The 68,398-nt window shown below is 62.2% G+C and overlaps 2 protein-coding genes and 1 long non-coding RNA gene across 3 annotated transcripts in view; 2 read left to right on the plus strand and 1 right to left on the minus strand.

The window, feature by feature from the left end:
* Positions 1 to 1,221: 1,221 nt before the first annotated feature.
* Positions 1,222 to 55,707, plus strand: RASGRF1 (Ras protein specific guanine nucleotide releasing factor 1). Its single transcript, XM_039858422.1, has 27 exons — positions 1,222 to 1,619; positions 12,778 to 12,884; positions 13,758 to 13,905; positions 19,648 to 19,740; positions 21,766 to 22,019; positions 25,917 to 25,996; positions 27,174 to 27,367; positions 27,472 to 27,581; positions 31,344 to 31,462; positions 32,810 to 32,970; positions 35,884 to 35,947; positions 36,315 to 36,451; positions 37,023 to 37,105; positions 38,070 to 38,318; positions 39,071 to 39,444; positions 39,855 to 39,980; positions 41,365 to 41,535; positions 42,015 to 42,121; positions 42,498 to 42,610; positions 43,692 to 43,752; positions 45,097 to 45,200; positions 45,344 to 45,428; positions 47,688 to 47,885; positions 48,921 to 49,000; positions 54,017 to 54,134; positions 54,896 to 54,964; positions 55,239 to 55,707. Exons 1-27 carry the CDS (start codon positions 1,344 to 1,346, stop codon positions 55,329 to 55,331), a joined length of 3,774 nt encoding a protein of 1,257 aa, XP_039714356.1. The 5' UTR covers positions 1,222 to 1,343; the 3' UTR covers positions 55,332 to 55,707.
* Positions 12,057 to 22,943, minus strand: LOC120599364 (uncharacterized). Its single transcript, XR_005651876.1, has 3 exons — positions 22,591 to 22,943; positions 13,509 to 13,619; positions 12,057 to 12,825 (listed from the first exon to the last, which is right to left on the minus strand). It is a non-coding gene; the product is annotated as an uncharacterized LOC120599364 (long non-coding RNA).
* A 6,772-nt stretch (positions 55,708 to 62,479) lies between the features above and the next one.
* CTSH (cathepsin H) overlaps positions 62,480 to 68,398 on the plus strand; it is a 13,051-nt gene continuing 7,132 nt past the window's right edge. The window contains exons 1-4 of the mRNA XM_039858375.1: positions 62,480 to 62,623; positions 66,191 to 66,222; positions 66,879 to 66,984; positions 67,845 to 67,915. Of these exons, the coding sequence (XP_039714309.1) occupies positions 62,533 to 62,623; positions 66,191 to 66,222; positions 66,879 to 66,984; positions 67,845 to 67,915 (300 nt within the window). The 5' untranslated portion in view covers positions 62,480 to 62,532. The remainder of the gene's footprint in view (positions 62,624 to 66,190; positions 66,223 to 66,878; positions 66,985 to 67,844; positions 67,916 to 68,398) is intronic.

The raw sequence follows: 68,398 nt of genomic DNA on the forward strand, positions 1-68,398 counted from the left end.
GTGTCTGTGTGTCTGTGTGTCTGTGTGTCTGTGTGTCTGTCGGGGGAGGGGAGCCCACAGGTTTGCTGCTGAAAGATGGTGTCCCTCCCTCGATTCTTCTCCCGGGGCTGCGAGCCGCCCATCCCCGCAGCAGACAGGCCGGCGGGCCGGGCGCCCTCCTGTCCGAGCGAGCGCGGCCGCGGCCCCTGCCCCTGCCCCTGCCTCTGCCTCTGCGGCAGACGGCGCGCGCTCCGCGCTCCGGCGCCCGGCCCGCCGGCGGTGCAGCATGCGGGCGCTGTGACGTTCTCGGATAAATGCCGTGTAACTGTGTAGGCGAACGGGAGCTAAAAATAAGAACGGAAAATCTATCATTAAGGTATCATTGCGCCAGCGCAGCTATTTGAAGGCTCCCATGGTCCCCGGCGCCTGCGTTTGAAGCCCGCCTTCAGGCTCTGGGGGGTATTTGCAGAAAACTCCCGGCAGCGGCTCGCCAGCCAGACCTCAGGGCGCTGGGGGTGGCGCCGGTAATTATGGCAACACTCAAAATAAAATAGCGCTCCTCTCCCCCACCCCATCGCATCCCCTGTATCGTCCCTACGCCGCTGGGGAAGCCACCGCGAGTGCGGCTGGATGCCGAAATAAATGTGACACAGCCAAGTATGCAAAGATTAGGACCGAACGCTCATTTAGATCTTCTCCGCCATTCGCGCTCCTCCATCCACCTCGGGTTAGAAATATAAAGCCCCAGGAGGGAGCCTTGGAAGGAGAAAACGACAACTGGGACTTTACCCCCGGTCTACAGCGCTCCGCGATGGGGCGCAAAGACGGAACCACCCCCCCACGGCGAACCTCTGGGGTGCCACTGGGTTAAACGAGAACTGATCTGATTTGCTTAACACTTCAAGGGGCTAAGAGACCAGGGGCGCGCGGGGTTTGTGTCTGTGCCTGTGTATGTGGGTCCGGGAGGGGGAGGCGGCGCCAAGGTGCAGCCTGCGCAGCCCTGCGCCTCGCAGGCTGCGTGCGTGTGTCCCTGTCCGCGCTGCTGGAACGGGCTCTTCGAGGGATCCGCGTCACATGACTCCGCCTGCCCCTCGCCAGCGAGCAGCTCACCGCTCCCTCAGTTTCCCGGGCACCGGGGGAGGGTAGCGCGGCATCTCCTGGGCCCCGGGCTCTGCGGCGGCGGAGAGCGGTCCATCTGGGCTCCAGGAGCCGCGGCCAGGCGCCAGACCCCGGAGTGCAGCTATCTGGGGGGAGGGGAGAGGGGCGAGCGAGCGCCAGAGAGAGGCGGCGCGCACGGACAGGGGGCCGCCGGGGCCGCGCGGAGAAGATGTAAGCGCGCGGGGTCTAGCTGGCCTCCGAGCACCATGCAGAAGGGGATCCGGCTGAACGATGGCCACGTCGCGTCCCTGGGGCTGCTGGCGCGCAAGGACGGCACGCGCAAAGGCTACCTGAGCAAACGGAGTTCGGACAACACAAAATGGCAAACCAAGTGGTTCGCACTGCTGCAGAACCTGCTCTTCTACTTCGAGAGCGACTCGAGCTCGCGGCCCTCTGGGCTCTACCTGCTGGAGGGCTGCGTCTGCGACCGCGCGCCCTCCCCCAAGCCTGCGCTCTCAGCCAAGGAGCCGCTGGAGAAACAGGTGAGGCCGCCGCCGCGCCCGACATCTCGGCGCCCCTGCCGCGGCCCCGGCGGGAGAGGGGCTCAGGGCCCTCGGCCTGCGATGGGACCCGAACTTTGGTCCCCCTACTGTCGGCGCCCTCGGCTCGAGGGCTGGCCCGAGCGGGCGGGGTGACCGCACGGTGGGCAGAGGGGGCAGGGACTGCGGGCAGAGAATCGGTGCAGGCTGCGGCTGCCCTTCTCCGGCGAGCTCCATGGGTGGCAGCGACAGAGGGGCCGAGGACGTAGGAAGGGAGATGGGAGCCGGGGCGCAGACGGGAATGGTGAATGTGGACCCACATCCAGCCCCAAGTGGTGCTCCCCACCCCCTCTCCCGCCTCTCAGCCCCGGAGAGCCCCGACATGTGTCCAGACCTGAGAGATGTCATTCCCTTCAGGAGGGAGGGGAAGGGTGAGGGAGGCATCCACGCCAATGCCACCGCTTGGCCGCAGCCCGGAGCAGAGAGGAGCCTGCGCTAGCTCCGCCACGTTGGGGGGGTGCAGGCCTGCAAGGGTCGATTCAGTGCCATGGGGCTGTTGGGCGCACAGCCGGCCCCAGGACTGAGAAACAAACCAATGGGTTTCCACCGCACTGACAAGCCAGACCTGCCACAGCGACTGTGGAAGCAGCGGGACAAGTGGGTGCCTCTCTCCTCCCCTGCCTCCCCTCCCCCCTCCTTGAGCCTCCCCCACCTCCGCCTGGCTCCGCTGGCTTCCAGGCTAAAGGGCCAGGCCTGGGCCCGCCTGGGGCAGATGGGAGTGCGCCTTGGGCTGCAGGGAGGGCAAAGCGCCTGCAGCCCCACCCCCATGGGAACAACCAGACAGCAAGAGCAATTTTTAAGCTTGATGCCCTCTCCAAAGGCATCTGGTCCATCCCCCTGCCTCTGGGAAGGTAATGTGAAAGACAGTGGATCCTAAAACATCACCGCCGGGAGGGACCTGAGACCCAGGGGGCTCAGCCAGCTGGTTATTGCCTAGACGAGGACACTGGGGCCCAGAGCGTGGAACTTACTTGCCCCGTGTCATGTCAGGAGTTGAGGCTACCTCAGGGTTCTGAGAAAAAACTGTGATCTAGGAAGCCTTTGCTACACGCACACTGGGGGACGGGGGGTGGGGGAGGAATGAACTGGCTGAGATAAGCATAACTTGAAGTTGGCCTCCAACTGTGAAGACAGATCTGAGCTCTGTCTCCGCAACTCACCTCTTCCTTCCCTGCCCTCAGCCTACGGGGGCTAGAAAGTGTGGACAGGAATATCTGAGGGTGGGTTTCTGAGGATTACAGGCCTCTTGGCAGGTAAGGGCCCCCAGACAGCAAAGCAGAGAGCAGGCAGCTGCTCAGGCTGGAGGCACACATGGGGGCCGCGGGCCCTCCAAGACAGCAGGACTCCGGCAGGGCCAGACACGCGCTCTCCGCCTTTGACAACCCAGCCCTCCCAGCCTTCCAGAACACTGCCAACCCCGCCAGCCAGAGTCCACCATATGCACTGCCAGCAGCCCACAGCCCCAGCGGGAGCCCACCTGCATTCCTGGGCAGGCCGGGCCAGACGCACGGAGGAGGCTGTCGCTGCTGAGCTCACAGTGTTCTTGGCCCCTTAGAAGCCTGAGAGTATATCTCAGCTCTGTGACGTCTTGTCTGTGTGACCTCAGCTAACAAACCTTCTCAGAGCCTCCGTTGTAATCCACAAAATGGTGATCAAACACCTACCATTCTGGGTGACTACAATTAAATACTGTACGTGAAAGCGTGCTCACAGCACATTACGGTGCACTCTAGATAAATCTCAGGTGAATCTGAATCACATCCACCTGGACAAAGAATAAAGGCCTACCACAAAATGTTAAAGCTGAAAGGAACCCCAGGGAGCTGTGCAAGCCCCCCTCCCATGTCGCACACAAAGGAACTGAAGACCAGAGAGGGGAAGGGAGTGACCCAACATCAGTGAGTACGTCAGTGGCAGAATCAGACCCAGAATTCATCCCATGTCTAAAAATTCCTGAAAATGAGATCCAACATTGATTTGGGATCATTCGGCTCGTGGCTCAGGCACTGACCGTGCTGGCAGTGGGGTCGGGGAGGGACAGCAGTTCCACCAGCCAGAGGCTCAGTGTGTTCACAGGGACGGCCGTCCCAGCATGACAGAACAGAACAGGGTGGAGCGTAGTGCGTGACGTCTGGCACCGCCCAGCTCAGGTGCAGGTTTCTGTTAAAGATGCTTCACCTTCTAAACGCGCACAGATTTTCATTCGATGCCAGAGTGAAAGCCGGCTAGCGTGGAAAAGTAAATTCATTTCCTTTGGCCTGTGTGTCTACAAAAATTTATGTTTTTCTTTTCTAAATCTCTGAGTAAAAGAGGTGGCCCAGCAGCTGTTCAGTGTTTGCCCTTGAGCTGGGAGTCCCATTGCCCCCACAAAGCCCCAGCTCTAAGCCACTCTGTGACGGGGTCTGGCTTACATCTAGGCCCCCAAGAAGCCCTGACTCAAAACCTGCTGGCACGTAGCACAGCGCGCACGCCAGAAGACCTCCAAAAGGCTGACCATTTGACTGGACTGGCTAGTATTTGGTGAAGATGTTATTTTAGCAGGATGCCATTTTTATCCAGGTCTAAGCAGACAGCTTCTAGGAGAACCAGGGCCGGTTTCTGAAAAAAGAGAAACCAACTCTTGGCTGGGAGCCCCGCAAAGGCAGGGATGGAGCACGTGCCAGGTGTGCAGGAAATGCTGAGCTGAACTTGCTGGTGCTTCACATGTTAATTCCACGTTTTATGTCCTGAGGGCTGACTAGGCACCAGTCCAGACCCTGTGCTGCTCTACAGGCCTAAGAAGCTGGATTGTCACAGTGTCAGCCCCTAAATATGGGGACACTTCACACTGTGAAGTTGCTCTAAGAGTGAGATACGCAGGCAGGCACCTTGCACTAGGCCCACCGTAACCCGACACACGCTCTGTTCCCGCTGCTTCTACACTCGGCAAACTCGTCTCATACAGCCCCAGTGTCCTGGAGCTCAGGTCAGGGACACTGGACCCCATTAAGTCAGACTGGCACAGCCATGTTCCCGTGTCCACTGGTGGCTGCAAGGCCCCTCCCCGGCCTAGGCCCTGCTTGCTCAGTGTTGACCTCCCATTCTCCAATCCTACAGCTACAAACTGGAGGCCTAGCTCCGTGGACTCAGAGTCTGGGCTAAGCTACCCTCGAAGGTGACCCTTGGTGTGCCTTGCCCTGCTTTGGCATGGGAAAACCCCGAACTTGCTTTTCCCGTTGTCATTCCGAGCCCCCTGAAATAAAGCTTCCAGTCCCAGATTCCTGCTGGGGACCTGACCAAAGGAGCCCCAGCACCCCCCTCACCCCCCAACCAGGAGGGGTCACACCGTGGCCCCTAGGCTCTTACTGATTCACGTAGGACAGAAAGAACACAGACAGGTCCCTGAGGCAGAGCCTGGGGACTGGTGTCGGTGGAGACCAGGGAAGCTGGGGGGCCCAAGGTGCTTGGAAGCAAGAGGAAGCCCACTCCCGGTCCTCACCACAGGATGCATGACCAGGGCCCTGGCGGGTTCAGACCAGTAAGCGCCCTAAGGTTGTGAGTGAGCCTGGTTCACGGTGAGGACCGGCACCACCCGGCGAGTCGGTGGCTGCAATAAGATGCTCTTTCTCACCCCGGAGCTCCTGGCCTCAGGGGCTCGCCCGTCTGCTGCCACCGCAGGTCACCCTCTCGGTCAATCCGAAAACACGCTTGGAGGGCACGGGTCGCGCCAAAAGCAACGCCCCTGAGACACGGAACCCTGGGGCGCCAGCAAATCAGCTCCGGACGCTGCTGCCAGGGAAAGGCCAGCCAGCTGCCCCAGGCCCCACCCCGGCCCTGCCCGTTTCTACAGAGCTCAGGACGCGCACCTGCCGGCCACGGCCGTCGGCTTGGTGGCGGCGGGGAACACGCTGTGTGGACACGCGCCGCACTCAGGTCTCACTACCGTGCAGTCGTGCGGCAAACGCTGCGGCCACCTGCGCCGGTCCCGCGCGGGCAGAGGGCAGGGAGCCACGGCCCTGCAGTGGAGGTGAGCCTGACGGTCCCCTTGCCGCCTCCGGCCGGGAGTCCGGGGTCCCCCCCACCGCCCCCGCTCCGCACAGCCCGCCGCCAGGGCGACCTCCGGACGCGTCGCGTCAGCGCGCGAGGCCGCTGGGAGTGTCGGTGGCGCCGCGGCCCTCGGGAAACAGCGCTCGTCTCGCGCGTCGCGTCACTCACCGGCCCGGGTCCTCGCGGCAGCGTCGGTGCGGTGAGCTGCGCGGCCCTGAGAGGACGGCCGGCCGGCCGGGGCTGTTGAGGGGACGCTGGGAGCGCGCTCGGGGCACAGCCGGGGCGGCCAGGCCCGCCAGGAGCGAGACACGCCGGCAGCGCAGGTGCGGGCGGTGGACGCACCACGAGCCCGTCTCGCGCCGTCTCGCGCCCTCTCGCGAGATCCGAGACAGCGTCCCACGCGCTCCGAGCGCGCGGCGGACACGTGAGCAGACTTCCCAGAAGCACGTGGGGCGAGCAGCCGGCCACGCCCCGTCCTCCGCGCGGCTGCCCCTGACAACCCAGTCGGTTTCCCCGTCAGATGTCGCCGTATTGACGCTTTAAGCAGTTTGACCCTCACCGAACGTCACCGCTAAGTGCCCTTCGGCGCTAGCACGGAGCGGATGCGGGCGGAGCGCTGCAGAACCCAAGGCCAAAAGTGCGCACGCACAGTTGGCGCACTTCGCTGCGTGCCTGCGGTGTGCCGGGCCCCAGAGGGCGCCCCCTGCCCCCCTCAATCATCCCAACAGACCCGTGAGGTCGCCGCTGTCGACCCACTTTTGACGGTGACAAAACCGAGGCTCCGAGCTGTTCCCTCGCGTGTTCGGGGTTACAGAGCGTGTGCCAGGCATGGCTGGCCTGGGCCCCCAGGTCGGCCTGACTCCAAAACCGGAGCTTTGGGGGCCGTTTGAGCTGATCGTCCTCCGCCGAGAGACGTGGAGAAAAAGCAGCAACAACAGGGAAAATATGTCACCGTCGCTCTAGTGACTTCTGCTCGGGTGGCAACCCTGCAACTCAGACCCCTTGAACGTGGGGGCAGCTCACCAGAGGCAGGCGTCCGCGACCCCCCCACCCTGGGGCCTGTCCCCCTGGACTCCGTGGGAGCCTGGATCCGTGCCCGAGTGCACGCAGCCAAGAATGGGGCTCAGCCCCCGATGTTTACGCAGGGATGCTGGGGACGCACAGACTTGAGAGGCGCGCAGAACATTGCCAATGCCCAGATGCCTCCGTGAGGGCGACTGTCGTGCAGGGAGCATCTGGGAGCCGTGGACACCCCTACTGCCCGCCCCCCACTCAGAACCGCGCAGCCTCTGTTCCCAGCTCATTCACTGAAGCGTTTCTCACTCGGCCTCTGAGGAGGCAGCGCTAGGGGAACGCGGTGGGTCTCTCCTGGAACCACACAGACAGGCTATGGATGCTGGTTCTGCCACCTCCTCCCTTGGGAAGGTCTGCCCTCTGAGCCTCCGTTTCCCCATCCGTGCGATGGAGACGGCAATAGAACCTGGCCCACAGCCCTGCTCTGAGTAGTAAACTGGGCGCTGTTTCTAAATTCCCAGCACAGTACAGGGGGTCTTAGCGATTCACCGTAGCTGCTGCCGAGTCAGCTTTCAGCTATATGGCCAGCTCTTCCGCAGGGAACCCGCGGGTTGCCTGGGTCTCTGGCAGGTCTGAAGCAAGTCACCAGGGAGCCCTGATCCTGGTCGTAAAGAGAGGGCGGTGAATCCCAAGTCGGAGAAGCTGTTGGTCTCTGACATAGCCTGAGCAAGGTGCCCCTCAGGGAGGGGGATGACTGACCGCTGCAGGAGCCTGTGCCATCCCTGCTGGCCACAGCGCCACCAGCCTGTCAGTCTTGCCTTCTCAGTCTCTCTCAGACCACCCGCCTATGGCCACCTCTTCCTCCCCCACTCTAGTCCAGGCCGCTGGCATCTCTCATCTGGGCCTAGGCGGTGACCTCTTAACCGGCGCACTAGTCAGGACCGGGTTATGTTGCAGTGACAGCTGTGCCTCACCCCGGGGCCAGGAGTGTCAAGTTCGCACCCTGTAACAGCTCCGAGTGCTATGCCCACGCCTTCCCATCCAGCCGCCATTCAAGTGAAGCGCCTTTTCAGACGGCAGCCTGCCAAGTCCTGTTCACGCCTATCCTCTCCTGTAAGCACCACGTTGCCCCTGCACCTGCTGTGGGACATCGGGGACATAGACTCCTCACGGGGCGTATGACGATGCTCAGACGCATGCAGCTCATCTGTCAACCCCGTGTCTGTTTCTTCCAGGCCCCGTTCTCACTGCTAGGAAATGTCGGTCAGAACCCGAACCTGGCCTCCCCGTTGCAGGTCCTTAAGGCCAGTGGGCATCAGGCCCATTGTTAAGTTCGCCAAGGTACAAGTTAGAGACCGCGTCTTACTAATCCAGTAGGGCTAATGCAGCCTCTTTCCCATGAAAAATGCGATAATTCTTTTCGAAAGGGTCCGTCCTACCTGAGTTATTCTGTTTTCAAATTGGAAAATCCAACTCAGAGCTTAATATAAAAGCCTTTCAAAATTAATTTGGAAGAGCGAATGAATAACTGTCATTCTTTATTACAAACAGAAGCCAAAGGACAGCCGTGTCCAGATTTTATTCGGCAACTCCCAGCGCCGTGCTTAGTGGGAGGGTGAGGGGCAGGCTTGTGAGTTGTGGTGATAGGTTGGAAGATGTGCAGGCAGGACCAGTGTGACATCTGTGATCTGGAGCAGTACACTCTAAAACTCAGACCAGTCGGCAGCAGAGGCTCGGAGGGCTGCATGACACAGGCCGTGGGTCGAGCACCGCCTAGTTCAAGGCTGATTCTCAGGCCCAGAGCTTTTACCGGCCTCTTAAGTTCTGAGACTGTGGCCGTTTCCCCCACCTCCTTCGCCCAGTCCCAGTGGGGCAGGCAGGGAGTATGGGTGAGTGAGTGTAAGGTGTCCAGGAGGTCGGTCCCGGCAGCGGGCCTCAGCTCTGGGCTGGGTGGTGGGCCAGACCGGTGCGTGACTCAGGCCCCATGGGAGACAAGCTGGGAGCTGGACGGGGGCCTGAGACAGGCCCTCAGCTTGAGGACAGAGCAGAGTCCCGGGGCAGTAAGCAGGCCCTGGGGAAAGTCTCACCCTCGAGAACCCAGAGGCAGAGGTTGGACGGAATGGGGCCACTCACTCCAGGGGAGAGGGTCCCGGAGTGGGGTCCAGCTCCCGTGTGGGGCCCCATCAGGTGAGGGCTGCTGTGGGAGCACATGCGAGGCCAGTGGAGACCCACAGGTCCATCGAGCAGGCCCAAGGGGGAAACCCGGTCCCTCGTGAGGGCCGTGTGCCAGGCAGGAGGGCGGTGCAGTCAAAACGGGACCTCTCCCTGCCAGGGCTGGAGGACAGGGTGCCTCTCACGGGACCCTGCGGCTGAGAGGTGGAAAAGGGACTGGGGTGTCCAGGAGGATGTAAGGAGGAGTCTGGACGGATGGCCCTCCTTAGGGGAGGAGAGGAGAGATGGGCTCCGGGCCAGGGCGTGTGTGCTCAGCATGTGTGTGTCCCCAGCATGGCCCCTGTGGACCGGGACATCAGGCAGCGTCGGGTGGAGAGGATGGCTGAGGCACAGTGCCAGCTGGGACCACAGCCCCAGGGGCGGGGCAGGAGAGAGGAGCCAGGACCCAGCGAGGGAGAAGCTGGCCCTTGGCAACCCCAGCTGCCCCGCCCTTGAGGGGGCCATGAGCAGGGCCCAGTGGGTCTGGACTCTGGACAAGCAGGATGAATGAGAGGGGGTAAGACCGGGGCAGGGAGGCCAGAGACGGGCCGGCTCACGGTCCAGGTGGGACATGCTGGCGCTTTGAGGCAGGGAGTGGCAGCGAGGACGGGAACACACAGGGTCTGAGACGCTGAGGAGCATGGAACTTGGTGGCCACTCGCTGTCAGGAGTGAGAGAAATCAGACTCAAAGACGATGCAAAGAAGGCCAGAAATTGCCGACTCGTCATGAGCCTCGATCTTAGCTGTCGCTACTGGGTTCATAAGCCTCTCCCTTTCACCAGTGGCGAGATCGTGTGCGAGCACGTGTGTGTGTGCATGTGTGCACACACACGTGCACATGTGCAGTTTTTCGTTTGCGGTTCTTTTTAAAACAACAGAACTTCACTCACCGCCCTGTAGGCCAGGAGTCCGCGGGCCCACGCTCACTCTGGAGGCTTCGGGGGGCAGCTTCCTGCCTCTTCCATCTGGACTGTGGCCAGCAACCCTGGGTGTCACCTCACCTGCACACACTTCTCTGCCCTCGCTGCCTCCCTCTTCACGTGGCTTCCTCCCCTGCGTGTCTGTGTCCACCGTTCCCGCTTCTAGTTAATGCAGTCTGACGTCATGGCGACTTGATCCCATCCGCAAACAGGCTGCTTTCAAACGCTCGCAGATGCAATGAGACGCGGATCTGCGGGGCCGCTGTGCGTGCCCGCAGGTGAACGCACCGCGCCCTGTCCTGGTACGCTGCCGCTTAGGTTGACCGGTCCGTCACATGGACCTTGCGAACGACTCGGCCGCTTTACTGACCACTACCGAGCACCTTTTCTGAATCAGGAGCGTTCGCGGTGTCATCCGTTTTTAAACGACCCTGTGGAGGGGGCTGTATCGTCCCCATCCTGTGAAAAAGAAAATGCAGAAGCGAAGAGACATGTGGGAGACCCCAAGCCTAAATAAAACATGACGAATTTGAAACCAGGTCCCAAAGAGGACTCCCCGGAACCCTGCTTTGATGGAATGTTGCTACGGCTTCCAAAAAACAAAACCGAAGGGGTCCAGGAAAGGCTCCTCCGCTGCAGGACTGCTCAGTGCCTTTACGACGTGGGTGGGCCTGCCGCTGTCCCTAAGGAGCCACAGACGTGCTTCAGGAAGAGCCCATGCCCCACCCCCGCCGGCCACTGTCACCGCCCATGCTTGAGAGGCCAACTCAGTGTCACCTGCTTGTGGCTTTTGCTATCAATCAATAAGCCAGGCTCTCGTGTCCTGCTAACGCCTTCAGCCTTCAGTCACCCGTTCACAAATGAAGGCTCCAGGCGCCCAGGCCAGGCTCCGGGCCAGGCTCGAGGCACTTCCTGGCCAGGAATCAGTTATCCGAAGGAACAGGAGCCACAGGAGCCCTTCAGAGCAGCTTAAGCAGAAGGGAGGATGCTCTGGGAGGAGTCACATGGTGACAGGGTCCCAGGGAGAAGACGGGCGTCTGTCTCCTGGGCCAGCAACCGGCTCTCTGCCCCGCCTGGCTGCCTGGCGCTCGCTCCCGCCCCAGGGGCTCCGCCTGGTGTCACCGACAGAGCCTCGCTTCTGGGTTTGCACCCCGAGCCTCACCTGCCGACAGGCTCCTTCGGGGCGGGACCTGCCTTTTCCATCTGAGGGCCAGTGAGGGTTTGTCCTCCCGGCTGCTCTGCCCTCTAGCTGTGTGGCCTTCGGCAGGGGGCTCTGCCTCTCTGAGCCTTAGGTTCCCACACTGGAAAACAGGTAACGACACCTGTCCCAGCCAGCGAACGTAGGAACACGTGAGCTGAGGGCAGACGAGCATTCGTGTGTCCATCATTTCTCGGGAGGTGGGGGAGGGGGTGTCGGGAACCCACCTGCGGCTCCGCGTCCCACCCACTTCCTTCCCGTGGGGGAGCAGTGCCCACGGAGCCTTCCGAAGACAGTTGCTTGAGGCTGTGGCTGACATTTCATTCTACACCCCAGTTATCTGTTTCCTAGGAAACCAGTGAGAGACGGTGACTGCAACAACCCACATACACACACGCGCGCGCACACCCTGGCTGCCACCCAGACTGACAATTAACAGAAATGCCATAAATGTCAGCAAAGCTAAATATAGTTTATGCGCCCCACCTGGACGGCTGCTCCCAGCCACCCGACACCTGGGAACACAGGGACGAGGATGGTGCCCTCCCTGACACAGCGCCACACTGCGGCACCTTCCGAACGGGCAGGCTCGAGGGCCCCGACCTGCACCCGCCACCTGCCCCTCCTCTAGTGCCACCAGGACCAGACCCAGGGCGCCTCCACAGACTCCACCCCCGGCACACGGCCTGTGCACCCCTGTGTCGCCAACGCCTTTGCCAGCTCCCCCGCCGCCTGAGGGCGGCCCCCTCCGCCCCATTCTGCAGCCCGCGGTGACGCGCGTGCACAGCAATGCACGGTCTGCAGGTCCGTCCCCCACACCTGCCGCCCTTTACCCAGCCGATGTCCCCCGTCCACGGCTCCCCCACCACACTTTGCTCCGACCAGGTCTGAAGTGATGGTTCTGGCTCTCTCCTCCTGTCCTCCACTCAGCCCGCAGCCACCTGTCCCTGATGACTTGGTCGGGCACCCCATTATTCCACCGTATTTTCCTAACCCTCTAGATGGCCGTGCGGCCCCCACATTCTTTCATCCAAGGGAAATAAAACCGGGACCAGCGCCCTGGCCTCTGGGGAGCCCTCTGCCCCCTGGGGCTGGAGCCGCGTGTGGTCCTCTCTGCGCCCACAGCCCCTTGTGCACCTCACTGCAGTGAGGGTCACTGCACCCACCGATCCAGCGGCTCTACCTGTGTTCACGCGCATCACGATATTACAGATACACGCCCACCGGTGGCTCCCCTGCACCCTGGGAGGTCAGGGGACAGGCCCTGTGGGTGACCAGCTCTAAGTCACTCAGCTGCACCCCACACAGAGGTGGCTCCCAGTGGGCTGTCCTAGAGACTGTGTCTGTCTGCTCCACGCTCTGACCCCGGGACCTAGAAGAATACACAGTAAATTTTTGCGGAGTAAACTAAATGCGGGCTTCTCTGGACTGGTATCCAGGTCCGGAAGCGCACGCTCCCCCGGCATGTTCTCCCTGCCTGCCTTCTAGCTCTCCCGACGGTGGAAAACTGGCTTTTTGCGATTCGTTGGCACGTAGGGCCTTGCGGGTTCGTACGACACCCTGAGCCTCCATTAAGAGTTTGGAAGTGCTAGCTAGAATGGCCTTCCGGTGGTCGGGAACGACGAGTCCTCGCCCAGCTGGCGTGGCGACAATGCTTCGCAGACAGCGAGACGCAGGAGGGGCTGCCGGGCCCGCACGCAGCCCGCTGACCGAGGCGTCTTCTTGGCGCAGCATTATTTCACGGTGAACTTCAGCCACGAGAACCAGAAAGCCTTGGAGCTGAGGACAGAGGATGCGAAGGACTGTGACGAGTGGGTGGCCGCCATCGCTCACGCCAGGTATGTCTCCCCACAGTCCCGGCAGAAGGGCTGGGCCCAAGGGGCCATCCTGAGCCAACCCAAACCGCAGGAAGAGGGGGCACGGCAGAGGGGGAGGGGAGGGAGCCTTGGAAGACCGGCAGGGTCCCCCAGAGAGGCCCGGAGTGCGGAGTCGTGAGAGGCTGTGGGGAGCATGTCACAGCCCCCCAGCGGCCCCACCCGGGCTGGCTTTCGTTCCAGTGGGGTCTGAGCACGTTCGGTGGGACTGAGGGTCCCGTGGCTAAGGGCCGCCAGGGTTCCGCCCAGACGCATGGGCACTGGGAGCCAGGCCTGACTTCCCCCTGGGCCACTCTCTCGCCTGTGGACTGACAATCCACACCTCTGTGGGCTCTGACACAGGACAGTAGCCCTGCTCCCCTGCCCTCGCCCCCAGCAGTGTGTGCCCCGCTCATGAGGAGGACCAGCGGGGCCGGGTGGGGGGAAGGCCGGAGCAGAGCATGCGCTGCAGAGAATGCAGGCTCCAGGCCGGACTGAGTATTCAGGGTCCTGCGGAAATAATGGGCTTGTGAGCCAGCGTGTGGCCCCGGAGCGGACAGTCCCCTGGCAGAGCCGACTACTGTCCAGGGAAGGGACACCCAGACTCACCTCTCCGGGCAGATCTTTCTGGCTCAGTGGACAACGGTGTGCTTCTTCGTCCTCCTCCCTGCAGCATCTGAGCTCTGGGGGACGGGCACCCCCTGAGATGATGCCCAGGGCCTGATAAAGGTGGAGACAAACGCTCGGCGGGGTGGCTTGGGGAGCGCCTCCCGAGTGCGGCGGGGGCGAGCCCCGATTCCGGGGCGATCTCTGGGTGCGGGCCGCAGCGTCTCACGCGCCGTGCTCGTCCGTCCACAGCTACCGGACGCTGGCCACTGAGCACGAATCGCTCATGCAGAAGCACCTGCACCTGCTGCAGATCGTGGAGACGGAGAAGACCGTGGCCAAGCAGCTGCGGCAGCAGATCGAGGACGGGGAGGTCGAGATCGAGCGACTGAAGGCAGAGGTGACCCAGGCCCCACGCCCAGCACCGCAGACCCCAGCTCCCCGCAGGAGGGGGGCACGTGACGGGCCGGGGGGCCTCCTCGCAGCCGCGGCTATGCCGGCTTCCGGAGTTAAAGTCGGCGATGCTGGCGGATGGGAGAGGCCGGCAGCCAGATCTGGGTGCAGACCCCACCTCTGCACCCTGGAACTGCAACCGGAGCAACCCCCCCAATCTCTCCGTGCTTCCGCTTCTCCCGGGCTCTTTACCCTCAACCCCCAAGGCCGTGAGGATTGGGCGAGGTGCTTATGGGCACGTTCCCAGCACACCGACCAAGCAGTCCACATGACCAGCCCGAAACGCGGGGGACACAGGGTCCCAGGCGTGTCACTGGCGTGTGGGCTCCTGGCTCAGCGCCAGGCAGTCCCTCTCCTCCGCCCGGCAGGACGGGAGCTCCTCAGGGCCTCGTGGGGCAGAGGTCGCCGGGCCAAGCCTTCGAGAGCTTTGCTGCTCCCGAGCGCTGCCTCGCACTCATGCCCAGGCTCCTGCCCCACCAGCCGGACTCCTGCCGGCGCCCCAGGGCTGTGAGCAGGCACCTCTGGCCTTCGGACATGCGGCGCTCCTGTTTGGAGTGCCCTTGTCACTCCCACGTGTCCCTGCCTGGGGCGACCTTCCTGGGCTCAACGGCCACATCAGAGCGGCCTCACTGGCCCGGCGGGAACTCCCTGAGGGCAGGGCTGGCCTTACCGCTCTCTCCCTGCTGCCCAGCACACAGTAGGTGCTCAGTCAGGGCTTAGGGAATGAATGAGCGACAGACACCAGATGTGGACGCCTCTACCCTTAAGATCTGCTTGCGGTGCGAGGCCTGAGTGAGCGCTGTGATAGGCCCAGGACCGAACCTAGGCCAGGAAGTGAGTCGGCCACCGGATGGCCAAAGCCGGTGTGGGTTTGTGTTGCACGTGACCTTAAAAGGTTTCAGGGGTTTGTGGGGCAGAGAGGGGTAGTGAGAGCGGGTGATGAGAGCGTGTGTGCGTGTTTGTGCGCGTGTGTGCATGTGTGTGCGTGTGCGTGCATGTTTGTGCGTGCATGTGCATGTGTGTGCTTTATGTGCATGTGTGTGTGTGTGTGTGCGCACACACGTGCATTAGAGCAGCAGCAGGAGTCCATCCACGGGAATGTGGGGCAAATTGCCTCCGACCAAGTGTGTCACCCTCCGGGCAAAGGTTTTCTCAAAGGAGACTCCGAAAGAGAGGCCAGCGAGTTTGAGCCTCCAGGCTGTAGGCTCTCCCATTCTGCAGGGCGCAGGGCACCCGTTTGCTGTGGGGGCTCCAGGCATGTGGGGACAGATCCCATTTCCCAGGAAGCAGGCAGGAGGCACCGAGAGGCTCAGGAAGGGACGAGTGGCCCCGTGACAAACGCAGAGGTCTTAGAAGTCAGAACTGGGAGGGATCTGAAGATGCTGAGGTCCCCAGAGGGATGGACTTATCCAAGGTCACCTCCAGCGCTGGAGTCTGGGCTCGGACTGCGGCCTGTGCCCCCACTGACGGTCATCTGAGAGCCAAGCAGCGCACCTCAGGCCCCACCGCCTTTCTCCTGAGGATCCCCCGGGGTTCGGTTTCTCCTGCCACCTCAGATGCTGCTCCCCCGACTGGTCAGACCACTGCCCAGCGCGGCTGTGTCCACTCCACCCTCACTGCCCTTTACCCCTGGGCGGTCACCACGTGCACATATCAGAAAGAGCTACGACATGCAGCCGTGACAAACAAGCCCGACGTCCTAGTGGCTTCGAACAGCAATGGCTGCTTCCTCAGCCTCGCAGGGCGTCCACAGTGGGTTCCGCCCCACGAAGTTCTCAGCGTTGGGGACACGGGCTGCTGGTGCCCACCAGGAAGAAAATCACCAGTCACATCAGGGGAGAGGAACATGGCTGCCGACGTGCGACATCTCTGCTCGCTTCCCATGGGACAAGCAAGTCTCATGACCACGCCCCAGCTCCGGGACCTGGGGAAGGCAGTCCTGCCACCAAGTGTCTGCGAAAGCCCCAGTGACTTCCCGCTGTGGCTTCTCCTCCTGTCCCCGAGCGCCTGACACAGGCCACCTCGTGTATGCAACTGCCTTCCTCAAAGGCGTGGACGGGAGCACAGAGCAGGCTCCCACCACGGGGACGGAAAGCAGCTTAAAGACGACAGGAAGACCCCGGCCGCACGACGCCCCGCCTTCCTGCCACCAGGCTCCCTGTGCCACGAGGTCGGCGGTGGCGGTCATGACGTCTCTACAAGCCCCTCGCCCCGCCCCCGGTGACACGCTGGCACTGCCCAGACCGGCTGGCAGGAGCCACTCGCTCCGCTTTCCGGAACGCGCAGGCTGGTCATTCACCCCGTGGGGGCTGAGAGCCAGCAGGAGCAGGTGGGCCGATGCCGTGGGAACGGGCAGCGCTGCCCCCTGGGATCTTCCTCCCCGTGCTTCGGCATCGGCCTCTGCCCAGGACCAGCCGCACACCTGGCGGGGCCCGGTGCGGGATGAAAACGCGGGGCCCCAGGAGAGTCGAGGCAGCAACAGCAGAGCGTCGAGCAGCGCCGGGCCCCGCTACACCTGGGTTCTCTCTGCCCATCCCAGAACCCAGGTCTCTTCACCTTCCCTGCTCCCCAGCCCCGGGGCCCCCGCCCCAAGCCCCTCGCCCTGGAGGGAGCAGGTCAAGCCGAACAAAAGCCCACCCGAGACTCTGTTCTCTTCCCCCACCTCTGACCGACCCCCACGGGCCTCGCCTTCCATAACGAAACACTCCGAGGACTGTCTGACAGCGAACCAATCAGTTAACGAATAAGTTAACCAATAAATGAACTAATCAATCAGGCAGTTCGTCAATTAACCAATTAATAGCTGAAGCAACAAATCAATAAGCTAATGAAGTGGAAACCGAGGAGAGGCCCCAGTGGGGGTCAACCCGGAGAGCGGCGGGCAGGCCCCAGCAGGCGAGAGATTGCAGGGGCTGTGGCACGTCACTGCCCGGTGACCCTGCGGGACACGCTCGCCGTCGGGGTTCACCTCCAGCCGTGGAATCGGTTTTGCAAACAGACTTCAACACGGACCCCAGGGCAGACACCAGGGCGCTGAGAGGCCTGATCCGGGGGACATGGAACAAGGCGCCGGGACCCTTCCCCAGGCAGAGCGTCCCCAGCGGCCCTCGCCAGGCTGCGGTCCGCTTCCCACCTTGCCTGCCACTCCCCATCCCTGCCGCCACCCCACACATGCACCCTGTGGGGCCCCGTGACCCGGCGCACACAGCCCGTCCCTGAGCCACCGCCTCTGTGGGCGTCCGGCCCCCTTCGTAGGCTGGAAGCTCCCCACGGGAGGGACGTGACTTCTCCGCTCCAGCTCTGTGTCACCAGTGCCGAGGACAGTGCCCACCACGGCAGGCCCTCCAGGACGCGCTGACGGGGTGGGCACAAAGGCAGGCCAAGATGGGTGCCAATCGAGAAGAAGGAGAGAGGACCAAGTTACACGGCGAGATGTGCAGAGACCTTTGGCAAAACCTTGGCTGCTGACAGAAAGGAAACGTGGCTTAGTTCCCCCGTCGGCTACTGCGCTGGCTGAGGGGACTCGGGGGAGGGCAGCAGGCTGGGCCAGGAGCCCTTGCGCAGGGTCCGAGGGGGCTGCGGGTGGCGGGTGGGCCGGCGCTGACTCAGACCCAGCGACTCGGGGCTGAGGGCCCACGTCCCCACGGCCACCACTGACAAGGGCCAACTGAGCCGGTGCTGGGCGTCAACCCAGAAAACCAGAGGCCAGAGCAAATCCACCCACAAGTCCCTGCCTCCGTGAGCTGGCCGGGCCCCCACGGCCATCCGCAGACGGGTCCTCGCGTGGTGGCCTGTGGCCCTAGTCCCGCAGGTCCCCACGACTCTGCGGAGCTTCACCCACCCGGCCTGGTCCTTGGGCGAAGGCCCCGAGGCTGCCTGTGCGCGCAGCAGAGCGTCTGGCCTAGTTGTGTCTATTTTTGCCCCGGCCCCTGCTGAGCCCGGAGTCCTGGATTTAAATACGGACGACTTACACACACGCCCACCCAACTAGGGGGAAAGGGTGCCCTGGGCAGATTCCGAAGCTGGCAGAGGAAGCGGGCGGACAGGGAGGCGACGGTATCGGGCCGGCGTGGGGTGCGGACCGGGCGTGCGGGTCACCGAGGCTCCGGGAGTGCGTGTGTGCATGTGTCCCCTAGCCCCTCTGGGGTCAGACCAGACAACCAGCCCTTACATCGATGTGCAGAGGTTCTCAGAGAATCGGGCAGGGGCGGGAAGCGCCCCAGCCACACCCAGAATTTCTCGATTCGATATTTTCAGCAGCTCTTCAAGCCTCGCTGGGTAATTTTAGCAGCTGGGAGTGGGGAGCGGGTAACTGTTCCATTTTGCTTTCAAAGTGCTGTTTTCGCTCAACTGTGAGAGCCCATTCATCCTGCGGTTCAGCGAGTGGCCTTGAGGGGACAGAGCCACGTGCTCCGGGGAGGGAGCGGCGGCTCCGTGACAGTGTCCCGGTGCTGCTATCTTTAGACGCGTGGGGCCGAGTGACGGCGGTGTCTTCCTGTGGTTGACGGTTTTGTTGCTCTGGTTATTATGATTATTATTTTAATCACTTGTTAACGTGGCCACGCGTATGTGCTGCATGCCAGGCCGGGAGCAAGTTAATGAACAGGAAGGGGCCCGGGCCCGGCCCCCCACTCCCCACCCCGGAGCTCTCGGCAAAGACGGGGAGTACACAGGCGACGTGCATTCAAACACCGAAGGGCAGAGTCCGCGGCACCGGTGAAGCTGACAGCGAAGACTGGCAGACCCGGGCCGGTAGGGAGGGGCCTCGCCCGGAGGACATAGCGCCGGCCTGTCCCCCTGAGGCGTCCCAGGCCCCCCCACCCCGTGCCGACCTCTCCTGAGCCCCAGATCAGGCAGACAGAGATTTTTAAGACAGAGCTCAAGTGTTTGTCCCCAGGGCCGTCCCATTTTCTAGGCCAGCGGTTTCTAACTTGTGCCCCAAAGAGGGCTCCATGTCGGGGACACTGGCGGCTGTGGCTGGCGGGACCGCACCCCAGACGCCGGCGCCCTCCCCCAGCAGACTGGGTGGGCTTCTAGGGTGGCTGGTTAGAAACAACAAGGGGACTCCCAAGTGTCCATCGGGAGATGAACAGAGAGCAAAACACGATCTATACCGACAGCGGCGCATCCCTCGGCCTTGCAGAGGGAGGGCATCCCGACGCCGGCCGTGACGTGGACGGGCCTGGAGGACACTGTGCTCAGTGAGACAAGCCAGTCAGAGAAAGACAAGTACTGTAGGGCTCCCTTCGATGAGGTCCCTGGAGGAGTCTGATTCACAGACGCAGACGGCGGACGCTGGGTGCCGGGGGAGGGGTGCAGTTAGGGTTTACCCAGAACGGTTTCACATGGGACGATGACAAAGCGCTGGCGATTTGAACCGCGCAGGTAAAGCCAGCTTCAAATGGCAAACTCCATGCTGCGCGCATTTCACCACAGTAAAAATGGAAAATTCAAGGTGGCGATGTTTGAGGGACGGGGGGGAGGATCCCAGACCAAGGTCAGGCTCCCAGGCCGGACGTGTGAAGGGCCTGGCCCGCGGTCCCTCACGGACATCCAGCTGGGCGAGGTCCCACGGCGGGGGCGGCCTGAGCCGCGGTGCCCTCAGCCCTCGGGGGAGTGGCAGGTCCCTGCCACCATGCAGTGCCTGCTGCCGCGGCCGCACAGCACAGCCAACCTGTTTCTGCTGCAGATTGCGTCCCTGCTCAAGGACCACGAGCGTGTCCAGTCCACCCAGACCACCGCCCCCAACGACGAGGACAGCGACATCAAGAAAATCAAGAAGGTCTGTACGGTCCTTCCCGGCTGCACAACGGCCTCGGCCCTGCTCAGAGCCACCCCAGCCCCATCCCGCTACCCCCTGGGCGCCCTCACTCAGCCGCAGACAGAGCCGGCGGCCGTGACCCCTGAGCAGTGCCATCAAGCCACTACTTCCAGCTGTCCCCGTGGTGGGGGGGGACAGAGCCCAGGTCGTAGGTAAGAAAGCTGAGGCTCCTGGAGAGGAAGGCAGGAAGCAAGGCGCGGGACTCAGCCCAGAGCTTCCCCCATGACACCAGATGGCTTCCGCCGGCCCCCTCGCCGTCACATAAACACTTCCTCGCAACTGCCCCGCCCCAGGCCCCAGTGGACCTCAGCAGAGGACCCCACAGTAGTTCGCACTGGTTTCGCCCTGTTAGAGTCCAGAGGGTTGGCCGTCTCAGACGGTGCCGGGTCCGCCCAGCGCAGGGCACCGACCCCGTGGGGTGCCGGGGAAAGCACACGCTCGGTGTCTGCCGCTCGCCAGACGTGAAGCAGGGGAGCCTGACTCCCCCGAAGGAAACAAGTGAAACCAGACAACCCCCTGCCAAGAGGCAAAGGAACCCCGAATGCCACCCAGACCAGACACAGGCCAAGTGCAGCCTCCTAGCGTGCTTGGGGTTCAGAGCCCACGCGTCGTTTGTCACTGGCTACCAGTGCTTTGACCGCCGGACATTTCACAGAGGAATCCGGGGTTCTGGTTTCTCAAGCGCAGGGTTAGCGAGCACTCGTTCGTTTCGCGCTTTCCCCTGGCGGACACTATTCCCCAACCGCCCCTGACCACACGCCCTGACGTTTTCTCATCACGTGTCACACGGGGGGAACTCATGCACAGACAGGCGAAGGGACTTGCCCGGGCCACACAGCTGGGTGTTTGCAGAGCGACGGGTAAACCCTGGACATCAGGCTCCAGAGCCCACGTCCTTGGTCTCCGGAAAAGCAGAAGATCCCGCAGCTCCAGGCCCCGCCCACACAGGGGCCCAGGCGGGAGGCGTGGCTCAGGGGGCCCCGCCCCGCGGGCTGCATGCGCCTATGGCACCCGCCAGGCGCCCGCGAGCACTGGGATTTCCTCCCGGCCCGAAACAAGCCCCACCAGGCGGGGATGCCCTGGCCCTCCTTCTCTGCTGTGGCCCCGCTGGGCCCCATTTTGAGAAGGCATCCTGGTGGGAACACCTTACGTACCAGCTGAACCCCGCCTCCTCCCCTCTAGTCACCCCACTGCAGCCTCAGAGCAAAGCGTGAGGGGCTCAGGCCTGGCCTCTCCTCTCCCGCGAACACCCTCAGCCAACAGGTCCCACCCGCACGTGTGATCCAGCCCCCAGGCTCCCGTCCAGGCTCCACCTAGCGCCGTGCAGACCTGAGCTCAGGCCGGCTCAGCACAGGGCGGGCAGGGACCGAGGCAGTGCCTTGGTTGGGAGCATGTGCCTCTTGGGTCAATTCTCCTCTCCAAAGTTCCTGCCAAAAGGAGGCGGGACCAGGCACCCGACTCCCAGAAAAGCCAGTGGAGCCCCAGAGTCGCTCCCCACCCCTCCACACCCCGCCCCAGGCAGGAAGGCGAGCCTGGGCCTAGAGGAACTGCTTGGCCATCCTCTGTCCAATGTGATAATCGCCCTCTCCCCGGACGAGCTGCAAATGACACCCCTGGGCTCTCAGGCCGGTGAGGGGACAGGAAGAGGCGTGACCCGTGCCCAGCACAGCCCAGCGCCCTCTGTCCTCGCCCGTCTCCCAGCACGAGGCTGCAGCCCACTCCTCCTACAGAGCAGGCTGGGGGCGGGGTCCTCGTTAGCACGCAGGGGCCCGGCGCGGCCCGGGGGTCTGCATGTCCAACCGGATGGCGCCCACGGACCACACCGTGGTCCAGCATCATCTCAGCCCCGCCGTGCGGGGACCGGGCCTGGTCCTCGTCTGCGCTCTCGTCCTTGCGCCCAGCGCGGACATGACGCGGCGCTCCCGCCCCCGGGGCGCGAGGAGCTGGGCCTGACCGTGTCCCCGCCTGTCCCCGCCGCGCGCCCAGGTGCAGAGCTTCCTGCGCGGCTGGCTGTGCCGGCGCAAGTGGAAGACCATCATCCAGGACTACATCCGCTCGCCGCACGCCGACAGCATGCGCAAGCGCAACCAGGTGGTGTTCAGCATGCTGGAGGCCGAGGCCGAGTACGTGCAGCAGCTGCACATCCTGGTCAACAACTTCCTGCGCCCGCTGCGCATGGCCGCCAGCTCCAAGAAGCCCCCCATCACGCACGACGACGTCAGCAGCATCTTCCTCAACAGGTGAGGCGTGCGCGCGTGCGGCGTGGAGCGGGGCGCCGACGCGAGGCCGGCCGGAGGGAGGTGCCGAGGTCGGTGGCTGGAGGCCGAGACCCCCGCCACACGGCGTTTGTCTAAGTGCAGTCTCGCCACCCAGGGGACAGCTGGCCAAGTCTGGGGACATTCCTGATGGTGAAAAGGTGGCGGGGGGGGGGGGGGCGGCTCAGCCAGCGCAGGACAGCACCCCCGGCACGGAGAAGTATTCCACCCAAAACGTCGGTGGCCGAGGTGGAAATGGTTAAGAGTTATAAACCGAGCGACAAAAGGCTAAATACGCCCCATTCCTTCACCCCGACACCTCACGCTGACAGGAAGGCCAGGTTCGCCTTTAGATTCTTAGGCCGCTGGAGCCACGCACCTCGTACAGGCAGCAGCTTTGGTGACACGGGCATCACTATGGGGCTGGCCATACCTGGGGAGGCGGAGTCCCTGCTTAGGAAATGGTTTGAATAAATGAGCTCCCTGCTGGGTGATAAAGGCTGCGGAGCTAGATAAAGGCAACACCCCCAAAGCAGGTAACGCGGGTGCTATTTACCTCTGACTCTCACCTAGGAATGAAGGTCGATCCTTGTCCCCTACCCGTTCGTTCAACTGCTTTTCTTTCAAAACGGTCCCCATTCAGTCACTTCACTCATTCCAACCGGCCCTCATGGAGCCTGTGCGCAGGGCTGTCCGGGGGCGAGGGTCCCCTTCCCGGTGCCCCCCCTTCTCTGCCGGTGTGGCGGCAAGTTCGAGGGGCCTGTGGGACACCCAGGAGGGGCGTGGATCAGACGTGGGTCCGATGGAGAGATGGAGCTCGAGCGGCTGACAGTCATGGGTCAGGACAGGGCTGACGCCGAGGACGGGGCTTCAAATCTAGCGTGGAGGGGGCACTTCCCGGCTCGCCCTGTGGCCGGCATCACTCTGTCACCCAAACCAGACAAGACACTGAGAGAAAACAACAGACCAAGATTGCTCGTGATCATAGGTGCAAAACATTGTCAAATCGAGCCCATAAAAGTAAAAAGGTTAAGACGTCGCGACCAGGTGGGGTGACCCCGGGAACCCAAGGCGCTGCTTCAGCATTAAAAGCCAGTCCATGTGTTTTCTATATTTTCTTACTGTATCAAGTAAGAAAAGGCTCAGTGCATGCAAAGCAGAGGCTCCTGCTTCTGCTCCCGGGGGTGGGGGAGTGGGGAGACAGGATGCCTGTCTGGGGGTCACACTCATGTCGCTGTGGTCCCTGGGGAAGGCGTACCATCTTATCCTCTGGGCTCTTTAGGAGCACAAGGAGCAGCTGGAACTATTTTTTCGTTAACCTGCTAACAACCCCACCCCCCAGCACCGGGCAGGACTGAAAGCTGGGGTGACACTCGCGTTTAGGCGCCGCTTGGTGGCCCTTGCTTTGTGCCAGGCTCTGTGGGCGCGCAGCCCATGTGGTTTCCGACCCTCGGGGACGTGTCCCGAGGCCGGTGTGAGGGCTCGAAGAGGTGCCAGGTGTGCGGGGGCCACGCAGCGGGTCAGCTGCGTTGAGGGCCGGTTTAAATGCCCCGCGCTGCCCAGGACGCCCCCTCCCCCGCCCCCAGCAGTTGCGGCTCCTCCCACACAGGGCGCTGGCCTCCTGCTGAGCGCGGAGGCTCTGGGGAGGCAGGACCCAGGGCGAGAACCCAGGCCACCGCATAGCCCGTGGGTCACGAGCCAAGAGCCCCGCCAATTAGAAGGCATTTCTGTGCTCAGCTTGCCGCAAACCTGATGCTACTTTGGTGATTCCTTTGCTGCAGCTCATTAGTAGGGGTGCTTGGGAAGAGAGGCCTCCCCCGCCCGCCCCCGGTTCCAGGCTGTCTCATACGGGGCGGGGTAACCATGCACTTCCGGAGCTCGCACACGTGGACCATCCCCCTCAGAGAAGCCAGGCCCGGCAAGGCATGCTGGGAACCACAGGCGCCCAAGGGGTCCCTCCCGGGTGACAGATGGATTGTGTCTTGATGGGCAGTGGCTGCCAGGAGCCCTGGATCTGGAAGGGCGGGGCTCAGTGAGGGAGCATGCCACGGCCATCAACTCGTCCTGTCTGCATGGGCTGGGACTAAGGACCGGCAGTCGGGGACTCGAACCCATGAGGCGAAACTGGCGACAGGTGGCAGGCAGCGGAGGGTGGGCAGGGCTGTGCACACCTGTCTCCGCAGGGAACGCCTGGGACTGGCCCTGAGCAGGGCAGGCCCCCTCCCGGGCTCAAGCAGGGGACTAGGAGGATGGGCACTTCCCGCGGGCCCTGCAGAGGGCACCGCCTCTCCCTGGGGCACTGGCCCACCTGGCTCTCATCGTGACATCCAAATACTCGCTGTCCACATCTTTCCCTGGATGTCGTGTCCCTGACTACCTCCCGTGCCACTTGCCGCCATTGGCTTACGTGCCCTGGTTGTTAGGTCCCCTGGTTGGCCTTTTCGTAGCACTCATCCGCTAAAATGACGATCGTCAGTGTCTGTGTCCCCCGCTGGACCACAGCGTGCTGAGGGCGGGAACGGGGCCGGCCGTAGGGCACAGCTGTACCCGCTGCACCCCCCGCACCCCCATGCACACAGCTGAGGGGCCGGCAAACTGCAAAAGGCCAGGTGGCAAATAGTTTAGAGCCAGACGGGTCACGTCAAGACTGAACAGCCGGACCACGCGTAAACCAGGGGGTCGGCTGTGTTCCGAGGCAGCTCCGCTTACAGACACCAAAACGCGCGCGTCACGGGATTCTCACGTGGCACGGCATAGTCCTTCGATTTTCTTTCAACCGTTTAAAAATGTAACAATCCTTCGAAGCTCGCAGGCTATACGAAAACGGGAGGTGGGTCCGCATCCCGACGGGAAGATTCTGTCAGAAAGATGTCATTCTCATGCAAAATACGCTATAGATGTCCTACGATTTCAAACAAAGTGCAAGCCTCGCACAATGATTCTAACATTCGGCCGAAGGAATAAATACATCAGAGTGGATAATAATGTCCTGAAAAGAACAATGAAAGGCTCCCTACCTGTAATTAAAATGTAAAGGTTTATGAATATCTTGAAATTAATGAAATAGATCGGAAAATAACGCGGAAACGGACCGAAGGACGTCAGAATTCAGTAACAGCAACACGGCGGCCTAGCAGAGAAGCAGCTGGCACAGTCGATGCAGGGAACGGGGAAGTCGGCAAACTGAACCGAGGAAGGATCACATTTCCACCCCTTACTCACATCTTACTCCGGAGAAAACCCTAGTTGAGTATTTACATGTAAAGTCGAAACAGTAAAACCCAGGTGTGATCCGGGGGTGGGGACAGGTGTGCTGCTCGAGGCCGAAAGGAAACTGTCGCTCGCACGACGGAACGGCGTCCAAAACACACCGAACGCACAGTCGAGGGGCAAACGGCCGGGCGGAAATGTCTGCGATCGCGTGCGTGACAGATCGTCCGCCGAAGAGAGAGCGGATCTAAAATTAGCCAGAGAACCAAATGGCGAAGGGACGTGAGACTCGAACGGCCAAAACGCAGGGCACAGGTCCACCCGACGCGCCCACAAGGGTTCTCTCCCAAGCAAATCCCATCGACACGAGATCATTTTTGGTCTTGGTAGATGGCTGAGTACGTGGTTTCTGCGTGGTGGGGTTCCAGGCGAGACCCTCACGGCTTCTGCCTAAAAATGGAGGCTTCCCCGGCTCCACGTTTGCCAGTTGTAGCTTACGATGTCCCCCACACGCCGTTCCAGCAGCTAGCGCCCCTCCGCCGGACCCCCGACGGAGCTCTGTCGCAGGGTCTCCGTGGAGGACAGGACAGGGCCTTGCTGCTGGGGTCCCGCGGGGCCGTCTCCCCCTCTCCTGGGCCTCAGCCCCCCGGAACTCCCTGCTTTCTTTTTCAGTGAGACCATCATGTTTCTACACCAGATCTTCTACCAAGGCCTGAAGGCCCGTATCTCCAGCTGGCCCACGCTGGTCCTGGGTGAGTCCCCCAGCCCCGCCCCGCCCTCCAAGCCTCTCTCTTGGGCCACCCTCCAACCTGGAGGCCCTTCCGTCCTCCCAGAGTGGCACAAGGTGGCCCCTTGAAAGCCCGCAAGATCCCTCAGAGGGAGTCGGAGACAGAAGACAAGTTGTCAGAAGCTGTTTCTAGGAGGACGCGATATGCTTTTAGTTCCTTATCTGCTTTTCCCTTTTAAAAATAATGCACACGTACCCATCTGAGAAAGTTTAAGAACCCAGAAAAGTAGAAAACGTTTAAAAATATCAACGGTCGTTCTGCCGCCCGAGGACACCACCGTAAACACTCGGGTGTTTTCCTCCGATCTCATGTAACTGAATATAGAATCTGAATCTCGCCGTGGGCTTTTTTAACCTCGCATTCTAGCGCGTGTTTGTCACACCGAAGGCGTGCTTGCGACAGCCGTGTAGCGCTCCGGTGCCCAGGAGCGTGGGCTTGTCGGCAGAGGTTGGGGGTCGTCCCATCCCGCCAAGAGTGGGGGTTCCAGGAAGCAGGCGTGAGCATCCAGGGCTGGAAGGATGGGGCTGCCAACGGGGACGCAGCCCACCAAACTGGGGGTGCAGAGTTGGGGAGTGGGGGCGGGAGACACGAACTCAGGAGGGTGTGTTGCAGGGGGAGATCTGGGATGGGGTGTCGGGACCGGCCTGTCAGTCGCATCGACCTGTGATGTCACGTGGGCTGTCACAGGTGGTACCCTGGGAGGGGGCCTCGTGGGGAGCCCTCAGCACTATGCTGAGAGGGGGTCTGGGCAGAGGGGGTGGGATGGCAACGATGCAGTTACATCCAGGGCCTCGGCTGACCCCATGGAAGCTGGGGAGCCTGGGCGGCCCTTCGGGGATGCCCTGGAATGAGACGGGCTGGCCTTTCCGCCTCCACCTGGACCTGCCATTGTGTGGGTGTGACTTGTAGAGGGCAGGGTCCTTCTGCTGAGAGCAGATCCTGGGGGGCGGCTGAGGGCCCCCCGCAGCTGAGGAGTGCGTGGCTGCGACCTAAAGCGCTGGGGGCACGGCGCAGCACCCCGTCACCCTCTCCTGGCCCCCGACACCCGCGTCACAGCTCACAGGGCCCCCGCTCCCCATCCGAGGCCGCGTCCAGGGCGGGTGGCGGGGCCCGGCCGCCACTGAGCCCGCCCGCCTTGCAGCCGACCTGTTCGACATCCTGCTGCCCATGCTGAACATCTACCAGGAGTTCGTGCGCAACCACCAGTACAGCCTGCAGATCCTGGCGCACTGCAAGCAGAACCGCGACTTCGACAAGCTGCTCAAGCACTACGAGGCCAAGCCGGACTGCGAGGAGAGGACGCTGGAGACCTTCCTCACCTACCCCATGTTCCAGGTGACGCCCGCCCCGGCCCCGCCCCGCCCCGCCCCGCCCCGCGCTGGCGCCCTCGGCGCGGGAGGACCGTCCCCAGCGCCGCTCTGTCTCTCTGTCCCCTGCAGATCCCCAGGTACATCCTGACGCTGCACGAGCTCCTGGCCCACACCCCTCACGAGCACGTGGAGCGCAACAGCCTGGACTACGCCAAGTCCAAGCTGGAGGAGCTGTCCAGGTGAGCCGCGGGCGTCGCCAGCGGCCGGGCCCGGGTGGGACGCGCCACCGCGCATGCGGAGCCCCAGGGGGCCGAGCCGGTGCGCGGGATAGCACGGGGGGGTGTGGCCTGGGAGCCCCCGATGTACAGCTGCAGCCCGCTGGGGCACCTGCGCGACGGCATGGTGGCCCGCCGCCCGGGACAGAGGGGTCGGGGAAGGGAGTGACTTCAGGCACGGTCCGCGTCCGAGCCTGCGGCCATAGGAGCTCCAAGGGGTCCTGGCGGACAGGCCGCCACGCGGGCAGTGTCGGTGGGGGATGAGCCCCCACTCCAGGCCCCTCGCCCGCCTCTCTCCGTCCTCGAAGCCCAGCGGACCTTCTTCTGCACGGGCAGAAGCGGGGACTAGGGGCGCCCCGGGCAGCAGTGACGCGGCCTGCACCAGGCGGTGGCGGCGGGAGGCGGGGAAGCGGCTCAGATTCTGGATGTGTTGTGAAGATGGCGTTTCTGATGGGTCAGACGTGGGGAGTCAGGGGTGAGCCCCGAGCTCTAGGCTGAGCACGTTAAAAGGTGGGGAGATTAACCCAGCCGCAGGGGCTGTGCACGTGGGGGGCTATTGGCCTCGAGATGGACAATGGCGGAGCAGAGGCTGAGGCTAAGGAGGGGGCGCCTGCGTCTGCAGTTCAGGGGAGACTTCCGGTGTCATCAGTTCAGACGGCATTTGAAGACCCAGACTGCTGAGGTCACGAAGGGAGGGACTTCAGGCAGAAGCCAGATGGGAAGCCGCAGCTGAGCCCCGGGGCCTCCATGGGTGGGGTCACCACATGCGTGGGGTCACCACGGGAGGAGCTGGGTCTGCTGCTCAGAACTGGGCCGCCACCAGCCACAGAGAGGATCAGCCCAGCCCAGCCCAGGGCCCTAAACGGTTCAGACTGGCAAGGGCGGCCCTGGCTCCCGGCTGGAGTGGCGGGGAGGGCCAGGCTGAGGCCAGAGTCAGGCCACGATCGCACACGGACGAACCACTGCAGGTGAGGACCCCAGGCCTCACGTGCCCCAGGGAGCCAAATCCTACACACTCTTCCCAAAGGAGACTTGGGACTGGGAGGCAGCCAGGCTCCTCGTCACTGCCGGATGCCTGTCCCAATGCAGGCCGCAGGTGGCACGTGAATGCCAAGCTGTTTGGCCAAAGTCCCTCACCCCCTTCCGCCCAGGGTCCTGTGTACAGCCTGCTCTTTTGCTGTCCCCCACCCGATCGCCTGCCCCGGCCCTGCGCCCAGCGATCACCTGTCTCCATGACAACACCCTTTCCCCTTCCTCTGGGCGCCCACAGGAGGCCTCAGTAAGCAGGCCCCTGCTTGGCCTGCCCCGCCTCTGCCTTGCCCTTTGCCCCCACCTCTCCTGACCTCCGTCTCCTGGGCTCACTGGTGACTGAGCCATGTCCCCAGGAGGCTCAGGCCCTGGACACCGTGCTGCCTCCCACATCCCCCAGCTGGTGTGCAGCAGGGGTCTCCCCAAAACGAACCCCAGCCTGGGGCCGGCCCCCGCCTGAGCAGCTGCAGTGACCCACGTCCAACAGCAAACCTCGGGCCGCCCTGCAGAATCACCCCGCGTTTACCAAACACAGCTCCACTCGCCCAGGCCACTCCCGATCCAGATGAATGGAGAGATGCCTTGGGCTACTTCCGGAAATGGAGAACCCCACCCAGGGAACTCAAACACACCCCGATACCCTTCCGGGAGAGGGCCGAGGCCTGGGCTTCTCCAAGAGCATTGCAAGGGGGAGGGGCAACTGGGGCTGCTGAGGACGAGACCACGTCCATGCCCCAGCCTGATGACCAAAAACCACGACTGACGTGAAGAGACTGTGCAGTATCGCTAAGCACCATTGCGCTGTTTGTGCAAGCAGCTATCATGTGTGAGCACAGGCAGGCAGACGGAAGACACGTTTTCAATCCACAGATCAACCATCCAGATGGAGAAACTGAGGACAAGAGGGGTTGATTGATTTGCTCAGCATCAGGCCAGCTATGTCCGTCACAAGGGCCAACTAAAGTCGCAGTGGGCTTTATGGAGACTGTCTGTAAGACACCCTTGCAAACCACGCACAGAGGCCGGCCGGCCCGGGGACCTCGTTATACAGACTGAGGCGGAAGGAAACAAATAGGAAGCTTTGTGCTTTTTTGTAGTATGTGTGGTACTTTTCAGATCCCCTCGACCAAAAAGGACCCACTTCTATCCTGGAAACCCATCAAAGTACTTAAAGCTGCCAACGCTAATGCCCTTTTTCCCGTTTCTAAAACGTAGGTAAATGGTGCCATCTCGTGGACAGGCGTGGTGTTGCAGGCGGCAGATGGTGGACAGACAGGACAGAGTCTACATTTTGTATTTGGGGCTGGCTCTGTTGCCTTTCTCTCCTGGACGTGCCAGCACCTACCGCGGTATCGAAGTCGGTCTCCCCGAGCCAGCTGCATGGCCCCGTCCTCCACCAATAAGCCATTCCCCAGCCAGCATTAACAAAACAGCTGTATAATGCTGTTCGGGGAGAGGAAACAGCAGTTACATAACCCTCAGGAGAATCCGGGGGGATATCCTCTAGCTTCCCCACCAAAAATGACCCGCTTATTTCCTAACACTCCTGGAAACCCATCAAAGTACTTACGTAAAACTGCCAACTCAGACGCCTTGTCCCGAGTTTCTAAAACATAGGTAAATGGTGCCATCTCGCGGACACGCGTGGTGTTGCAGGCGGCAGGTGGTGGACATACAGGACATGACCCCGAGCAGAATTAGGTGGGATATCCTTCTAGCTTCCCCACCAAAAACGACCCGCTTCTTTTCCAACACTCCTGGAGCCCGTTAAGTCTCAGCAAAGTCGATAACGCCCATGTCCAGTTGCCCACCCACGTCGAATCGATAAACGTAGGTAAATGGTGCCATCTCGCGGACACGCGTGGTGTTGCAGGCGGCAGGTGGTGGACATACAGGACATGACCCCGAGCAGAATTAGGTGGGATATCCTTCTAGCTTCCCCACCAAAAACGACCCGCTTCTTTTCCAACACTCCTGGAGCCCGTTAAGTCTCAGCAAAGTCGATAACGCCCATGTCCAGTTGCCCACCCACGTCGAATCGATAAACGTAGGTAAATGGTGCCATCTCGCGGACACGCGTGGTGTTGCAGGCGGCAGGTGGTGGACAAACAGGACGTAACCCTGAGCAGAATTCGGTGGGAATGCAGAATTCTGCATTTTGTATTTGGGGCTAGCTATGTTGCCTTTCTCTCCTGCATGGCCCTGTCCACCAGCCACAAGCCATTCCGCAGCCAGCATTAGAAAACAGCGGTATAATGCCGTTCGGGGGGAGGAAACAGCCAAGGCCTGAGGCTGGAGTGAACTTGGTGTTTTCCATGGGTAGGATACAGCCCGTGGCCAGCCGAGGGGCACAGCAATGAGCGAAGGATGTTTCCCGTGTTTCTGTCTTCCTCCCTGTGCTACCTCTGCTTGATGTGGTTCAGACTTTTAAATCCTAGAGCCCTGCTTCTCAGCTGTCAACCTCCATCATTTTTCCCTCTGAAAAAAGATCACCTGCCCACTTGGGCTGTCGGAGAGATGAGATCATGCCGTACAGCGCCCTGCGTACGGCCAGCACTCAGACCACGCCTGCTCTCGACACATTCGTCACTGAGCACCCTGGGCGCCAGGCGCTCTTTCCAGATCCGGCCGGACCCACGCATTCCCTGCTCGCTGGGCACGGTGGCCTCCTGACAGTGCCGCTTCCGGTCCCCACAGGATCATGCACGACGAGGTGAGCGAGACAGAGAACATCCGGAAAAACCTGGCCATCGAGCGCATGATCATCGAGGGGTGCGAGATCCTGCTGGACACGAGTCAGACCTTCGTCAGACAAGGTACGGCCTCTGCGCTCGGCGAGCCCCGGCGCGGGGGCAGGTGTCACTTGGGGCATCGCCCCTTGATGTGGCTGCCACGCCTACCAGCGTGATGCCGCAGTACCAGGGTCTGCTGGGGACTGTAACAGCTCCGAGCCGATGTCGATGGCTGTGTGTATAGATGCAGATACTCGGTTCCCGTCCCTCTGCTTGTAAATGGGGTCCTTCCAGACGCCCTTGGTTGTCTATCGCATGTCCCGGTGAACAGGGACATGTCCTTTTTGGGACAGCATGGGGCAGAGGGAGAGAACATGTGCTGATGGCCTTGGCAATCACAAGTGTTTCCAGCGTCCGAGAGGAAGTCAGCGTGGGTCCATCCCCTGTCCTTTGTGCATCACCATGGCCCCTTGGGAGGTGTGACCGTAGCGCTTCTTCTGGGAGGAAGTTTCCCACTGCCCTCAGATTCTGGTCACTAGGGAGCAGTATGGACGGGTGGCCAGAGTATCTCTGTGGCCGAGGGGCTAACTGCCAACTCGGGGACATGACAGCTGCAATATGTTTGAAGGTCACCTCGTTCACAGCCCACGTTCTCGGCTTCTGCATGCATGCCCCGGAGGTGACCCGACTTCAGAGTGGACCCCGGGTGCCTTCTGTCTGGCCTTGGGACCACGTGACTAGAGGAAACCTTGTCAGCCCCTCCCGCTGGCCCTGCGGCTGCCTCCAGCCTCTGCCGCCCATAGTGAGGGGGCCATCGAGTTGGAGTTCCTTCACAGGCCCTTTGTGTGGCCCTGTGACCACAGGCCCACCCTGTGACCTGCTCCCAGAGCCACCCTCGCCTGTCCTCCAACTCCCCGGAGCTGCACCGGGCCCCTGCTGGAAGCGGCCGGAGGAATGAGCTGTCCTGGGGTGGGCAGTGCACAGGCAGACGTGTGAAGGGTGAGGACATGTCACCCTTCACACGGGCAAGTGGGTCCCTCACATGCACCTGCTCTGTGGGCGGCGACTTCCTAGGGAAGTGCTGAGAATGGAGGGTCTGCGGGGAAGTGCCTGACTGACCGTGGCTGCTCCGTGGCCGCGGGTGCCCCCCGCTGTCCAGCCTCCTGACACCGAAGACACTGCCGGTTGCATTCTCACCACGGAGCCATGTGCTTGGGGCTCCCCACCTGTCTGAGAGATCGAGGGGTCCTGCACGGAGCCCCTCTGGTCACCCCCAGACCTTGAGGAGGGGCTGGGGGGACACATCCCAGTGCGCGCTTGCCACGAGGAACTAGGATCACCTTGTCCGTACGTCAGTCCCACAGCCGACCTCAGAGGCGGAGGTTCGCCCTGCAGACGGGCCACTCGGGGTCTCTCCCTGTCCGCCCGCAGGCTCCCTCATCCAGGTGCCCATGTCCGAGAAGGGCAAGATCACCCGGGGGCGGCTGGGGTCGCTGTCCCTGAAGAAGGAGGGCGAGCGGCAGTGCTTCCTGTTCTCCAAGCACCTCATCATCTGCACCCGGGGCTCGGGCGGGAAGCTGCACCTGACCAAGGTGGGTGGGGGCGGGGCCGGGGGCGGGGCTCAGAGCGGGCCCCGCCCAGGGCGCGGGGTGGGAGGGGTGTCGGGGACGCGCCCGCCCGGCCTGTGGCCAGGATGGCGGTGTTCTGCTGGAGGATGGAGGATGACGGGCGGTGGGATGGTGACCGTCAAGACCCGCAGGGCGCCCGCAGCCGGGTGCCGGGCTGGGGGCCAGACGAGCGCCTGCGAGCCGCGCGCGGCCTGTGGCGCGCGTGCGTGTGGCGCGCTGCGACGTGCGCGTGCGTGCGCGGCCTGTGGCGCGCTGTGACGCGCGCGTGCCTGTGGCGTGCGTGGCGCGCGCGCACGTGGCCTGCGTGCGCGGGGGGCGGAGGACGGCGCGCGCTGACCCGCCGCGCCCTCCCGCGCTCACCGCGCAGGCCGGCTGCGCCCCGGACCCCGCAGCCCTGCAGGGCCCCCGCTACCCGACCGCCCAAGAGGCGAGGCCGCAGGCACCGCGAGCCCCAGGGCCCCCTGCGTCCCCTCGGCCTGCCACGCGGCGCCTGTCGGAGTCTGCTGCTCCCCGCTCAGCACATTGCTTGTCCACTGCTCTGAGCTCAGGACCTCGTCCGTCTCACGCATGTGTGACCCCAGGAAGGTCCCCGCTGTGCACAGCTCGGACCCGCGCCTGTAATAGGGGTGACAGTCCTCACGGGTGCAGACCCCCTCGGCAGCAGGGAGCACCTGATAAGCTGCAGGCTCCCCAGCGCCGTGTCCGTCCCCACAGAAACTGGCCTCCGCGATTTCAAAGCTGAGCGAGGGTGGCGGGCAGGGCCAGAAGCTCCCTGACTTCGGCCAGCGCATCAAGGATCCCCTCTCCCAGATGCGGGGTGCCTGGCCCGTCACCCGCAGAGCTCGGAGGTCGGGCTTCAGGGAATGCGCTGCTCATGTTAATGTGTCGACGAAGTCGTGGGTTGGCTGCACACGAGAAATTAATTTACAAACATCGAACACTGGTTTCGGCCACGCTCCACATCAAGGAAAGCTTCCTTGTTGATTAGCTCTGCAGTCTGCTGTGACGGCCTCGTCCAGGCCGGGGGACTGTGCCCTGGGGCGGGAGTCTGGGGACAGCCTCCTGCCTGAAAGCCCAGAAGCACATGCTCTTTCGTGTGTGCATGTTCCCTGACCCTGTTTGGGGTGGAGGCTGAGTTTTAAACCCTCACAGCAAACTGTGGAAGACAGCACCGCCACACACCATGGGTGACCTCATATGGTCCCACGACCTCGCCCGGCCTCAGTTCACTCATCTGCAGAATGGGGTGAGAACCCCTTCCGAGGAGGGCTGAGAGGATTCAGCAAGGGGGTGCCTGCAAAGCGCAGAGCCGGTGCCGGTACAGGGCAGCTGCTCAATGGACAACATCGCTGTCGGTCTTGGTGGCGTAATAATGACCTTGCAGCAGTAACATCAGGCTTCTGCACAGCGATGATCATGGGCCGGGCGCTATGCCAGACGGCATGTGTATTTAATTCCTGCGACGACCGGCTGAGGCACATGCTGTTCCTTCCCCTATTTTGTGGGTGAGGGAACAGACATGGGGGAGCCGGCGAGAAGCAGACATCTCGGAGGCAGACCTGGGACTGCAGCCAGAGTCTGTGCTCTGAAGCCATAAGCTAGAATTCAAAGCACTTCTCTTGAAATACTGTCCCTGGACGTCGAACACCATTCCGTCCCTTCCAACGGGCACGCTGCCGACCCCCGAGGTTTAAAACGACCCGAGAATGTTTGGACTTGGCTGGAAGAGAACAGCAGAGCTAGATGGGGCTTCCAAGGTTTCCAGCCCACGGACCGCTGGGCAGCAAAGGCCCAGCAAGGCCTGGGGGGCAAAACCAATGAGCAGAACGAGACGCAAAAGCAGAATCTGGGCCCGGCTGCCCCCCATGGGGCAGCCTGCCCTGCAAACGTTTTTAAATACAGATCTGCCCGTGGCCGGGTCCCTACGGTCACTAGTTATCGTATGCCTTATCTGTCCCTGCATGGCAAGTTATCCCCAGATGTGGTGGCTTAAGACAAACGTTTGTTGTCTAGGTTTCTGTGGGTCGTAGTATCAGGAGTGACAGGGCTCAGGACCCCTTAGGAGGCTGCAGACATGACAGCGCTAGGCTGTGTCACCTGTAAGTGTGACTGGGGCTGAGGATTCGTGTCCACTGTGGCGATCCACTCGGCGCCTCATTCACTGACCTGTCCTCATGGCATGGCAGCTGGCTCCCCCAGGACCAGTGACCGAGAGACAAGAGGGCCAGCAGGATGCTGCAGTCCCCAAAGTCAGATACCCTCACTTACGCTTTCTTCTTGTAATGAAAAGCAGGTCACCAAATCCGGGGCACGCTCCAAAGAGGAAGGGATGTGGGCGTCACCTTTTGGAGGGAGGGGCATCCAGCCCTTGGTTACTCTCACTTGGTACCAAGGGACCAAGAGAGGCTCAAACACCCAGGAATGGGAGGCATTTTCCAGATAGTCCTACAAACTGAAAACCAGTGGCTGCCCTGGGCTGGGATCAGGCCCCTGAGGCTCCGCCCAGACCTGCCAGTGACCTTAGGGCGAGACACCACTCCCTGATTTCACCTCTTCACTGTAAAGTCAGAACGACGCCTGCCACGGGTCCGTGACATTGGCCTGCTTCCCTGTTGGTAACGGGGGACTTCGGACTTCTGTGATTTAGGCGATGCCGCTGCGGGGGGGCAGGAAGAGGCCACGCCCCCAGCTGACCCCCCCCACACACTCGGGAAGGCCCCCTCCAACACAGTCTTGCGGGACCCATTGGGCTCCTTATATAAACACCCACCCGGAGCATAGCACACGTGCGCACGCACCGTCAAAGCCCCGCCCCCCGCACGCGCTGGGACCCCCGCACCCGCAGGGCCCCGGCTCAGGCCGCCTGCTCTTTCTCAGAACGGCGTGGTCTCCCTCATCGACTGCACCTTGCTGGAGGACGCGGAGAGCACGGAGGAGGAAGGTGGGTGTGGGAGCTGCTCGGACAAGTGCGCACGCTCGCTCGCCCCAGGGCTGTGTGTCCCCAGGCACGGTCTTGGCCGAGGAGCAGGGAGGACGCTGCCGTGTGGCGGCCCCTCTCCCGCGCCGTGGTCCACAAAGTCCCCCCACTGGCCCTGCATGGCTGCAAGCTGCTTCTGGGCCGCAGGCCTCGGTCCTCCCGTCACGAAGTGGGGGGTCCTCACCTAGGGAAAAAGAAACGTTCTGGAAATAGCCAGGGGCCAGCGCTGCCTCCCCGGCGGCAGGGGGTTGAGGGGGGGACCATCGCAGTGGTTTCTAGCTCAGAAGCCGCCCTCGCCCACTCTGCTACCTCCATGTTTTGCAACTGGAAGCCAAAGGGTCCGGCCAAGACATGGACCGCCTGGATTTTAAGATCGGGGTGGAGCCGAAGGACTCGCCGCCCTTCACGGTCACCCTCGTGGCCTCGTCCAGACAGGAGAAGGCAGCGTGGACCAGTGACATCAGCCAGGTGAGCAGCGTCCGTGTTCCCGCAAGCCTGTGGTCCCCTCGGGCCTGAGCTGGCTGAGGGCCTGGGGCCGCTGCAGGGTTCGAGTGGACAAGGGGCCGTGTTACCAGGCACAGCGCCCACCAGGGCTGAACGCGGCTACCCCATCCGGCCGGCAGGAAGGGGTCCTCGGCTACCTACAGAGAAGGGTCTAGGAACCCCTTGCACCGGGATCGTCCTCTGTGGTGACTGTTAAAAGTCCAGAGCCCTGAGCTCCTCCTGCCCCCGCCCCCCCACAGTCCCCACAGACTTACTAGATGTGAATCTGCGGCGGGGACCTGGGGGCCTGCATTTCGGCAGATGTCCAGGCCGTCGGGGGCACAGAACAGTCTGCGTGCCCCACCCCACGGGTGTGGGAGCAGCAGAGCTTGCAGAGTGAGGACGGAGGCCCACAGGGCTCTGTGCCCTGACCTTGCCGTGCCGGGCCCCATGTCCAGCGAGGCACAGGACCCGCTCACTGGGCAGAGCCCCTGCCGGGCCCGGGTCCCAAGTCGGGGCCGAGGCGCTGACCCTGGACCCCCCTCTCTGGCCGCAGTGCGTGGACAACATCCGATGCAACGGGCTCATGATGAACGCCTTTGAGGAAAATTCCAAGGTCACGGTGCCGCAGATGATCAAGTAAGCGCCCCTACCCTTGTGCTTGCTCCCCAGGCCGCTGAGCACCCTGCAGTGATGGCGGCAACGGTGGGCCGGGCAGTGCTGGGCTCGGGGACCCGGCTTCCATCTTCTGGGTGTTCGTTTTGAGTCAGCGTCTGCTGGGACGTTGGCTTCGGCTTCGTGGATTTCTGTATTAGGCGGCTTAGGGTACAACAGGAATGGCCCTTCAGCCTTTTCAATTTTTACGATGACAGTTTTTCCTTTCCTCGTCGCAAAATGAGAACACGTGGAAAACGCAGGCTTCCTGGGCCCCTGGGCGCCCCGCTGGCCCAGCTCTGGGCCCGTGGCCGGCACAGGCTTCTCCCCGGCTGGCCGCCGCCTGCCGCACGCGGGGGCCACTCGCGCAGGGCCGCATCGTAGGGCATTCACGGTGCCACCGCCACCACGGCCTAGTTCCGAAGTGCGCTCCCGTCACCCGGGAAGAGGCCCGCGTACTGGCGGTCAGTTCCAGTCCCTGCTCTCCCCGCCCCGGCAACGGGGCCTGGGGCCTGGCCTGGCCTGGCCGCTTCACGTAAACGGAGCGTCCGACGTGTGGGCTTTGTGACGGGCCCTGCACGCAGCACGCTGTTGAGAAGGTGCGTCCTGGCGCGTGTCACTGCTTCGTGGGCAGCAGCGCCCACGCACGGACAGCGGGGGCGTTTCCAGTTCTCGTCCCCACGTTTGTGTGAACGGGCGTCCCTTAAGCCTCGCGAACTCGGCAGCCCGTGATTTCGAAGTTCGTTCTCTTTTTTCCAGTGTCTCTAGGAGTTTTGGGACACCAGGTTTTCAGGATGTTGGGGGGAGAAAGCCGCCGTTCTCGCCCAGGGCCCCCCCGCACCCCACAAAGCGGTCCTCGTCCCCGTAACAAGCCCACCGGGCCCTCCGGCGGGCCATCCGGCCACGGGCTCGGAGCCCGCAGCCCCCAGTCAGCCCGGCCTCCCCGCAGGTCCGACGCGTCTCTGTACTGCGACGACGTGGACATCCGCTTCAGCAAGACCATGAACTCCTGCAAGGTGCTGCAGATCCGCTACGCCAGCGTGGGCCGGCTGCTGGAGCGGCTGACGGACCTGCGCTTCCTGAGCATCGACTTCCTCAACACCTTCCTGCACTCCTACCGCGTCTTCACCACGGCCGTCGTGGTGCTGGACAAGCTCATCACCATCTACAGGAAGCCGATCAGCGCCATCCCCGCCAGGTGGGCGGCCCACGGCCCGGGCGCAGGCCGGGCCCCGAGCTGGGGCTGCAGGCCACCCCAGGGGTAGGGACGGCGCCTCCTGACCCGCAGGCTCCGGGGTGGGGCACGCACCCCGATGTCCTCCCCTGCCTCAGCTCTCAGCTCTCTGGCAGTAGGGGACCCACCCCTGCCCCCCACCTTCCCATCTAAGAAAAGACGAAAGGGAGGGAGGGAGGGAGGGGCACAGAGAGCGTCTCCCCTTCTCTGCGGAGCCGCGCCCAGCTCTTCGGGCATGCCCAAGGTGCCACGGCACGTGCAGGCCACCGGGGCCTTGAGGGGGCTGTCCAGGGCCCAGAAGGGACAAGAGGTGGCCCCAGGGCCTCAGTGAGCCCGCCTGTGCCCACCCCTGAGCGCGGGCAACAGTGGTGGACGCAGTGCCAGAGCCCAGCATCACCGCCTCCCAGGGCCACAGGGAGGACAGGCTGGTCCGGGGGGCCCGGGGGCTCGAGCCGCCCCTCCTCCCGCCTCCCAGAGCGTGACCACCCGACCCCACGCCCCTGCCAACCCGGCACTCGCTGCTCGGGCCTCGCGGCGGTCGGCTTCCCAAGGCCCTGAGCGGGCAGAAGTGACCCTGAAAACCAGCCCAGACCCTTCCCGGCGCCCAGCTGGCCGCCCCCCGTTCCCAGCAGACGGGACCCCAGGCCTGGGCCGGCGGTCGGCCCAGCGGTCAGGCCGCGCTGACCTGTCCTTCTCGGCCCCCGCGCCCCACACAGGTCGCTGGAGCTCTTGTTCGCCAGCGGCCAGAACAACAAGCTCCTGTACGGCGACCCCCCGAAGTCCCCGCGTGCCACCCGCAAGTTCTCCTCACCGCCTCCACTGTCCATCACCAAGACGTCCTCGCCCAGCCGCCGGCGGAAGCTCTCCCTCAACATCCCCATCATCACAGGCGGCAAGGCCCTGGACCTGGCCGCCCTGGGCTGCAGCTCCAACGGCTACACCGGCGTGTATTCGGCCATGTCGCCCTTCAGCAAGGCCACCCTGGACACCAGCAAGCTCTACGTGTCCGGCGGCTTTACCAACAAGATCACAGACGAGGGGGACACGACCAGTGAGAAGCCGGAGGACCCCTCGGCCCCCAGCAAGCAGAGTGAGTGGACACGGCTGATGGGCCCGCTATGGCTCCCGTGGGGCAGGAGGGAAGCCTGGGGTCCCAGGCAGACTGTGACGGCTGCGCAGGGCCTGGGCAGGGAGAGAGGCTGCCATGTGACAGCCGGGCCCTCCCGCACCCCCGGGCTCGTCCATCTCTGCGCAGACACTGGCCGGGCCCCACTCACCAGGTCCTAGCTCCCGCCCACATTCACGGTGTGGCTCGGGAGCTGGACCAGACACGGGAGCGTGGACGCCTGCCAGGGCTGGCGGGGCCACATAAAGCTGTCGAGCTTCGTCTGCTCCACGGGCACGTCCCACACGTGCCGTGTTTTGCATCAATAACTTACAAACCTGAATCTAGACATCAGTGAGCATTTGAGCACCATCCCATGACCTCCTCCCCCGCAGGCTCCGATGTCTCCGTGAGGGAAGAGTCAGACACCGATGACAACCAGAGTGACGACGGCGACACAGAAACGTCGCCCTCCAAGTCCCCAACGACGCCGAAGTCCGTCAAGAGCAGAAGCCCCTCAGGTACGTGAGGCCCCGGCGGGGTGAGGGCAGCCCCCCGAGCTGTGAGGAGGGGCGGGGGCGTCACCCTTTTGCCGCGTCCTTCCGACCCCTCGCTGCGGGAACTGCGCCACACCCCACGAACCTGGGTGGCCGTGGGGCTGCAGCACTGCGTGGGTGGGTCCCCCTCTTCCGCTCGGCAAAGTCCCGCCAGGCCCCGGACGGGACTCGCGACCCGCCCGATGCTGGGGGCGGGAAGGCCGGGCTCACTCTGGACTCCTGGGTCCAGAGGTGCTTCCTGAGCTCCCGCTCCGTGTCGGGCTCCTGGCGGCCTCGTCCCCATTTTAAACCAAAGGAAAAGACTGACGGCTGTGGGGATGTCCACCCTCCTGAGGGTCCTTGGGGAGCCTTCTGGGTTCCAGCTCCCCTCAAGCACCTCCCCGCACACAGGGCTCTGGGAGGCACGAAGGCGAGGTGGGAGCCGGTGGGGGGGACTCCCTGCCACCCCCACCCTCTCGAGCCCCTGCCCCCACACAGCATGAGATGCAGCTGAATCCCCAGCTCCCCAACTCCCAGGCCTTCTGAAGACACCCCGTAAATAACAGGTCACCCAGCTCAGAGATGCGGCCTGGACGCACGCGTGACGGGCACACACGTGACGGGCACACACGCCTTCTCACATGCATGGAGCCGATCTCGCCCAGGGCCGGAAGGTCGCCCCAAAGTAGGCTGGGTCATTAAAGTGCATCGTTCGCTCCTCAGAGCTGAGGTGCTGTCACTTTGTCCGGGTGCGGACTGCTCTCCAGACCTAGGAGGCTGAAGGTTTCTGTCCGACCCTGCCCTACGGCTATCCAGAGTTGTCACTGACAACTGTCCGACCCTGCCTTGCTACCCTACAGCGGCCGCAGAGCTCTGCACGGCCCCAAGTTCCTCCATCCTGCCATCTCCACTCTGACCCTTTGAAGCACGTGTCGATGCCCGACTTACCCCAGAGTTACTGAGACCTGGGTTATGGAGCTGACCCAGGGCCCCACAGCTAGCAAGGGAGGGCTCGGCCTGCAGGGCTCTGTGCCCCGCCAGGCCCGGGAGCCTCGGCACAGGTGACGAGCTCGTTCCGAATGGACGGCAAGGGGGAGAACATGACGGCTGTCCTGCAGGCGGCCTGTGCCCAGCTGGGCTAAGAGGTGACCGGCCTCTGGAACAACAGACGGAAGGGGTGGCTGGAGCCTTTCTTCAGAAACAGGAGGGAGGCAGGGGCTTTCCCTCCCGAGGCCGCCCTGCGGGTGGCAAGCAGGGGCAGGTGACAGACCCCGCGGGCAGCACCGCCTGTCCCCCGTCTGGAACGCTGGTTTCCTCGCAGCCCGGGGGCTGGGACAGAAAAGGCTGAGGGTGGCTCCTTCCTCTCCAGAGTTCCCGCTCTTCTCCTACAATAACGGGGTCGTCATGACCTCCTGTCGCGAGCTGGACAATAACCGAAGCGCCCTGTCAGCAGCCTCCGCCTTTGCCATAGCGACTGCAGGCGCCAACGAGGGCACCCCAAACAAGGAGAAGTACCGGAGGATGTCCCTGGCCAGCGCAGGTGTGTGGGGTCTCCACTCGCGACAGCCCTGAGGTCAGCCCGGGTGCGAGGCCGCAAAGACGCATGACCCCAGGATCCCGCCCGCTCTGGCTGCTCCAGGCCTGGCCGGTGCTGACCCTCCACCTGGAGCCCCCTCCCTCCCACCGGGCCCTGTGCTGCGGGCGCACTTGTACCCATCCTCAAGTCCTGCCCGTGGGGCCCGATCGCCCTCCTCCCCGTCCACACACGGGTTCTGCTCAGACCCTCCGGCAGCCCCTGAAAGGTGCAGGCTGGTCGAGGTGGGGGTGGGGACTGTGTCCACTGGGCCGTCAGGCGTCCAGGCCCCCTGGCCAGCGCCCAGGCTGCATGTCCAGCCCGTTACCACCGCCCCGCAGCCCTGAGGGACAGCCCGGCTCGCCCAGACCCAGCGCTGAGCTGAGGTGAGGGCGAGCTTTCCCTCGTCTTCATGGTCCTGCGTCCTGTGTGCCACGCTGCCCCAGGCTTCCCCCCTGACCAGAGGAACGGGGACAAGGAGTTCGTGATCCGCCGGGCGGCCACCAACCGCGTCCTCAACGTGCTGCGCCACTGGGTCTCCAAACACTCTCAGGTGGGTGGGAGGCCCGGCGGCCTCTGGGGACCGGTGGGCACTGCCACGGGAACCAGACGGCGGCAGAGCGGGAGGGAGGAGCCCGGGCGTGCTGCCCGACGTCGCAGAGCCCGGGGGACCAAGGACACTCCACGGGACAGGGCCCCCGTCTCGCCAGCTCTCTGCAGCAGGGGTGCAAAGCACAGCCGAGCCTCCCAGAGCCCGGGCCTAGGGTGCAGCCAACTCGGCGCCAGTCCCTGGTCTCACCCAGGGCCTTTTACCTGAGGGTCCCAGGCCCGCTGGGGCCCCGTCATGAGGGGGCAGCCTCCTCTGGCCTCGGCTGGGACCCACAGGGCAGCCTCGGCACAGTAGCCAGAGCCACCATCACACCCTGCAGGACTTTGAGACCAACGATGAGCTCAAGTGCAAGGTGATCGGCTTCCTGGAGGAGGTCATGCACGACCCTGAGCTCCTGACCCAGGAGCGGAAGGCTGCGGCCAACATCATCAGGTACGGCAGCCCCGCCAGTGGGACAGGGGTCTGTCCCCACTGCCGTGCGCGTGACGGGCCTCGGGCAGGAGTGCAGGGCGGCCGTCGCCCCCCGTGCCGCCGGGCTCTGGAGCTGCCGGTCCGTGTGTCCCCTCCCCTCCCCCGCCATCAGGCCCTGACCCCTGGAGGCAAGAACACTGCCCGCTGCCCCATCCACGTCCACGCCTGCCAACGCCTGCGCCGTCCCGTGTGGTGGCACCGCGACACAGGGCTCTCAACCCCCGACTAAATTTTAGGAAAATTTAAAATTCAGTTTCTCAGTCACACAAGCCACACGGGCTCGTGGCTCCGTGCTGGGCAGCACAGACAGACGTTGTTGCATCATTCCAGAGAGTTCTGCGGGCCGCTCGGCGCAGGCTGGGCACAGGCGCACGCGCACCCGCCGCTCCCACCGGCTGCGGGACCCAGGGCCGGCCTCCCCCCCCTCGCTTCCCGCCCGCCCTGCATCCTGTCTCTGACCCAGACTTGCGGCCAGACCTTCCCGTTGCCCCTCCCACCCCCAGGCCCGTGCCACAGCCCCTCGGTCCCCAGGCTCTGTCCTTCAATCTCCTTCAGGCCTCCCCCACCACACCGCACGCGAGTCCACGCACGGTCAGCCCCCCGGGGACCCCGGCATCTCTCGCTGCCCTCCCCGGAGCTTACGATCAAAGCCATCCAGTTAGGGAGCTGCCTGGGGTGCAGTGCAGAGCAGGCTGCAGTCCCCTGTCTCCACCCCTGGCCTGGCTCCGTTCATGTCACCCTGCCCTCAAGGGCCCCTGGCCTGTGTCTAGCAAGGGCCAGGTACAGACGTGGGGAGGCTGGGGTGAGACCACAGGAGGGGCCCTCACCCAGCGGGAGGCCGGGGAGCCGAGGACGGACCATCAGGAAGTCAGCAGGGAAGAACGGGGAGGGGTTCCCACGAAAGGAGAGAGCAGAGCACAGACAGAGGCGGGGGGGGTTGCAGGGGAGCTGCAGGGCGCTCTGCTGAAGGGGGATTGGGGGGCTGCCCCAGAGGTGGGGTGCGGTACAGGCCGCATGGCTCACTGTGCCTCCCCATCCCCAGGACGCTGACACAGGAGGACCCAGGTGACAACCAGACCACACTGGAGGAGATCATGCAGATGGTGAGCCAGGCCCGTCCTTCCCAGGGCCCGAGGACCCCCTCACCCAGCACGGTCGCCCCCGCCCGCGTCCCGCCGGCCCCCAGGCCTCTCCTGGGTCCTGGGCCCTGACGGAGTGAATGTGGCTGAGCTGCGCTCCTGCCTGCACCTGCTTCCGAGGCTGGGGCTCCTCACCCGTGAAACACGCATCACACCCTCACCCCTGGTCCCCATGGCCTTCCTGAGAGCTGTCGCTCCCATGGGTCGGTGTCCCCACAGCCGTGCGCCTGCCCTGGGGCTTCTGCACGGCTGTTCTTGACCGGGTGACTGTGGGGCGATGCACAGACGCCCCGCCTCACACGCACGCGTGCACACGGCCCCTCCTCCCACTATCCTACACTCTGTCCCTGTGCCCCGGTCTGTGACAGCGGCTCCAGGAAGCCAGGGGCCTCCTAGCTCCGGGGTCTAGCGAGGACCTGGCAGTGCAGACCTCGGGACTGTTTGCTAGGAGGTGGAAGGGACACCATCGAGGAGGGACAGCTTGCTCCCCTGGTACGGGGGCCCCATTTCCCTGTAGATGGGTTGCTGTCTGCGCTTGGCTTGGCTGGGACTTCTGGGCAGGAGCTGCCTGTCCCGCCACGTGCCTGGGAGGCCTGGGGTGGGGGTCGCTCTTTCTGACTCATCCTCGGTGGGCACAGGCTCCGCCCAGACCGGCACAGTCATCCCCATGCCCCTTCCCTCCAGCTCCCTCCAGCCCCTCCCGGATCCAACAGACCCCCTGTGAGGCCTCCCCACGTCCACCGCCTATAGAATCCCTGCCATGGGGACCTCGGTCCCCAGCTGCTGTGCCCCGAGGCCTTACCCTAGTCCAGGGATGCTGGTGGGGGACACCTTTAACAAAGCTGGCCACCACGGGTGACTCTGGGCCAGGAACGCAGTGGCCCTGGACTCAGACCAGCACTGTCCTCTGGGCACGGGGCAGGAACCGTGTCCCAGGAGGTGGCCACCCTCGTGAGTCCACATCCACTCCTGACTTTAAAGGGGACTTTTATAGACCTCACGCGGACCAGGCAGTCAGAAGGCTGGGCTCCGGCCCCAGCCATTGACCCTAGAGCCCCATGGTCATTTAATCACTGTGGGTGACAGCTGCTCCTTTGCAGGGTGAGTGATGACTAAACGAGGCCCAGGCCTGCAGCACTGGCCCAGGGCTGTGACACATGGTGGCTCCGGCTCCCTGGTCCCCTCACGTCCCCTCGTCCGGACTGCCAGGAAGGACTGCCCCCAGTGACCGCCATCCACCTGCCCCGGAGAGGCGGCCCAGAGAGCCGGGCGGATCCGTGGGCCTAACTCGGGCCTTCCTCCCCGCAGGCTGCAGGCGTGAAGGCCGAGCCCTTTGAAAGCCACTCGGCCCTAGAGATCGCCGAGCAGCTGACTCTGCTGGACCACCTGGTCTTCAGGAGGATCCCCTACGAGTAAGTGATGGCGGGGGCTCCTGGGGGTGACGGCGGGGCTCCCGAGGGTGACAGCGGGGCTCCAGGGGTGACGGTGGGGCTCGGGGGGTGACGGCCTCAGATCAGCGAGGTCAGGCAGCTGCCCCGCTGCCCCCTCGCTGCAGGGAGTTCTTCGGACAAGGCTGGATGAAGCTGGAGAAGAACGAGAGGACACCGCACATCATGAAGACCACCAAGCACTTCAACGACGTGAGTGGGGGCGGCGCCTCTCCGGGGGGCCCGGGCGGGGGCGAGGGCGGGGTGGGGGCTGCACACTGGATCCGTCCCGACGCCGGGCCTCTCCAGCCCCACGCCGTCGAGGGGGCCAGGGCCAGCGGCTTCTCCCCCCGTTAGAGGGGCTGAGCCCGGGGGCGCTAGGACCTCGCCTCTCGAGCCAGGCCGCACTGAGGACCCCGTGCTGCGTGCCTCATTTTCACTCATCTTGTTTGTGGAAGCAAGTGACGTTTGACTGAAAGCGTCACACGACGTCCCTCTGCCACGCGCCTGCTCCCGAAGCCTCTGGACCTGCGGAGCCTTGGCGAGGACGCCCAGTCTCCCGAAGACGCTCCCGGGACCCTCTTGCCTTTGCTGGGGGGCAGGGTGCTTGTGGCCCACCAGAGAACGTTAAAGGGAGCAGGGCCCCTGGCCTGGGGACCGAGGCGGCGTCTGGGCCAGGGGCTTGTGCGTGTCCCCAAGGGGATCAGGGCGGTACAGCATCTGGACACCAGCACCCCCAAACCCCAGCGGGGTCTCCTGGACCAGCAGAGCGGCCCGGCGTGTGCCGGGAAGGGCCTGGACGAGCGCGTCGCACACTCTGGCTCCCAGAAGCTCTGCCCGGGAAACACGGCAGTGGCAGAGAACGGGGGGCCAGACGGTGCCGCGTCCCGTGGCGTGATGCATGTCCCAGGGGACCCACGTTCGCTCTGTTCTTTACTACAAGTGGCAGCTGCCCTTCGCCGAGGTCCCGCCTGTGCCCAACACCAGGCTTTTCGTGCATGATCCCCTCGCTCAAACCACACCCCAGCCCCAAAGACAGGGCTGACACCAGTGTCACATACAAGGGAATCGGGGCTCTGAGCGGCGGCTGCCCGAACTGCCCTGGCACACGCCTGCCACACAGCCCCCGCCGTGACAACGCTCTCCCAAACGGTCCCCATGCCTGCCCGAGCTCCCCGCCCCCACGCCCGGCCGCCCACTCCAGGCTCGTGACAGGCCGGAGGGCACTTGCACGCAGCATCCTGAGTGTACTGATCGACACAGTGAAGAGCCTTTGATGGCTGGGAGCAGGAGCACGTGATCCCCTTGTCCTGAGCGCCTGGCCAGGCCGCCTCACGTCGGCCCCAGCGAGGGACGTGCCCCAGGCACTCACCTCATCCTCGGAGGGTCCCGGGGGAACACAGAGGCCCAGGGAGCAGCCCTGTAGTAAGCACGGCGGCAGGACGGAGAGCCGCACATCCAGCAGGGCGAGCCCGTGACGGAGGCCATCGAAGCCCAGGACACACCCCACCCAACCCGCAGCGGCACCAGGCGGCAGGAAGCTCCCGCCCTCCCCCTCCCCCGGCCCCCGTGTGCCCGGGGCTTGGTCAGCGAAGGACGAGTGTGGAGGGGCATTTGCCGCACACTCGCCACGTGCAGGGCGCTGTGCTCAGGGCTTTATTCATGACGGTGTCATGTGACGCGGTCTCTCTCACTTGACGGGTGAAGAGGCGGGGCTCAGGGTTACCCTCACCCCGACCCCACCCAGCAGGCGCGCCCACGTGAACCCGCGGGGTCTGCCCCCAGAGGGACGGCCGCCCTCCGCACGGGGTCGGGGGGCCCTCGGCCGTCCCTGCTAGAACACGTGGCGTCTTTCGCTCCCAGCCCTTTTACGTTTAACTTCCTAGGACTCGGGTGGGGTGAGCGGGGTGCCCACGTGGGCGGCGTTTAAGGGGCCACTCACCCTCCAGTGGCTGCGCTCCCGCTATGTCCCCAGCCCCAGCCCCAGCCCCTAGGGCAGCGCCGAGTGGAAACGGTGCCAGTGGATCTTGTCGGTTTGGAAGAGACCCCTTGTAGTATTTCTCCATTTGGGGTCACGTTGATCACGTACCGCTTGTGAGCAAGGGCAAGTTCACATTTCCGTTGGGGAAGTCGATCTTTCTCTTCGTTATTCGAACCTTTTGTAACCTTTGGTTGCCTTTTTTTGGTTCGTCTGCTACCTCACATAATTCCTAGGTAAACTATAGATTCCCACTCTCTGTCACCGGCGTCCCCGGGGCGGAGGAAGACCTTTCCCCTGCGCACGTCGAGTCTTTAACCCGCCACCGTGACGCGCTCCGCTGGCCGTGCTCGTGGTTTCCCTGAGCTGGGATTTTCAAACCGGCGCGCGATCATGTCATCCGCGATCATGTCATCCGCAAACGATGGTGATCCGTCCCCTCGACGATTCTCATTCCTCTTACGTCTCGCTTGTCTCGTTGCATGGGCTTGAAGATCAGTAACCTGATCGCTTCGGAAATCGTCCGCAACGAGGACGTCACCGCCAGGGCGAGCGCCATCGAGAAGTGGGTGGCCGTGGCCGACATATGCCGCTGCCTACACAACTACAACGCCGTGCTGGAGATCACCTCGTCCATGAACCGCAGCGCCATCTTCCGGCTGAAAAAGACGTGGCTCAAAGTCTCCAAGCAGGTGTGGGCAGAAGGCTGGGGCTGGGGCTGGGCGTCCGCAGGTGGGCGCAGGTCAGGGTGGGGGCACTCCCAGGAACCTCCTCTCCTGTCCCCTGGGACCAGAGACCAGGCCCGCAGACGTGGCCCTGGGACCCTTGGGTCTTTTATGTTCTACCCGAATAATTAACTCTCCAAAGCGGGGACAGCGAGCTGCCGATCGGTGCTCCCAGCACTCTTCTGCTTGAGTTGGGACAAGGGTGGTTGGTGGCTTCACAGGGATCCCAGTCCGGCCTGCGGGAGGCTGAGAGGTGGTCAGATAACCCCCCGATTCCCTTCCCTGGACCCTAATGTCACCAGCCCTTCTGGCCAGCAGAGCGTAGCTGGTCGCAGCCACCCACTAGGTCCTTGGTGACCGTAAATGTGGCTTGAGCTTTATTCATCCAAAACTCGGTTCTGCAAAAATGACAACGGATTCTGCCTCGGGATGAAGGTCCCCTGTGCTGGGTGCCGAGGGGTCAGCGCTCCCGAAAGGTTGGGCCGCGTCTCGGTGCCCCTGCTGATGCCCCAGCCTCGGCCTGCGTGTGCGCAGGGGCTGGACAGACACCAGCAGAGGACAGAGTCCAGAGCCACCGAGGCCTTTTGTTTGCTGTCCTTTTTCTTAATTTCTAAATTCGGGTGGTGTCCTGATGTAGTAAGGTGAAGGTGCTCGCATCCCCTGGGGACAGTCCATAGAGGAATCATAGCAGTGAGACGTGCGCCCCTCCCTGCTCTGGGTGCCGGCCCGGGGGCGCCCACCAGGCCCTTCTCAACCACCTGGGCCTCGGGATCCTGACACTCAGCCCCGCAGGCACCACTCCCGTGTTTCTGAAGGACGTGTGACGAGCCCAGACACATGAAACAAGGGCCTGTGTCTGAGTCCTCGGGAGTTTAGGGTCAAGGTTCCGAGATCGGGGTCGTCCCCGAGGCCGCCGGCCGTGGCGGGCAAAGCGAATGTGTTTCCGGAGCCGCGGACGGGAGCGTGCGGAGTGTGCTAGTAACCGCTTCTACTTCCTTCTAGACGAAAGCTTTGATTGACAAGCTCCAAAAGCTTGTGTCATCAGAGGGCAGATTTAAGAATCTGAGAGAAGCTCTGAAAAAGTAAGTGTGTGTCATTTTGCCACCATCATCCTTTAAACCGTAGAACCTCATTGCAGAGGCATTCACCACCCCACCTGGCCGAAGCAGGACGTCTGTCTGTGTGTCCATCTGTCTACCCACAAGACCCCTACACGTCCCAGACCCCCAGGGCAGGTCAGCCTTGTCCTCCACCGTCTGCCAGAGACATTCGGAGTCCTGGCGGCATCTCCGGAGAGAGGCACAGGGAGAACACTGGTGTCCCCAGAGCGTGGTGGCCGTGACGACAGGTTTAGTTAGACTCCTTGATTCTAAAATGCACTTTTTTTTTGTTTGTTTACATTTTAATGTTTCTGACATTGGGATATGTCTTCAAGTCAACGTGTTTATTTAATAGGATTCCTTTTTTCGCTTGGGAATTCGCTGCATTTACAGACAACGTCATCTTAGAATCAAAGAAATGCACTGAGAGCAATAATCGCAGCTTTCGGTCTGTAAAGGGCGCCCCTCGCCGGTGTCTGCGAGGTGGGCAGCTCGACCTCGGGTCCACTGCAGGGTCTCAGCGGCCTCCCTGGCCTCGACCCGCCAGATGCCAGCGCCCCGAGTTACAACCACTAGAAATGTCTGCAGACGTTGCCGACCAAGCCCCGGGCGGCCGAGTCGCCTCACCGAGAACCCCGCTGTTAGACTCCCCCACTCCTGTTTTGCCAGACGAGGAAACAGAGGAGCTAGCTGGCCCGAGGACAAGTGGCTGTGGGGGCAGAGCCGGCCTCGGCCCAGGCTGGGCCCCGAGGCCAGTGCTCTGGTCCGCCTGAGGCTGCCTCCTGTGAGGGTCCAGGCCCCTCGGCACGCACCGTGGCCACACACGCCCACTCTCGTGGGATGTGCACTGTCCCCACTGTGCCCCCGCTGGGCGGCCCTCACTCTTCCTGTCCCTGCCTGACTGGCCACTTGCTAGACCTTGGAGGTGCTGGGAGACCCTGGGTCCTGGCTCCCGTAGAGCCCAAGAGGACGCCTCTCCTCCCCTCGAGGGGTCACTGGATCCCTGCAGAAGCAGGGCCCCCCGGAGCTCCGCACGCCCCGGGCCTGGGGATGGGCCCGGTCCGCCCTCCAGCCCCCGACAGTGGCCCTGACGCACTGCACACCCCGCCAGCCTCGCCCGCCAGCCTCGGTTCCGTCCTGCCGTGCTTGGCCCGTCCCTCGCCCACTCCGTGTCCCATCGCCTTGACCATCTCCACTTTATTTGTGTCCTCAGACAGCTGTTGCACCCATCTGTGCTGTCCGGCCGTCTCTCCCCCTGTGGACTGTGCTTGTGGGGAGCTGCCCCTCCGTGCATTCACCAACTGTCCGTCTGCCCCCGGCGCCTCCATCCGCCTCCTCCACATGGCTCCCTCGTCCACTGCCGCCTCCACCGTCACCACGGCCTGCTGGCCCCATTCTGTCTGAGCCCCCCTCCCCGACTGTCCTCCCTCTCCCAGGGTGCCCGTGGGCCCGCGTAAGTGCCCGTCCCGCACGGGGGGAGGGGCCGCACACTCCGGGGGCGCAGAGCTGCGTGCCCACCGTGTTCTCGCCTTAGGGGGGCGAGGCCCAGCCCTGCGGGGTGGGGAGAGGCCTCTCTCCTGAGGCGTCTGTCTCGCCAGGCAGGGGACAGCAGGTGCAGGACGTGAGGTGGCAGTCTGTGGGCGCCACTGGTGGCCCGTGCAGGCAGGACGCCCGTGACGGGCCTCCCCACGTGAGTCCTCAGCCCCTCTCGGCCCGTCATCATTCAGCCTCGTGCCAGCACCAAAGCACCAAGCTAGTGAACGGCCTTGTTATCTTTGCCAGCCAAGACGGCACCCCGAATCCTAGCTCCCTTCCCCCCAGCCTATCCGCCACCAGTGCTTGCGTTTTAGCCCCTTCCCCCCCTGCCCAGGCACCTGAGAGAGGACATTCTGCCCTTCTCCACGCCCCAGATCACACCGGTCCCCCTGTGACACCGGCCCCTCTTTGCAGCCTTCCAGTGGTCAGGACCTTGCACAGGTACAAGCAGCAAAATTTGGCCAAGAACTAAAGTTAACAGCAAAGTTTGGTTGCCGGTCCTTTGGGGCCGATTTGGGGTCCGCCTGCCCGTCTCATGTCAGCATGCCTGAACCTCTGTCTGCTGTGGACTAGGAAGCCTCCATTTAGAGGAACCAGGGGCCAGGCTGTGGCTGCAAACCCCACGTGGAAGCCTTCCCTTTGGCTCCCTTGAACTAAGCACGGGGACAGGTATGGAGGAGCCAGGCAGCCAGCCGGCCACCAGGCCATCTCCACGCACCCTCAGCCGGTCCCCCGCTGCTGAGAGGGCAGAGCAGTTAGTGTCCGTGAGCAAAAAGCCAGGGCTCTGAGCCCCTCCCCTACACCCCCTCACTACATTTCCCCCAAACCTGAGCACCTAATTTTCCTGCTCCCGGTGCCAGAGCTTTGAGCCCTGACCACGGGCTCCGGCCCCCTGCTCCCCAGGAGGAGAGGACATCCCCGAGCCAGCAGGGACTTCTGAGAGCGCAGGCCCCTGCCACAGCCAGGACAGGGCGAAGGAGGGAGAGGTGGCACCTGCTCGCCCCGGCCTGGGGATTTCTGCACAGCAGTCAGGCGGCTGTGACTGTCCCTCAGTCCCTGGTACAGCCTGACCTCCAGGCCCCACCTGACGCCATCAGGAATTTCTCGGGAGAGAGGAACATCGAGTCTGGGGGGTTCCAAACAGCCGCGGGCATGGGCGTGCCCGGAAAACCAGAGGCAACTTCTAGAATGGGGGGCCACGTCTCCCTACCCCCTAAAATGTCAGGTAAAGGTATGTGAGGGGTCTGCCCACAGAGGAAGGGCCCCTGGGGTCACCTCTGACACCACCAGGGGTCAGAGGCCCGCAGGGCGGTTCCAAGCCAGCCAGATGGGAGCTCTGCCTGCAGGAGGCCGTCTGCCCGTGTCCCTTCTGCTCAGACGCTCAGCATGGGCCAGCCCCTGCGGCGGTCCCCGCTACGCCACACCTGCCCACGTGGCCACTCGGCAACCCACACATTTACCAGCACGGCTCTGGTTGGGTTGGCGGGGTGGAGACAAATGATGTGTGTGTGTGTCAATGGCTGATGACGATAAGCGGCGTGTGTGCCTGCAGCGTGTGAGATCAAACCAACTGTGCTGCGGCCCCTCACTGAGAAGGCGTCAAACAGGGACAGGGTTTGGGGCTGGGGCTGGCAGTGCCACGGCAGGTGACTAAGCTGCACACGGCTGGACCACGAGCCTCAGTAAATACCTCGGGGAAACCCAGATGGTGGCTAGAGGACCCCGATGTCTTCCACGGGGCTGCGGGTCCAGTGAGACCCCGCGGGGCCTTCAGGAACACCGCCTCCTCCACCCCAGAGGACGGGGTGGCGGGGGGAGGGGGACGCACCAGCAGAACCTGCCACCCCCACCCCCTCCACCAGAGTTTGTCCTCAGATCTCGGGACCTGAGCTAGTCCTCCGTCAGGTCCACACGCCTTAGCTCCACACGTCGACTGAGACAGGAAGTGAAAAGCCGAGACGTCACCACCAGAGGGCGCTCCGCCACGGACCGGGACGACCCTGGCTTTACTTATTTATTTTTTGGGGGGGTCACAACCCATAGTAAAAAAAAAAAATAATAACATTTGACAGTGTGGCCCCGTATAAACATGCACAGACGCGTAACAGGGACAAACATTTCACAAAGCCGCACACACCTTTCGTCCACGCAACGAGCTCATACATTTCTGTTCTATTCTACTTTTTAAAAACAATCCGGTCAACAGCCACGAAGTTGGTTTCAACACCCATGAAAGGGTCAGGACCTGGAGTTTGAAAAACGCTTCCGCCCACTGCTGCCCAAACGCCAAGGCTCCTGTCGATCAGCTCCCCCCAAATACATTTAAATGAGAAGGAAAACTCCATATCGTGACAGCAAATGAGAAACTAGGCAAACCCAGTGTCGTTACATCGTCACATCGTCCCATGCTGGCCAGATCCTGACATTTGCTGACATGTGCATCCTGAGACCTGACGCTGTTTGCTTAGAAAAGAGCAGGACGGAGAATGGCAAGTGCTGGAAAGTGCTGGAAAGTTTCAGAGCCAGACTCCCACCAGATGCGCCGTCTCCCAGGAATCAGAGTTATTTACCGGGGTGTCCGGGCAACCCCTAAAATCGGCTCTCAGGTCGCCAAAACTGCCTTAGCGTCAGCTCTATCGTCCGGGGGGACCTGAGGGACAGACCGGGCTCAGGGTCACACAGCCAGCAGGCGAGTGACAGGGGCCGGGTTTCCGTGCCTCACCTGCCTCTGGCCTGGCGAGGTTGCCAAGCGGCCACAAGGCGACCGGGGTGACACGGTCTAGAAACAAGGGTCGCCCGTGGTGCGCGGCGAGTCCACCTGCACCGCGTGCTGAGCGGAGAGGAGGCTGCAGGGCCCGGCGCCCCACCAGCACCCCACCCAGCACCCCACCCAGAAGCCCCAGAGCAAGCGGTGACACAGAGTCACAGGACCCCTGCTTCAGCGCCCAAAGGGAAAGGCGTGGCCCGTCACTCGGGCTCCACTTCCCAGACACGTGGTCCCCTTCCTCCTCAAGGCAGTCACCCAGAAGCCGCTTCCAGGGAGGTGACTCACAGGGCAGGGTTTCCTGCTCCGGCACCCGCCCCAGTGCTGGATGGCAGGAGGTCCCGGCGGGCGAGGCACAGGCAGAGGAGAAGCCCCCGGAGCAGAAGGAGACTGGCAAGAGGGGGTGGGGGCTGCGAAGCAGCGATGCCAGGGCAGGGTTTGGACGGAGCGTCCGAGGAGAGACAGGGGAGCTGGCGGCAGAGCCCAAGGACTCTGGGGGGGGCCCCTCTGGCTGTGGATGGGGGGTGGTTGGTGAGACCCCCAGGGGACTGGCTGTCCCAGGTGCAGAGCCACGAGGATGCCTGGTGGTCAGAAGCCCGGTGCCTCTGGCAAAGCAGAAGGTGCCCGCGGGCGTCGTGAGCTCGGTAGAGGCTCTCGTTTCTAAGTGAAAATTTGTGTTAATGCCGTTTGCTTCCAAGTTGTGACCCGCCCTGTGTCCCTTACCTGGGGATGTACCTCACCGACCTGGCCTTCATTGAAGAGGGGACACCCAATTACACGGAGGACGGCCTGGTCAACTTCTCCAAGATGAGAATGGTGCGTTTCCCACGGCGTGGGAGGGTGGGGGGGCGCAAACCCGTACCCCAGGCCCCAGCTCCCCTGTTGGTAGCGCCTGTGTGGGGGCCTGAATGACGAGCACCTTCCAGACGGGCTCCCTGGGGCTGCGGGGTCCGTAAGCAGCCCACGGTCACCCCAAAGTAAAGGGCAGAGGCGGGTCCAGAGCCCTGTCAGTCATCCGCACCCCATCCGCATAACCGGCCTCAGACAAAGTCCCTTAAGCAGCACCTCCCAAGAGGGTAGGTGTCCAATTTCCCCAGAGAATCCTGGGGCCCAGAAGGGGTGGACCCCTCGAGCAGGGAGACTGGCTTCTAGCCTCTTGCCGCAGCCACAGAGCCTCTGCTTCGCATGCCCTCGGTGGGCTCCCCTGAGGTGACGGCCGCCCCCTCCCGGTGACAGGGCGGGAGCTGCACACACCAGCACTCAGACCGTGGCCGGTGCCCGTGACCTCTGCCGGAGTCACGGGTGCTGTCTGAGGGTGCTAAACAGGCCTGCGTGGCTAATCGAGCAGTATTTTTCTCTCAGCCACGTGGATCACTGACTGTAGATTCGTGACAAGCAGCCCCTTGGGGGGCAGACCGCCGGTGAAGACGCCTCCGTGGGGCCTCCCAGGATGGCACGTGTGAGGATCGGGACGCCGACGTCACACTCGCCTGCCACTGCCCTTTCTGTCCTGCAGAGTGGGGGCGGCACTAAGAAAGCAACCTGTCTTTATCTAGAACTTTCCTTGCTTGCCACAGATATCCCACATTATCCGAGAGATTCGCCAGTTTCAACAAACGGCCTACAAAATAGAACACCAAGCAAAGGTGAGCCCGCGGCACGTTCCGGTCCCTCCCGCCGTCGCGCGCCCACCCCCGTCCCTCCCTGAATCCCCGGGGCCCCCCGCCTCCTCGTCCCCGCTTCACCCTGGGCCCGTGCTATCTGGCCGCCCTGTCCGGGGTGCGGCAGCCCCGGGAGGGTGGACAATCGCGTGTGATCTGCCCCCCACGGCCAAGCCTTGACAGCATCCCCTCACAAGGCAGCGCGCTCACTAGTGACGGAGGGCGCGTGCCCCTGCCACCCTCCCTGTCTCCACCCCAGGTGACCCAGTATCTGCTGGACCAGTCCTCAGTGATGGACGAGGAAAGCCTATACGAGTCTTCTCTCCGGATAGAGCCCAAACTGCCCACCTGAAGCGCCCCGCGGGGCCTGGCGCCCGCGGACACTCACTGTGTGATGTCGTACGCACCTGCTTGGTATCTCTGGGTTTTCTCCCGAGTATGTGCCCCTCCAGAACCGCGAATGGCCCCCATTCCTCCATCCCCGTAGAGCCGGACTGTGAGCCTCTCTGCGCTGTTTGGGACGTGCCCTCCCATCCCGCCCCGCGTCCCCCGCGGGCCTGTCCTGCGGGCCCCTCGCTCCCCTCGGAAGGTCAGACAGAGTCCGGCACACACACAAGTCCTCCGACCAGTCCCGCTTCTGCCCCCGCCCCCCAGCCCAGGCCCTGGGCCAAGTGGCCGCCAGCACCCTCCCAGCATGTTCCATGTAGTCGTTATAACGGGGTGGGGGGTGGGGGGAGGCGGGAGGGGCACCATACCCTGAAGTCCAGCCATCGACAGATCTTCCCGCTGATGGCGATGCCAACTTCCAAAGCAGCTTTGTCAGCCAGAATCACAGGTCTCAAAGCTCCCCGTGTCCCAGTCACCCAGACGGAGGGGAGTCCTCCCCGCAGAGAGCTGCACCCCGCACGCCACGGCCGCCCGTGCGGGCTCCCGGCCGCGCTCGCGCTAGGAATACCCCCAGACAGACAGCATGAACAGCCGTCTCGGGCAGCCGGGTGACGCCCTGGAACTGACCGCGGAGCCACCGTCACAACGCGGAGGCGACGTCTGCCCACCGACCGTGGCCCGGAGTCCCCGCGAGTCGGGAGCACCCAAAAAATGTCACTTTTCCTCTCTCGGCCGCCTAAGCCCCCCACGCCCACCCCCCAGCTTACGTTGAGATGCTCTAAGTCTGTATGCCTCGTGAAACTAGTACCACACTGTAGAATTAGGAAACCGGTAACCAGGTGTTTTTATTGCATATACTGTAGTCCTGTCTGAACGCCTTCTAGCAGGAATATAGTACCGTAGTGCTTATTCTGTGAATATCACATCTATTTTTTACATTGTACAGTAGAGACGACACAGGTTAACTCGGAAGTGGCCGGCATGCTCCACTATGGCACACAGACAACTTTTGCTGTAAGCAATACCTAGTGGTATGAGAATTCTATTTCAAGTCCTAAAATATTTCAACTTACAGCTTGTTTGGAAAAAAGAAATTTCCATTTTTTTTGTAAAAATATATGTTTCCTGATTACCTCTTGCTAATAAATCTATTCTATCTCAGGGTGAACGGTGAGTTTTGAGGGGTTTCATTCATTCGCTCGCGGGATATTTGACGGGCAGTTGGTCCTTATCAGGCCCTGGGCTGGGAGCAGAGAACCCAGGTGACAAGGAAGCAATCTCTGCTTTGGGGACCCTCAGTGTCACGAGGGAGGAGGTTTCGGTTATCTACTGCACCAGGAACGCATCGCTCCAAAATGCAATGGCTTAAAACAATTTCTGTGACCTTTCACAGTTCTGTGGACTGGCAGCTCTCGCCTGGGGTCTCTCGTGAGCTTAGACCACACAGCCGCTGGGGCCGGGGACACCCGAAGCCCGACTGGACCAGGTGTGTGAGAGAGACGGTGCTCTCAGGTGACTGGAAGTTGATGTCGGCGGGGGCCGAGCCCGGGCCGTGGGCCGCAGCGTCTGCTCACACGTGGCCTGGGCTTCTCGAGGCGCAGCGGCTCAGTCTGAAGCGTGGCCTTGCAAGAGGCTCAGGCGGGAGCTGCGAGGCTTCTAATGACGCAGCCCCAGAATTCCGAGGACATCACGCCCACAGCAGTAATAACGATAACATCCCAGTGCCGTAATTTCTTTAAAGTCTGGGTGTCGCTGCCTTCTCTGTCCACCCGTCCCCAGCTGCTCACGCTCGCCCTGTGTTTAACAACCGCGGTCTCTTTCCCAACGACGGTGGGTGGCTACGGGGGCAGGAGTATCCAGTCATCGTTGTCACGGGAGTATGAAGGTGCCACCCAGGAATTTGTCAAGCCCTGCATGTCATACCTCGGCAACAGGCACCCAGTCCTGTCCCGGAGTCCCTGGTCACCAGGAGCCCAGGCCCCAGCTGTGGAGTGGAAAGCTACCAGGCAGAGAACTCAGACGCGGGGCTCCCCCGCACTGCCCCCCAGCCCCAGGCCCCCCGTGCCAGCCACCCAGAGCCGCCGCCGCATGGGGGAGCCACACTGGCCTTGTCTACTTCTCCACGCCCCTGCACCTCCCAGCACCCCCGCCCGGTTATGCAAGCCAGAAAGCCAGAGGTCACCCATGACTCCCACTGTCAGAAGTCACCAGGGCCAGCGGACGCCAACCTGCTAATCATCCTTCCAGTCAGGCGACAGGTCCTCACCGCCTCATGTATCTGAAAACAGTTTAGTATGCAGAATATATTGAAAACACTGTCACGACCAAATAAGCCAATTTAAAAAATGGGCAAAGGACTCGAGTAAGCATTTCTCCAAAGAAGACGTACAAAGGGTCAATAAGCACATGAAAAGACGCCGGTCAGTGTCTGGTCACATCACTGGTCAGTAAGAAAATGCAGATCACAAGCACAATGAGATATTTCATGTTCGCCAAGCTGCCTAGATAAAATCTTCAAAAATAAAAATGGAAAAAAAAAAACAACTTTCCGCAAGAGAAATAGGAACCTCAGTCGCTGCTGTGAAAACCAGTCCGGCAGTTCCTCAAAAAGTTAAACGTAGAACCAGCACATGGCCCCGCGACGTCGCTGCCGGGCACGGAGCCAGGAGAATGGAAAACACGTCCGCGCGGAAACTGGCCGCGGATGTGCACAGCAGCCAAGCGGCGAAATCAACCGCACGTCCAGCGACAGACGAGCGGGCGCCCGAGCGTGTGCGTGCGCGACGAAATGTCATCCAGCCTTAAGGAGGAAGAAAAATGCTTATGCGCGCTGTGATTTGGATGAACCTTGAACACGTTATGCCAAGCGACAGAAGCCGGTCACAGAGGGTCACATATGATGGGATCCTCTCATACAAAATGTCCAGAACGGACCCATCCGCGGACGAGGGAGCGGGTCAGCGGTTGCCAAGGGGCGGGAGAGGGGAACAGGGCGTGGTTACTACGGGGTGTGGGGTGCTCTTGTGGGGTAGCAGAGTCTTGAAACTAGAAAGAGGCTGTGGTTGCACGACACTGAACGTACTGAATGCCCGGACCTGTACGCTCTAAAGTGGTAACTTGCATGTTATGTGACTCTCCCCTCAAGGAAGAGAGGGAGGACAGAAGGTAGCTGTGCTCCCTGGCGGCACCCCCGGACCGGAGATGAGGCCAGCAGTAGGTGGGGGAGCTCGGGGTTGCACGCGATCCACGCGGTAGTGGGTCGCCAGGCCTCCCTCGCAGGAGGGGCCGGTCAGAGAGAGCTTTGGGGTCAATGTCTCCAACCGACCGGGCCTTGGAGGAATGCAAATGGCCAGGGTGTCCAGGGTGTTCGGGGAGGATGGCGGGAGCCTGTCTCAGGTGAGGAAGAGTCAGTGCCAGGGGCACAGGGACCTGGTGAGAAGTCTAGACTGGAGAGGACCAGGTAGGTGGCAGGTGGGAGGGGTCGGCAGAGTGGCAGGCGGGCAGGGGAGCCATCCAGAGGCGCCACACACAGCTCGATGGCGAAATCCCGCAGGCTCCTCCGGCCCAGCCTGATTCCATGTTCAGTCACCTCTTATCAGCCCTCGTGGGGGCACATGCAGTAATGTGTGTTTACCGAGCAATTATGACCTCCTCTCAGGCCGAGTGACTCATGCGTGGCCCAGAAACAGCCGGGGCCCATTTCTCGCTGACCGGAAGGGAAGTCGGCATGTCCTGCCGGCCTGGGGTGGGGCCCAGGCAAACTCGCTGACCCTCACTGCCTCTTCCCCTCTGGGGCCCCTCCGGGCCCCGACCGCTGCTTTCCCCCCTCCTTTGCCCACCCGCAGACCCGTACACCCACTCCGGTCCTCTCCCGAGTCCGCTCCTGGCACCCAAGAGCCTCATTAGGAGGTGAGCACAGCGCCTTCACCACACTCCCATCCGGGACCCAAAAGCCCTTCAAATACCACCTTCGACGCTGCCAGCCCCGCACCAGAGGACTCGGCACAACTAACGGTGACAACTGCTGCCACCATGTGCTTGACGTGTGTCCGGCTCTGCTCGAGCACAGGCACCGGCTGGTACTTTTACCCCCTGTTCCACTGAGAAGGGCAGGACACCGGAAATCGGATCTTCGAAATCAGCCAGCACTGTGGCATGGGCACTGGCCACCCAGACTGAGGGCCAGACAGGCACAGACGAGCTGAAAATCAACCAGCTCCGCAGGACACCCTCCAGCATAAGGAAGACAGATAAAGCATGGCAGTGCCTGGTGCCGAGCGTCGACTCAAGTTCGGGACAAGGACGTTTCCGTGGAGGACAGAGGGCAGGCAGGAGGAAGCGGACGGAGGCGGGGCTGTGCCAGGCCAGGGCGCTACCTGAGGGCTCGGGGGGAGCGCAGCGGCGGCCGCGTCACAGGCCGGGTGGGGGCACGGTACCGACGGCCTTAGCCGACAGACGCGCACACCGCTGCGCCCACTACCTACCTCACTCTGCAAGCTCTGCTCACTCCTCTGTCATACGCTAACACCCACCCACACATCCCCACCCACCCCCACCCGCCCACCTACCCAGCCAGCCAGCCAGCATAAAGCCATTTCCCGCAGGTCCGTCCACTGCTTCTTCGAGCCACTCGTCCACACGTGCCTCCCTGCAGTCCCCAGGCAGCCAGTTAATCACCCCTCTGCTCTCGTACTACGTAAAACCAGCCCGTAGGTGGGAAGAGCCCCGACGTGCAGGAGCAGGCCTCCTTAACTCCCCCAGGGCGCGATCACTTCATCTAGGAAATGGGCATGTGTATGCTCGAAGAGCCCGCACGGGATTCCTGTGAGCGCTGAGTAGCGAAATTCATGTAAACGGAAGCTACCGTACCGTATTGTTCTTGCAGGTGATGTTATTATTACAAGAGCTAGCAAATCTGTGAGAGGCCCGGTCTGTCTGCTCGGATGTGGGCTCTGACGGGCGATGCGGAAAGCTAGTTAAACCCGTAGGTAACGGTCGGGGAGGGGATGAAGTCCTAGGGGGACCCGGGGAGGGCGGTGGCGAAGCAGCAGATGTGGCCTAAAGAAACAGGATAAATGGAAATGGGCAGGCGACAGGCAGCAGGACAGGGAGCCGGAGGCATGCTGCAGGCAGTCGCTGGTTGCAGGACCCAGGAGCCGTGGCCAGTGGGTGCCCGACCCCTGCTGCTCCCTCAGGGAGCCCGAGGCCCGGAGCTCAGGGGGGCGGGCAGGCTTCAGGCTCAGCTTCACACGGGCTGCACGGGAGCAGACGCCTACTTTTATGGAGAACTCTGGACTCAGGGGTTCAAACTCCAGCTCTCTTACCCTTACTAGCGGTGTGGCCTTAGGCAAGTGGCTTCAGAGCCTCAGTCACTTCATCTGTAGACCGGGGGAACGTAGTGAGAGTTAAGGAAGTGGACTTGTGTAAAGCACAGGGCGCTTGCCTGAGAGACCCCCAAAGGAGCAATGACTCCTGAGCGTGGCAGGTAAGGCCCGCTCTCCTGTCCCAGCCCCCGACTCCAGGACAGAAACACGCCAACCTCACGTGTCCAGGGCCCAAGGCCACACCCAGCCCTCTGTCACCACAGCCACCTGTCAGCCTGGGCACTTCAACTGCTGCGATAGTTTCTTATGGCTGCGTAACAAATTACAAATTTAAAAAAGCACGACTTCATCACCTCGCAGTTCTGGAGGTCTCCGCTCCAGGTGTCGCTCAGCCGAAGGCGAGGTGCCAGCCAGGCAGCCCTCCTGGCTGGAGGCTGTGGGTCGCATCTGCTTCCGAGCTCGTTCAGGTGGTGGGCAGAATTCAGTTCCACGCGGTTGTGGGCCTGAGGTCCCCGTTTCCTCGCTGGCTGTCAGCCGGGGCCATTCTCAGAGTCTGGAGGCCACCCCCGTTCCCTGGCTCATGGCCCCTTCACAGTCAGCTGGCGGGTGGAGTCTTTCCCATGGTTCAAAGCTCTCTGACCTCTCTCCTGGCTCATAAGTCTTCCTCTTCTGCTTCAAAGGCCCCCGTGATTGCATCGGGCCCTCAGACAATCCAGGTAATTCTTGAAAGTCAGCTGATTCTAAGCTTTAATTCCATCTGCAAAATCGCTTCCCAGCGATTTTGCAGATGGAATTAAAGGGCCTTCGGTTTCACTCCCCGGGGGGCTGGATTTGCTAGAAAGGTGGGTGGTCCCTGCCCACCTGAAGGATAGGACACCTGCAGAGAAGGGATGCCTTGATCCCAAGGCCAGCGACCAAACTTCCCAAATAGCAACCACCAGGCTCAGGGCACAGCCGGAGGGAATGAGGGAGGCCTGAGTGAGCTCAGATGCCACAGACCGGCCTCGGGGAGCTCTGACCAGAATGCCTGCCAAAGAGCAGATGCGCCTGGGCTGCAGGTCAGCCTGGACGCCGGGTCAGCCCTCTGCCCACTGACTGGGAAAGCTACGGCCACCTCCGCGAGCTTCGGTTCCGGCTGAGGATGTGAAGAACCGGCCCCACCTGGAGCCTGACGCGTTGCAGGCGGGTCTGAGTCTCCCATCCTCCCCCCAAAGCCATGGCCGTGCATGTCTCCGTAGTTTGAAATGTTCGCTGAGTGTTTATCTCACACAGACTCATATCATACACTTCCATTCTTCGGATTGCAAAATAGAGAAAATGACCCTACACTTGCTAAGAAGACTCTCGGCGGAAAGGCAAAGTGCCTGTTTTGGGGGGAAAACAAACTCACAAAGATAGCTGTCTGCCTACCCTGGCCCTGAGTTTATTCCAGGGGACAGCCGGGGAATGTGGCTAACGAGGACCCGGGATGGGGGTTCCCGCGGGGGGAGAGGCCCCCTGCGACCTCCGCCCGCACCGCCCTTGCCTGAGATCGGCCAGTCCCGGCGGACGGAGAACCCCCAGATGCGCGGTCCCGCGCGCCTCGGTGCAGAGGAGAAAGGCGGCGACGCGGCCCCGGGGGCCGGGGGCGCAAGAGGGGCGAGGAAGGAGGCGCGGACCAGGAAAGGGTCCCGCGGCGCCGGGGCCCCGCCCCTCCGGGCCCCGCCCCACCAGGCCCCGCCCCCGGCCAGGGCCCCGCCCCTCCGGGCCCCGCCCCCGGCCAGGGCCCGCCCCCCGCACCCCAGGCGGCACCCCTTCCCCCCACCCGCGCGCGGAGCAGAGTCCGCAGCCTCCGCCGCCGCGATGTGGGCCGCGCTGCCGCTGCTCTGCGCCGGGGCCTGGCTGCTGGGACCCCAGCCCCGCGGCGCCGCCGGCCTGGCCGTGAGCTCCTCAGGTACGGGGGGCGGGGGCCGGGGGGCCGGGGGCCGAGATCCAGACTCGGAGGACTTGGCCGGGGATCACCGGGTCGGAAGGAAAGTCTCCCAGGCCCGGGCCCAGGGATCGGGACCCAAGGGGCGCGCTGCGTGAGGGGAGGGGTGGGAGGAGGGGGTGTTGCACGACCAGAGGGAGGTGGGCAGGTGTCCAGGGCCCCACTGCCCGGGCGGCCACAGAGGCTCGGGCGCCAAAGGAGCCCACGGCCCCTGTGCCCTCCACCTCCCCTGGCAGCGCCCCGGGGCCTGGCACGCGGGGGATCCCCGTCCGGCCCGAGGGCGCGGGCAGAGTGGCCCCAGCGCTGTCTGGCGGAGGGACTCTCCTGCCCGCAGGAACAGCAGGTTTAGCCGAGAGCAGAGGGTGTTCGTTTCAAGGGCCCATGGGGTGGGGCCGATCCCTAGGACTCCCCGTTTTGCCCGCTCCCAGGTTCTCCTTTGCTGCCTGCCCCCTTCCCTCACCTCAGCCTCAGCCCACCGCCCACAGTCTCTGAGCCTTTGAGGCCACCTGACCCCTCACCCTGGGGACAGAAAAGAATAGCCTGGGGAGAGCATATTGTCTGCTCCAAATCTTGCCTGATTCCAACCCCCATTTATAGAAGAAAGCCCCCCAGCTCCAGGTCAGTCCCCAGCAGAGGACGGCCCGCCGCGGGGAGGAGGGCTCTGCCTCACCGCTGCTGGTCACCCTGGCTGGAAGCCTCTTAACTCCACCGCTGGGCTCAGCAAACTTTTTCTGTAAAACGCCAACCAGACAGCAGACATTCGGGGCGTTACGGCCCCTGCTCAGTCTCTGACTCTGCCATTGTGCTCCTGGGAGCGTGCAAATGCATGAGCGTGCCCAGAGGCCATTTGAATTCAAGTGATTTTCAGGTACTACAAAATGTAATTTTTTTCTAACTGTTCAAAACTAAAAACCATTCTTAGCTCGCAGACCTGGGGCCTGCAAAAGCAGGCAGGAGGCTGTTGTGTCCAGAATAACCAGACCCAACTTGAGTGCTCTTAACCAGGAGACAGTTTATTAGCCGGCGGCTGTCCTTGCAAAGGAGCAGCCTCGAAATGCCAAGATACAAGGTTTTTAAGCCCTAAATCCTATTCCTCATTCTGTCTTAAACACAAAGGTCCATCTTTCTCCTATTCACTACCTGTCAACCCACTGGTCAGGTGTGCAAGCGGGAAGTACAGAAGCAGAAAGCTTGTGTTAGAATGTTATGTTCCTATGGGTGATTGCCTATGTTCCCATGGACAATAGCCAGTGTTCCCATGGGCGATGGCCAAACAGTAATTTTCAGCTTATATACAATTGATTATTTTTCATGCCACGCAAGCAAGCAAGGTTACACAGGCTAAAATTGGCAGTTAGCGTATGAGCTCATTGTTACAAGTTTCATGATTAACAGAATGTGGTTAGGGGTTCCAGAAACTAGGCCTAAGTTATAGACTTCTTTTGTCCAGTTTCAGGTTTTAATTATTCTTTAACCCTTTCATATTTCAGCGGGCTATTACAGAGACCACAGTTCAGTGACCCCTGTTCTAGATGCGCCCCATACAGCCCCCCCGACAGGGCACAAGTAACTTCAATCCAGAAGTCACACTGGATTGAAATGGATCTAGCGGAGGTTGGGGTGCAGAGGTCGCCGGCAGGACCTTCCGGCCCTGCCCTGAGGTCATCTCTGACTTTTTCTTCCACTCACCTCCAGTAGTCCGGGGTTTTCACACTGGGGTGCTGCTGTAGAACCCTTCCAGAGGCAGAGGCTAGTCATTTGTCCCAAACTCCATCTGCCTCCAACCCCGTTCCTGAGAAGAGGTCTGTCTTCCTCCGAGGCCAGCCGCCACAGCAGGGTCTGCAGCCCTCTGCATCCCCCCTAGAGCAGGTATTGGGGGAATGTGCATTTTTTTCCGCGGGGAAAATAGCTGTGGCCTGGTTTCTGGAACAGGTCTGTGGCCCATAAAGAGACATTTAACTCTGTACAGCACAGACCTTCGAACTGGGCGGGGAGCGGTGGGTGCGGATCCTCAAGGGAACACAAGTTCCAAGTGATGCCGACACAGACTGAGAATCGATTTGCAGACCCTTTCAGTCCAAAATATCCTGCGGGGAGAAAGCGCCCGAAGGCAGTGGGATCTTTCTTTTCATTCGTCCTGAATCTGAACCCGAATCTGAATCCCCACCCTGCGCCGTGGCTATAAACACATTGAAGGCAGCAAACAAAAAGACTCCCGGGGACAGATCCTTGAAGGCTGTTGTCGATTCTTCAAGGAGAACTTCAGGAAGCGTCAGCTGACGGGGTCTCAGAAAGTGTTGAGTGACAGCACCAAGTAGTCGGGGTGTGGGCAGAACTGCGAGGAGCTGAGGGGACGTCGCTCCAAAAAGTGCCTTCCGGTCCCCGAAGCGAAAGCACTCCCATTTTTTATGGCTCATTATTATCAATAAATACGCAAGAAGCTTATTTGAGCAGGATTTCTCAGCCCTTTGACCTACAGACCTAAATCCATGGGTGGGGGCGTCAGTGAAGTCCCATTTATCTCACTAAGAGATGCATTTCCAGCGCGAGTTTACTTTCTCCATTTCGCAATTACTTTTTGTTATGTCTATTTGAAATGTTTTAATCGATCAGGTTAATATTAATGATGATGATTACTCAATCTATAATGCCCTTAGACGAATGGGTCCCAGGAAGTAAAAAGTTGTAATTTATACCTTTTGCTCATGTTGCACAAAAAGACGTTAAGGCGATCAAGTGTAAACATGCTCCCTGAGGGGGAAATTTTATGACAGGTAGCCATGTGGGTCCGAGGAAGAAAAGTTTGTTAAACGTCTGAGTCTTCCGGAAGGGTTTGTTCAGGTCACTAAATCACGGCATGCAGAGTCCGTTGGCCAGACGTAACAGGATGATATAACAGTGTTATTTTAAAATGCCGATGGGTACACAAGCTGGAATATATCCTTTGCAGCTCTTTCAACTTTAAATGGATTCTTAGGTAACTTAAAACCGCACAAGGGGGAATCCGGCAGGGGCCCACACACAACTAGTCAGCCTGTTTCTGTAAAGAAAGTTTCACTGGAACACGGCCACGCCCAGCTGTTTTCCCAGTTCAAGGGCAGAGTCGAGGAGCTGTGAGATTGTCATTGCAGCCTAAGATACTTACTCTCCGTCCTCTTCAGAAAAACTGCTGATTGTCACGGATAATGGGTTTTTCAATTAACTTATTGCTATATAACGTCACACAGAAGAGTGCACAAATCATTAAATGTGCATTTCGAGGAATCTCCACCATCTAAACGCAGCAAGAGGCACCGCAGAAGCCCCCTCTGTGCCCCCACGAAGGGGAGCTGCTATCTTGGCTTTGAACCCCTGAGGTTCTCGGCATTTCAAAACTAATTTGGGTACCAAAGCTGTAAGGGCTTGTTCATTTTCGCATTCCGCGTTTAACCTAGTTACCCTAAAATGCAAATCAGCTCTCAAGCGCCTCTCGGGCTTGTCGATGCCGTTACCGTGAGGCGCCCACGCCTAATTTATTTTTTCTTTTTGCAGAGAGGTTTCGCTTTAAGTCATGGATGGTACAGGTCAGTGCCTACTTCTTCTTTCTCAAGTTTTTCATTTGTTTCCTGTTCTCAAATCATGCTGCACCAGATCTGAGAAAATGAAGGGGCTTTTCCAACCCCGCCCCGCTGGGTCTTTCCGGCTTGGAAAATGGCCAAACACCGGGAGAGTTTCCATGAGTAGCCGCCTTCCAAACACAGGTCCTCCGTGGTGAAGTGGGCCGGCAGCCTTCCAAGCCTTGGGGTTGGTTTCCATATTTTGTATGCAAATCGCAGGGTGTGCCGGCTGCAAAATCAGTTAGAGAACTCTAGCCCGTGTGCTTTTGGAAAATGGTGATTTTTGCCATAAACTTGACCCAGCACCGTCTGCCGTGCCCTGCCGGTGACCCGCACTTGGCAGGTCTCTTCCCTGGGGCCTCCTGGACTGTTGGTGGACTTTCAGGGAGCTGCACGGGCTCCGTTCCGGCCACACGTCCCCGGAGGCAGGGGGTTTGGTTTGCTTTGTTATTTCCTGACGGTCACGGCCGAGACCCAGGACAGGGTCGTGCCCAGCGACACAGACCTGGCCCGAGAATCATGGCAGAAAGAAAAGCTCCATCCTTCCTCTTAGAAAACTGTCTCCCTCGCTCTGGGAGCAGCATCAAGTTCCCGTGACTTAATGCTGCTGTGTTTTGTTTTAGCACCAAAAGACATACAACATGGCCGAGTACCACCACAGGCTGCAAACCTTTGTCAACAACCGGAGGAAGATAAATGCCCACAACGCTGGCAACCACACATTTAAAAGTACTGTGGGGGTGCCCGTGCTCGGGCTTCGCGGCCCTCGGGAGGAGGGAGCATCTCCCAGCTGAAAAGACGCCCGTCGGTGGCACGGCTGACGAACGGGCTCAGGGCGGGGGGGCCCGGGTCTGAAGCTGGACTTGGCTGGCCTCAGAGTCTCCGTGGCAGTCAGGGGGCTGTGCTGGCACCCCTCTGGTGGCTGTTTGCGGGAGACCCGTGGAGGCCCCGCCCCTGCCCTGCCGTCTGAGGGTCCAGCCCAGAGGCCGAGGCTCGCAGTGCTGTGGGTGCAGGGCCTTCTAGGACCACCTGCCTCCCCTCCGGGTTGGCGGCACTGGAAGCGCACATACACGGCACACGCACCGAGGCCTCCAAATGGTGGCTGTGTCGGCCAAGCGGGTGGCAATGGGCGAAGGGCATGAGCTGGAAGAACCAGCTGTGCGATGCGGGGGTCACGGTCTCTGAAATGTTACTGGGCTGGAGACGATGCCCCTCACTGGGGTGTGACGAGGCCTGACCGCGGGAGTAGGTGTGCTGGTCTGCACCTGGGCGTCCATCAGACTCACCAGCGGGGTGTCTAAAATAATGGGTGCTTAGGCCCCACCCCAGACCCACTGCCCCCACACCTCTGGGGTGCGGCCCACACAAACAAACGCACTGCCGAAGAGCCCCCTCTGGAATTCTGAAGCACAGCGGGGGGCCCCTGGCATTCTGAATGGTGTGACATCTAAATAACGCGGCCCACGCGCCGTGGCCGTGACGAGGACGAGGCGAGCATGGGCTTCCGCTCGTTTTTCTGTTTATTGTTCCCTGAGTTTTTTTCTTTTTTTTTTTTCATTTCGGTTTTTGCTTTTCCTTCTCTTTTTCAGTGGGAATAAACCAATTCTCAGATATGACGTTTGCTGAATTAAAACAGAAGTATCTTTGGTCAGAGCCTCAGGTAGGTGTCGCTCACGTGACCGGATCCAGATCTTTTCACGCGGACCTTTGGAAGAAGCCGATGGCCGGCTCTGTGGCCAGCCAGCTTCAGCCCCGGCCCCGGCCGTGGCCGCGGTGCCTCCCATTCCTAGGGAGCCAGAGCTCGGCTCCCAGCAGCTCGTCGGCCCACACTCTTGGCCTCGGCAGTGCGGACCCCGAGTGGGGGCTGTCAGGTAGTGTGCAGATGCCCAGTTCAAATCAAATTCCAGATAAATAACGCTTCGGCGTAAGTGTGTCCTAACCTCGTGTGGGATGTACTTCCACTGCAGACCTGTTCATCATTTACCTGAGACTCAGGTTTCACTGGGAGAACTGTGTGCTTACTCCCTCTGGCCGGCCTGGGCGCTCACAGGGCATCACGTACAGCATCTGGACTCAATCGAGGGGGCGGGAAGGTTCCGACAGCCACAGTCTTGCTGACTCCATTTTAATGACACATGTTTCT

Source organism: Pteropus medius, unplaced genomic scaffold (genome assembly GCF_902729225.1).
Source record: "Pteropus medius unplaced genomic scaffold, Ma_sr-lr_union100, whole genome shotgun sequence".
In the NCBI taxonomy this organism is placed as follows: domain Eukaryota; kingdom Metazoa; phylum Chordata; class Mammalia; order Chiroptera; family Pteropodidae; genus Pteropus; species Pteropus medius.

Excerpts from the sequence above, each read along its gene's own strand:
- RASGRF1 (XM_039858422.1), top strand. The coding sequence starts at position 1,344 with ATGCAGAAGGGGATCCGGCTGAACGATGGCCACGTCGCGTCCCTGGGG. Across the intron at positions 38,319-39,070 it reads ATCAGCGCCATCCCCGCCAG|GTCGCTGGAGCTCTTGTTCG; the intron begins GTGGGCGGCCCA and ends CGCCCCACACAG. Across the intron at positions 39,981-41,364 it reads CAAGAGCAGAAGCCCCTCAG|AGTTCCCGCTCTTCTCCTAC; the intron begins GTACGTGAGGCC and ends CTTCCTCTCCAG.